Consider the following 72089-nt stretch of genomic DNA (forward strand, 5'->3'; position numbering starts at 1 on the left):
ATAGACCACGACCTCTGGCTGCTCACCCTCCCCTTTCAGAATGTCCTGCAGCCACTCCAAGACATCCTTGACCCTAGCACCAGGGAGGCAACATACCATCCTGGAGTCTCGTTTGCGGCCACAGAAACACCTATCTGCACCCCTTACGATAGAATCACTATCACTATAGCTCTTCCACCCCTTTTCCTCCCCTGCTGTGCCACGAACTTGGCTGTTGCTACTTTCCCCTGGGAGGTCATCCCCCCAATAGAATCCAAAGCGGTATATCTGTTTGAGGGGGGGATGGCCACAGAGGACTCCTGCCTTCCCCCAGTACTCCGTCTGGTGGTCACCCATCCCTTTTCTGCCTGTGCAGCCATTACCTGTGGCGTGACCACCTCACTAGACGTGCTATCCACGATGTCCTCAGCATCGCGGATGCTCCACAGTGAATCCACCCGCAGCTCCAGCTCCGTAATGCGGGTAGCCAGTAGCTGCAGCTGGATACACATCCTGCACACATGGTCGTCAAGGACACTGGAAGCATCCCTGATTTCCCACATAGCGCAGGAGAAGCCTCTATATCCCTTGACATCCAGGGTTCCCTTGACCTGTTGGTCCTACTCTTCACCTTTACAGGAACATGCTGCACCTGAACCCTCACAATTTCCCTTCTAAATGACTCCCATTGGTCTGATGTAGACTTTCCTATAAGAAGCTGCTCCCAGTTCACTTTGGCCAGATCCTGTTTTATCATATTGAAATCTGCCTTCCCCCAACTCAGTACTCTTATTTCCGAACCCTCCATGTCCTTTTCCGAAATAACCTTAAATCTTAGAGTTATGGTCACTCTCCCCAAAATGCTCCCCCACTGACACTTCTACCACTTGTCCGGCTTCATTCCCTAGGATTAAGTCCAGTACTGCTCATGGGGCTGAGCTCTCCTGCCGTGACTTACCCCTAGATTAATTAGTTACTCCCTGAATTAAAAAATACTAATTACACTAGGGGCCTTGTTCCACCAACTTGCTGGGAGTTTTGCTCATGCTGTTGGGGGGGTTTAAACTAATTTGGCAGGTGGATGGGATACAGAGTGGAAGCACAGTAGGAGGTGATGTACAATCAAATATAAATGTGAAGCTAAGTCAGTCCGGAGGTCAGAGTAAATGTAGATCTGTTAAGGCTCAGGCAAATAATGCAGGGCTGGATTGTATCTATTTTAATGCAAGGAGTCTTACTAGTAAGTCAGATGAATTGAGTGCGTTGATTAACACATGGGAATATGATATTATTGCTATTAATGAGGCATAGTTGAGGGAAGGGCAGGACTGGCAGTTTAATATCCCAGGGTATAGAACTAGTTCAGGTGCAACCCATCCATCTTATACAGATCCCACCTTCAGCAGAAACAGGCCCAAGTGATCCAAGAATCTAAAGCCCTCCCTCCTGCATCATCTCCCCAACCACGCATTCATCTGCTCTAACCACCTATTCATGGGCGGCACAGTGGTTAGCACCGCAGCCTCACAGCTCCAGCGACCCGGGTTCAATTCTGGGTACTGCCTGTGCGGAGTTTGCAAGTTCTCACTGTGACCACGTGGGTTTTCGCCGGGTGCTCCGGTTTCCTCCCACAGCCAAAGACTTGCAGGTTGATAGGTAAATTGGCCATTATAAATTGCCCTTAGTATAGGTGGGTGGTAGGGGAATATAGGGAAGGTGGGGATGTGGTAGGTATATAGGATTAGTATAAATGGGTGGTTGATGGTCAGCACAGACTCGGTGGGCCGAAGGGCCTGTTTCAGTGCTGTATCTCTAAATAAATAAATATATTCACTAGCGCATGGCACTGGAAGAAACCCAGATATTAGAACCTTTGAGGTCCTACTTTTTAATCCACTGCCTAGCTCCCTAAATTCTTTTTGCAGGACCTCATCCCTCTTTCGACCTATGTCATTGGTACCAACGTGGACCACGACCTCTGGCTGTACACCCTCACCCTCTTTGTAGTTTGTAGCCGCTCAGTGATATCCAAGACCCTTGCACCAGGGAGGAAACATACCATCCTGGAATCAAGTCTGTGACCACGGTTCCTCTAACCGTAGAATCCCCTACCACGATTGCCCTCTTGTCCCTTTTTCTCCATCCCAGCACAGCTGAGTCAGCCATGAAATTCCTGGCAAGATTCTCGGTGCATTCCCCAGAAGAACCTTTTTTTTAATTTCCAAAATATACTTTATTCATAAAAATCTGTAAAAATTACATTGCCAAACAGTTTCCAAACAGCACCAAAAAATACAAACATTGCAAGGGAGATCAGTTTCCTTCAATACTGTCATGAGTTTCTTCCCAACCCTTCTGTTTCACAATTGTCATGTCAATTACAGTTTTACATTTACAGTAATTGAGAATATTAACGATACAGTTCGAGGGGTTTCCCATTGATCCAGCCCCTCAGTCCAGCTTGGTGGGGGAACCTTACACTGTGGTCTTTCCCCATTGAGCCTTTGCTGCGGCTGCCCCAAGCTTTAGTGCGTCCCTCAGCACGTAGTCCTGGACCTTGGAATGTGCCAGTCTGCAACATTCGGTGGTGGACAACTCTTTGCGCTGGAAGACCAGCAAGTTTCGGGCAGACCAAAGGGCGTCTTTCACCGAATTGATAGTCCTCCAGCAGCAGTTGATGTTTGTCTCGGTGTGCGTCCCTGGGAACAGCCCGTAGAGCACAGACTCCTGTGTTAGAGCTGCTTGGGATGAACCTTGACAAAAACCACTGCATCTCTTTCCACACCTGCTTTGCAAAGGCACATTCCAGGAGGAGGTGGGCGACCGTCTCTTCCCCACCACAGCCAACGCGGGGGCATTGTGCGGAGGGGGCGAGACTTCGGGTGTGCATGAAGGATCTGACGGGGAGGGCCCTTCTCACCACCAGCCAAGCTACGTCTTGGTGCTTGTTTGAAAGTTCTGGTGATGAGGCATTCCGCCAAATGACTTTGACGGTCTGCTCGGGGAACCATCCGACATGATCCACCGTTTCCTTTTCCCGTAGGGCCTTGAGGACATTCCGTGCAGACCACTGCCTCATGGACCGGTGGTCAAAAGTGTTTTCCCGCAGAAACTGCTCCACGAAGGATAGGTGGTACGGCACCGCCCAACTGCCCCAGAAGAACCCTCTCGCTCATCAGTACTCAGAATTGAATACCTATTAAAAAGTGGGACGTCCTCTGGAGACTCCCGCACTACCTGCTCTGACTTCTTTGTCCATCCGGCAACCCCCAGCGCAACTGTGCTCGCCTAGGCACCGGTTTGACTACCTCTGAAAAGTGCCATACACATAGTCCTCCACTTCGTGGATGCACCACCGAGGTGAGATAATTTTTTTTATGCAGCAAGTTGTTCTGATCTGGAATGCTCTGCATGACCCTGCCCGCTCTGGGCATGCGCGCGCCACGCCCCCACACGGCTGGTTACACCGCGCATGCGCGCGCCACGCCCCACACGCGCGGACCCTCCGCGCAGGCCGCCCTGAGTGCGTACATTCCCCACAATGCACTGAGATAAACAACAAAGATGGCGGAGGAAGAAGATGGAGGAGGTGACGAGCGAGAGAACCAATTGCTACCGCTGCCAGGTAATGAGCACTGTCCCGGCAGGAAGGGGAGGCGGTGGGGATGGGGCAGCGCACTTACGGACTCCTTTGACAAAGCGGCCGACATTGCAGGTCCCATCGCCAGAAACCGAAAGGGCAAAGTTTGTTAATGAGCCGCTACCGCGACCGACATTCCAGGGGCTAAAGGGCATGAGAGAGGGAGAGACTGGGCAGAGGCGGAGGGAGACACCGGGGGTGTGGGTGGGCGTTGTGGGGCGAAGGAGGGAGAGACCGTGACCCGGAAGAGGGGGGAAGAAGGAGGGAGAGAGCGTGACCTGGGAGAGGGGGGAGGAGGGGGGGGAAGAAGGAGGGAGAGAGCATAACCAGGGGGAGGGAGGAGGGAGAGAGCGTGACCTGGGAGAGGGGGGAGGAGGGGGGGAAGAAGGAGGGAGAGAGCATAACAAGGGGGAGGGAGGAGGGGGGAAGAAGGAGGGAGAGAGCGTGACCAGGGGGAGGGAGGAGGGGGGAAGAAGGAGGGAGAGAGCGTGACCAGGGAGAGGGAGGAGGGGGGGGGAAGAAGGAGGGAGAGAGCGTGACCAGGGAGAGGGAGGAGGGGGGGGGAAGAAGGAGGGAGAGAGCATGACCAGGGGGAGGGAGGAGGGGGGAAGAAGGAGGGAGAGAGCGTGACCAGGGGGAGGGAGGAGGGGGGAAGAAGGAGGGAGAGAGCGTGACCAGGGAGAGGGAGGAGGGGGGGGGAAGAAGGAGGGAGAGAGCGTGACCAGGGGGAGGGAGGAGGGGGGAAGAAGGAGGGAGAGAGCGTGACCAGGGAGAGGGAGGAGGGGGGGGGAAGAAGGAGGGAGAGAGCATGACCAGGGGGAGGGAGGAGGGGGGAAGAAGGAGGGAGAGAGCGTGACCAGGGGGAGGGAGGAGGGGGGAAGAAGGAGGGAGAGAGCGTGACCAGGAGGAGGAGGGGGGAAGGGGGAGGGAGGAGGGGGGAAGAAGGAGGGAGAGAGCGTGACCAGGGGGAGGGGGGAAGAAGGAGGGAGAGAGCGTGACCAGGGGGAGGGGGGAAGAAGGAGGGAGAGAGCGTGACCAGGGGGAGGGAGGAAGAAGGAGGGAGAGAGCGTGACCAGGGGGAGGGGAGGAAGAAGGAGGGAGAGAGCGTGACCAGGGGGAGGGAGGAAGAAGGAGGGAGAGAGCGTGACCAGGGGGAGGGAGGAAGAAGGAGGGAGAGAGCGTGACCAGGGGGAGGGAGGAAGAAGGAGGGAGAGAGCGTGACCAGGGGGAGGGAGGAAGAAGGAGGGAGAGAGCGTGACCAGGGGGAGGGAGGAAGAAGGAGGGAGAGAGCGTGACCAGGGGGAGGGAGGAAGAAGGAGGGAGAGAGCGTGACCAGGGGGAGGGAGGAAGAAGGAGGGAGAGAGCGTGACCAGGGGGAGGGGGGAAGAAGGAGGGAGAGAGCGTGACCAGGGGGAGGGAGGAGGGGGGAAGAAGGAGGGAGAGAGCGTGACCAGGGGGAGGGAGGAAGAAGGAGGGAGAGAGCGTGACCAGGGGGAGGGGGGAAGAAGGAGGGAGAGAGCGTGACCAGGGGGAGGGAGGAGGGGGGAAGAAGGAGGGAGAGAGCGTGACCAGGGGGAGGGAGGAGGGGGGAAGAAGGAGGGAGAGAGCGTGACCAGGGGGAGGGAGGAGGGGGGGAAGAAGGAGGGAGAGAGCGTGACCAGGGGGAGGGAGGAGGGGGGGAAGAAGGAGGGAGAGAGCGTGACCAGGGGGAGGGAGGAGGGGGGAAGAAGGAGGGAGAGAGCGTGACCAGGGGGAGGGAGGAGGGGGGAAGAAGGAGGGAGAGAGCGTGACCAGGGGGAGGGAGGAGGGGGGAAGAAGGAGGGAGAGAGCGTGACCAGGGGGAGGGAGGAGGGGGGAGGGAGGAGGGGGGAAGAAGGAGGGAGAGAGCGTGACCAGGGGGAGGGAGGAGGGGGGAAGAAGGAGGGAGAGAGCGTGACCAGGGGGAGGGAGGAGGGGGGAAGAAGGAGGGAGAGAGCGTGACCAGGGGGAGGGAGGAGGGGGGAAGAAGGAGGGAGAGAGCGTGACCAGGGGGAGGGAGGAAGAAGGAGGGAGAGAGCGTGACCAGGGGGAGGGAGGAAGAAGGAGGGAGAGAGCGTGACCAGGGGGAGGGAGGAGGGGGGAAGAAGGAGGGAGAGAGCGTGACCAGGGGGAGGGAGGAGGGGGGAAGAAGGAGGGAGAGAGCGTGACCAGGGGGAGGGAGGAGGGGGGAAGAAGGAGGGAGAGAGCGTGACCAGGGGGAGGGAGGAGGGGGGAAGAAGGAGGGAGAGAGCGTGACCAGGGGGAGGGAGGAGGGGGGAAGAAGGAGGGAGAGAGCGTGACCAGGGGGAGGGAGGAGGGGGGAAGAAGGAGGGAGAGAGCGTGACCAGGGGGAGGGAGGAGGGGGGAAGAAGGAGGGAGAGAGCGTGACCAGGGGGAGGGAGGAGGGGGGAAGAAGGAGGGAGAGAGCGTGACCAGGGGGAGGGAGGAGGGAGAGAGCGTGACCAGGGGGAGGGAGGAGGGGGGAAGGAGGGAGAGAGCGTGAACAGGGGGAGGGAGGAGGGGGGGAAGAAGGAGGGAGAGAGCGTGACCAGGGGGAGGGAGGGAGAGAGCATGACCAGGGGGAGGGAGGAGGGGGGGAAGAAGGAGGGAGAGAGCGTGACCAGGGGGAGGGAGGAGGGGGGAAGAAGGAGGGAGAGAGCGTGACCAGGGGGAGGGAGGAGGGGGGGAAGAAGGAGGGAGAGAGCGTGACCAGGGGGAGGGAGGAGGGGGGAAGAAGGAGGGAGAGAGCGTGACCAGGGGGAGGGAGGAGGGGGGGAAGAAGGAGGGAGAGAGCGTGACCAGGGGGAGGGAGGAGGGGGGAAGAAGGAGGGAGAGAGCGTGACCAGGGGGAGGGAGGAGGGGGGAAGAAGGAGGGAGAGAGCGTGACCAGGGGGAGGGAGGAGGGGGGAAGAAGGAGGGAGAGAGCGTGACCAGGGGGAGGGAGGAGGGGGGAAGAAGGAGGGAGAGAGCGTGACCAGGGGGAGGGAGGAGGGGGGAAGAAGGAGGGAGAGAGCGTGACCAGGGGGAGGGAGGAGGGGGGAAGAAGGAGGGAGAGAGCGTGAACAGGGGGAGGCAGGAGGGGGGAAGAAGGAGGGAGAGAGCGTGACCTGGGAGAGGCAGGAGGGGGGAAGAAGGAGGGAGAGAGCATGACCAGGGGGAGGGAGGAAGGGGGAAGGAGGGAGAGAGCGTGACCAGGGGGAGGGAGGAAGGGGGAAGGAGGGAGAGAGCGTGACCAGGGGGAGGGAGGAGGGGGGAAGAAGGAGGGAGAGAGCGTGACCAGGGGGAGGGAGGAGGGGGGGAGAAGGAGGGAGAGAGCGTGACCTGGGAGAGGGAGGAGGGGGCGAGAAGGAGGGAGAGAGCGTGACCAGGGGGAGGGAGGAGGGGGGAAGGAGGAGGGAGAGCGTGACCAGGGGGAGCGAGGAGGGGGCAAGAAGGAGGGAGAGAGCGTGAACAGGGGGAGGCAGGAGGGGGGAAGAAGGAGGGAGAGAGCGTGACCTGGGAGAGGCAGGAGGGGGGAAGAAGGAGGGAGAGAGCGTGACCAGGGGGAGGGAGGAAGGGGGAAGGAGGGAGAGAGCGTGACCAGGGGGAGGGAGGAAGGGGGAAGGAGGGAGAGAGCGTGACCAGGGGGAGGGAGGAGGGGGGAAGAAGGAGGGAGAGAGCGTGACCAGGGGGAGGGAGGAGGGGGGGAGAAGGAGGGAGAGAGCGTGACCTGGGAGAGGGAGGAGGGGGCGAGAAGGAGGGAGAGAGCGTGACCAGGGGGAGGGAGGAGGGGGGAAGGAGGAGGGAGAGCGTGACCAGGGGGAGCGAGGAGGGGGCAAGAAGGAGGGAGAGAGCGTGACCAGGGGGAGGGAGGAGGGGGGGAAGAAGGAGGGAGAGAACGTGACCGGACGAGGGAGGAGGGGGGGAAGAAGGAGGGAGAGAACGTGACCGGACGAGGGAGAGGGCGTGACCAGGGGGAGGAAGGAGGGAGAGGGCGTGAACAGAGGGAGGGGGAAGAAGGAGGGAGAGAGCGTGACCGGAGGGAGGAGGGGGGAAGCAGGAGGGAGAGAACGTGACCAGGGGGAGGGAGGGAGGAGGGGGGAAGCAGGAGGGAGAGGGCGTGACCAGGGGGAGGAAGGAGGGAGAGAGAGAGCGTGACCAGGGGGAGGAAGGAGGGAGAGAGAGAGCGTGACCAGGGGGAGGAAGGAGGGAGAGAGAGAGTGTGACCAGGGGCAGGAAGGAGGGAGAGAGAGAGCGTGACCAGGGGCAGGAAGGAGGGAGAGAGAGAGCGTGACCAGGGGCAGGAAGGAGGGAGAGAGAGAGCGTGACCAGGGGCAGGAAGGAGGGAGAGAGAGAGCGTGACCAGGGGTAGGAAGGAGGGAGAGAGAGAGCGTGACCAGGGGCAGGAAGGAGGGAGAGAGAGAGCGTGACCAGGGGCAGGAAGGAGGGAGAGAGAGAGCGTGACCAGGGGGAGGGAGGAGGGAGAGAGAGAGCGTGACCAGGGGGAGGAAGGAGGGAGAGAGAGAGAGAGAGAGCGTGAGCAGGGGGAGGAAGGAGGGAGAGAGAGAGAGCGTGACCAGGGGGAGGAAGGAGGGAGGGAGAGAGAGAGAGCGTGACCAGGGGGAGGAAGGAGGGAGAGAGAGAGAGCGTGACCAGGGGGAGGAAGGAGGGAGAGAGAGAGAGAGCGTGACCAGGGGGAGGAAGGAGGGAGAGAGAGAGAGAGCGTGACCAGGGGGAGGAAGGAGGGAGAGAGAGAGCGTGACCAGGGGGAGGAAGGAAGGAGGGAGAGAGAGAGCGTGACCAGGGGGAGGAAGGAAGGAGGGAGAGAGAGAGAGAGCGTGACCAGGGGGAGGAAGGAAGGAGGGAGAGAGAGAGAGCGTGACCAGGGGGAGGAAGGAAGGAGGGAGAGAGAGAGAGCGTGACCAGGGGGAGGAAGGAAGGAGGGAGAGAGAGAGAGCGTGACCAGGGGGAGGAAGGAGGGAGAGAGAGAGAGCGCGTGACCAGGGGGAGGAAGGAGGGAGAGAGAGAGCGTGACCAGGGGGAGGAAGGAGGGAGAGAGAGAGAGAGAGCGTGACCAGGGGGTGGGTGGAAGGAGGGAGGGAGAGAGCGCGTGCCCAGGGGGAGGGAGGAAGGAGGGAGAGTGCGTGCCCAGGGGGAGGGAGGAAGGAGGGAGAGTGCGTGCCCAGGGGGAGGGAGGAAGGAGGGAGAGTGCGTGCCCAGGGGGAGGGAGGAAGGAGGGAGAGTGCGTGCCCAGGGGGAGGGAGGAAGGAGGGAGAGTGCGTGCCCAGGGGGAGGGAGGAAGGAGGGAGAGTGCGTGCCCAGGGGGAGGGAGGAAGGAGGGAGAGTGCGTGCCCAGGGGGAGGGAGAGTGCGTGCCCAGGGAGAGGGGAAGAAGGAGGGAGAGAGCTTGACCAGGGGGAGGGAGGAAGGAGGGAGAGAGCGTGACCAGGGGGAGGGAGGGGCTGGAGGAGTGAGGGAGGAAGGGAGAAGAAGGAGGGAGAGGGTGTGACGAGGAGGGGGGGAAGAAGGAGGGAGAGAGCGTCACCAGGGGGAGGGAGGGAGGAGGGGGGAACAAGGAGGGAGAGCGTGACCAGGGGGAGGGAGGGGGGAACAAGGAGGGAGTGCATGACCAGGGGGAGGGAGGGGGGAACAAGGAGGGACTGCATGACCAGGGGGAGGGAGGAAGGGGCAAGAAGGAGGGAGTGAGCGTGACCAGGGGGATGGAGGGAGAGAGCGTGACCAGGGGGAGGGAGGGAGGAGGGGGGGGGGGGAAGAAGGAGTGAGAGAGCGTGATCAGGGGGAGGGAGGGGGGGGGTGGGGAAAGAAGGAGGGAGAGAGCGTGACCAGGGGGAGGGAGGGAGGAGGGGGGGGCGGGGTAGAAGGAGGGAGAGTGTGTGACCAGGGGGTGGGAGGGAGGAGGGGGGAAGAAGGAGGGATAGAGCGTGACCAGGGGGCGGGAGGAAGAAGGAGGGAGAGAACGTGACCAGGAGGAGGGGGGAAGAAGGAGGGAGAGAGCGTGACCAGGGGGAGGGAGGGGGGGGGGAAGGAGGGAGAGAGCGTGAGCAGGGGGAGGGAGGGGGGGGGAAGGAGGGAGGAGGGGAGAAGAAGGAGGGAGAGGGTATGACCAGGAGGGAGGAGGGGGGAAGAAGGAGGGAGAGAGCATGACCAGGGGGGGAGGAGGGGGGAGAGCGCGTGACCCCGGTTAAGAAGGAGGTGTGGAGCGTGACCTGGCGTGGGGGGGGAGGGGGAGTTGGAAGGAAGGAGGGAGAGAGCGTGACCCGGGGGGAGAGGGGAAGAAGGAGGGAGAGCGTGACCCGGGTGGAGGGGTGGTGGTGGGGGAGGGGAAGAAGGAGGGAGAGAGCGTGACCCGGGGGGAGAGGGGAAGAAGGAGGGAGAGCGTGACCCGGGTGGTGGGGTGGTGGTGGGGGAGGGGAAGAAGGAGGGAGAGAGTGTGACCCGGGGTGGGAGGGGAAGATGGAGGGAGAGAGCGTCACCCGTGGAGGGGGGAGGGGAAGATGGAGGGAGGGAGCATGATCTGGCGGAGGGTAAGAAGGAGGGAGAGAGCGTGTCCCGAGGGAGGGGGTGTGGTGTTGTGGGAAGAGACCATGCTGCCCCGAGTGGGGAAGGAAGAGGGAGAGACCGTGCCCTGGGTGGGGATTTGGGAAAGTAAGAGGGAGAAGGAAGGGGAGACTGCGCCCGGGGAGAGGGAGACATGTTTCATTGAAGCTGTGGTGTTGAAGAATCGGACCCAACTTCTGAATCCTTTATATCCTGTGGTTATTATTTCGTAGCTGTGGAAATAGTTCAATACTGTCGAGGTCCCATGCCTAATATTTCTGAATAAGTTAAAAGAATATTGTGCCAAGAATGCAGACTATTGATAGCTGGTATTGCTATTGTGCCAGTTAAACTCAGCCTTAGCTCAGTTGGTAGTGCACTCGCCTTGCCTGGAAGTAGTGGAGGTCTAAAGAGATTTGGGAATCCAGGTATGCAAATCATTAAAAGTCATTAACAGGTACAGAAAATAATCAAAAACACAAATAGGATGCTGGCCGTGATATCTAGAGGCATAGAATACAAGGGGATAAAAGTTATGTTTCAGCGATGCAAAGCCCTGGTCAGACCACAGCAGGAGTATTCTGAGTAATCCTGGACATCACAACTTAGGAAGGATATATTGGCTTTGGAAGGGGTGCAGTGTTGATTTACCAGAATGATACCTGGACTCCAAGGGATAAACTGAGAAGCAAGTTTACAAAAACTAGTGTTGTATTGCTTGGAATTTATAAGGTTGAGGTGATTTGATGAATGTTTTCAAGATGTTAAGGGGAGCAGAAGGGTAGATTGAGAGAAACTATTTCTGTTGGTTGGGGGAGTCCAGGACGAGGAGGCATAGTCTAAAAAAACTAGAGCCAGACCTTTCAAGAGTGAAATTAGGAAACCCCACTTATAGCATAGGCTGGTAGAAATTTGGAACTCTTCTGTAAACAGCAATTGATTCTAGATCAATTGTTAACTTTAAAACTGAGGTTCATAAAAAATTTGTTAGCCAAAGGCATCAAGGGATATGAAACAAAGTATGTAGTTAAGTCACAGATCAGCCATGATCTCATTGAATGGTGGATCAGGTTCAATGGACTAAATGGCCTACTGCTGTTGCTATGTTCCCACTGCAGAGACTTGAACACAAAAATCTAGGCTGACACTTCAGTGCAGTGCTGAGTGTGCAGCACTTTCAAAGGTGTCTTTCAGATGTGATGTTAAAATTGAGGCCCCTTCTGCGCGCTCAGGTGAATAGAATAGTTTTTTTTTAAGAGATACAGCACTGAAACAGGCCCTTCAGCCCACCGAGTCTGTGCCGACCATCAACCACCCATTTATACTAATCCTGCACTAATCCCATATTCCTACCACATCCCCACCTGTCCCTATATTTCCCTACCACCTACCTATACTAGGGGCAATTTGTAATGGCCAATTAACCTATCGACCTGCAAGTCTTTGGCATGTGGGAGGAAACTGACGCATGATTAACGTTCCCTCTAATTTTTTCTTGTGCACTGCCTATTCATTTAATTGCACAGGTCCTTCACAATTTTTTGTGCTGTAATTTAAGGTGCTCGATGTGTGCTCAGCCTGCATGGGATCTTTTGGCTTGCTGTGCAGCTTAGAGGGAGCATTGCACATGATACTGAAGTTGTTCTTGGTGTTTTGGCTGATTTTTATCCCTCAATCAATATCACTAAGAAAATTTAGATTGTCTGTTTATCACATTGCAGTTTGGAGGAGTTTGTTTGGAAATTGTGACTCCACTTCAAAAGTATTTCATTGGCTGTAAAGCACTTTGAGACATCCTAAAGTCATGAACGGTTCTTTCTTTGTTACTTGATGTTCAAGTTCTATCAGAACAGAGGGTGGTGTGAATGTTGGAACACCAGAATTGACTGAATTGCATTTGGCTAAAATGGGGGAAAAATCAACATTCCCAAATTTAATTGCTTCCGCAAGTATAAGCATCAACTGAAGACAGAATTGGGGTTGGTTGTAATGTAAATTCCTGTAAAATTGCCAGCTAATTGTCACTGCTTCCAACTCACACAAAAAATGGCCATTTGGATGAGGTACCAGAGGGTGACTAATGAAACTATACTACAAAGTGAGAAGAGGAGGGCACAAACTTAGTCATTTCTAAATAAACCCCAAATTAGTGCGCACATACCTAAGAAGTATTCTTTGTGTCTCTCTTGGTTTTTTATATTTGAAGGGCTAGCAAAAAATGTCTGCTGATTTAAAATGTGTAATGCTGTAATATGTTCACTATGCTGCAGTAATTGAGTGTACTATGCAGCATATCAATGACTTTTGCCATACTTTGTTTCTACCTAATTACTTGAAATTTGGATTTTTTTTCTCTTCCCATTTCTTTCTCAACTATCCACTGTCATTTCCTCTGTCCTTGTTTTTCCTCAGTCTGGATTTATCTTCCCCTTCTACACAGTTACTGGCATAGCAGTTTGTTTTCCAAACCTAAAGATTTAACATCAAGTGCCATAAGCTGCAGGGCTACGGAACAAATGCTGGAAAATGGGATTAGAATAGGTGGATAGTTTATCGGCCAGCACATATACGATGAGCCAAGTGGCCTCTTTCTGTGCCTTAAACTTTCTAGTCTATTTTGTATCATGAACTCAGTGCGTGTGTATTATTTTCCAAAGCCATTTTTGACTACTTTTGCACTGTAGGTTAATGTTAAATTTTGAGTGCCCACAGTTTTCTGTCCCTTTTTTCCTGTGATGTACTGGATGCAGTTGAAAACTTGAAAAAAACTGTTCTAGATTCTTTTATGCCGCAGGCAGAAGTACAGCTTCAAGTCATTGTGTATACAAGAAAGGGAGGGAAAAAGAAAGCTGTAGCCGAGAAGTGCAGCAAACGTATTTGGAGAACAAAAACTGATGTAAATGGCACCTTGAATGGTTAGATCAGAACATAAAAAGCCTGACTTAATTGAATATTATAAAGTTCAATAATTATGCTGGCTATGTTGTAGGGGAAAGTGGGGGTCTTGTGCATTAAATCCTCCCTGGAAATAATTAACTTCAAGGAATCATTTATAAAGTGTAGTTTTTAATCTGTGAACTATAGCTGAGTGTCAATATTGCTAAAAAATATTGCAGCTATCAAAAATCTGTTTTTGAAAAAAAAGTAATCAGGTAGCAACATTGGAAATTGGAAGGAGGCTGGTTTAAAATGTGGAAATCTTGTTCCTTTAAACAAGAAAAGCTCTACTTTTTAGGTGGGTTGAACTTGAATTTAGTTGCTGAACAATCCAACACTTGATGAATTCTGCTTCACAACGACAGGGAGAGCTGACATTGAAGGATCAAAAGGCAAAGTCTCTGAGTGCTTGGCTGCCACAAAGCAGTTATTCCTGTGGAAACTTGTCTGACGTCTCCCGCTTAAAACCCAAAAGTCAGAAGGATCGTGAGCTTTGTTTGGCTCGAGGACTGATTTTCCATTGATCACAATGAGCTGTCTGCTCTACTACGTATGACACCTTGAGCCAGAGTCAGGTCATTAATGAATAATTTCGCACCAAGTTCCCCATGATAACTGGAGACAGATGGCACCCACTTGTCTGCAGTCCAGCCCCAAAACAAATGGCACTATATATCAACCAGAATCAGCTATTCCAGGCCAACTGGTGATCCATGGTGCGAGGATATTGCTACATCTGGAGGAGGTGGGCGGGGTTTGACTCAGGCATTCAGTCATAATCCCACAGAAGATAGCTGTGCACCATTGGCTCCTCAGCCAAGGACATACACCAAACGTTTGAACCTGCAGTTCCTCTTAGACTGAGCAGGCTTACTATTGCGACAGTTGTGTCAGTAGGGTAAAACTAACCTATCTCAATAATCTAAACCCAGTTTATGTTCCCTTTCGACGGGTACGGTAGCATAGTAGTTATGTTACTGGACTATGGAGATTGGGCCAAAATCTTTATATTCTGCTGTTAGCTGAGTACAAAACAGAAAATGAATTTATCAAGGAAACACAACTTTTGTGCTTGTTTCAAATATATTAGTCGTTCTCTGCTGTGAAAGTTGGGCAAGTCTTGAGTTTTTGCCTGTGCTCTTTCAGCAAAGATGATCCTGCTGAAGGTTTCTGAAATTTTTCACCCAAATTGAAGTGACTGCACTTCAAAAGTACTTCATTGGCTAGAAGACACTTTGGGATGTTCTATGGTCACAACAAGTGCTATATAAATGCAGTCCTCTTATTTTTCTTCACTCAACATGCAACACCCTGTGTCTGCATGGATGTAGCCCTAGTATGATGCTTTTTCTGATCTGTCCGATGTTTTACGTATGGGTATCATGGTCTAGCCAGGTAGCTTAAAAATAGTGATGAGAGAAGGTATTTATCATAAGATGAGACAGTAGTTGGCAGCAACGGGAAAAGGAGCAGGAGCTAGAGATTGATTGAAAGGAAAGGCTTATGGAGTCTTGTGTTGCAGTCATTTGTGGCGCCATAGGATTGCTGACGCCTAAGAAACTGCCCTGTAACTGCTTAGTCAATTATTGTGAAATTTCAGTATTGTTTTCCTCTGAATATATTATTTCTTGAGGTTTTAAATCTTTATGGAATTCTCTTTTTTTTTTTTATTCATGCGATGTGGGCGTCACTGGCCAGGCCAGCATTTATTGCCCATCCCTAATGGTGGTGGTGAGCTGCCTTCTTGAACCGCTGCAGTCCATTTGGGGTAGGTAGACCCACAGTGCTATTAGGAAGGGAGTTCCAGGATTTTGACCCAGCGACAGTGAAGGAACGGTGATATAGTTCCAAGTCAGGACGGTGTGAGACTTGGAGGGGAACTTGCAGGTGGTGGTGTTCCCATGTATTTGCTGCCCTTGTCCTTCTAGTTGGTAGAGGTCGCGGGTTTGGAAGGTGCTGTCGAAGGAGCCTTGGTGCATTGCTGCAGTGCATCTTGTAGATGGTACGCACTGCTGCCACTGTGCGTCGGTGGTGGAGGGAGTGAATGTTTATAGATGGGGTGCCAATCAAGCGGGCTGCTTTGTCCTGGATGGTGTCGAGCTTCTTGTAGTGTTGGAGCTGCACCCATCCAGGCAAGTGGAGAGTATTCCATCACACTCCTGACTTGTGCCTTATAGATGGTGAACAGGCTTTGGGGAGTCAGGTGGTGAGTTACTCACCTCAGGATTCCTAGCCTCTGACCTGCTCTTATAGCCACGGTATTTATATGGCTACTCCAGTTCAGTTTCTGGTCAATGGTAGCCCCTAGGATGTTGATAGTGGGGGATTCAGCGATGGTAATGCCGTTGAATGTCAAGGGGAGATGGTTAGATTCTTTCTTGTTGGAAATGGTCATTGCCTGGCACTTCTGTGGCGCGAATGTTACTTGCCATTTATCAGCCCAAGCCTGGTTATTGTCCAGGTCTTGCTGCATTTCTACACAGACTGCTTCAGTATCTGAGGAGTCACGAATGGTACTGAACATTGTGCAATCATCAGTGAACATCCCCACTTCTGACCTTATGATTGAAGGAAGGTCATTGATGAAGCAGCTGTAGATGGTTGGGCCTAGGACACCAACCTGAGCAACTCCTGCAGTGATGTCCTGGAGCTCAGATGATTGACCTCCAACAACCACCTTCCTTTGTGCTAGGTGTGACTCCAGCCAGCGGAGGGTTTTCCCCCTGATTCCCATTGACCTCAGTTTTGCTAGGGCTCCTTGATGCCATACTCGGTCAAATGCTGCCTTGATGTCAAGGGCAGTCACTCTCGCCTCACCTCTTGAGTTTAGCTCTTTTGTCCATGTTTGAACCAAGGCTGTAATGAGGTCAGGAGCTGAGTGGCCCTGGTGGAACCCAAACTGAGCGTCACTGAGCAGGTTATTACTAAGCAAGTGCCACTTGATGGCGCTGTTGATGACACCTTCCATCACTTTACTGATGATAGAGAGTAGACTGATGGGGCGGTAATTGGCCGGGTTGGACTTGTCCTGCTTTTTGTGTACAGGACATACCTGGGCAATTTTCCACATTGCAGGGTAGAAGCCAGTGTTGTAGCTGTACTGGAACAGCTTGGCTAGGGGGCGCAGCAGGTTCTGGAGCACAGGTCTTCAGTACTATTGCCGGAATATTGTCAGGGCCCATAGCTTTTGCAGTATCCAGTGCCTTCAGTCGTTTCTTGATATCATGCGGAGTGAATCGAATCGGTTGTAGTCTGGCATCTGTGATGCTGGGGACTTCAGGAGGAGGCAGAGATGGATCATCAACTCGGCACTTCTGGATGAAGATTGTTGCAAATGCTTCAACATTATCTTTCGCATTGATGTGCTGGGCTCCCCCATCATTGACGATGGGGATATTTGTGGAGCCACCTCCTCCAGTTAGTTGTTTAATTGTCCATCACCATTCACGACTGGATGTGGCAGGACTGCAGAGCTTAGATCTGATCCGTTGGTTGTGGGATCGCTTAGCTCTGTCTATCGCATGCTGCTTATGCAGTTTGGCATGCAAGTAGTCCTGTGTTGTAGCTTCACCAGGTTAATGCCTCATTTTGAGGAATGCCTGGTGCTGCTCCTGGCATGCCCTCCTGCACTCTTAATTGAACCAGGGTTGGTCTCCTGGCTTGATGGTAATGGTAGAGTGGGGGATATGCCGGACCATGAGTTTACAGATTGTGGTTGAGTACAATTCTGCTGCTGCTGATGGCCCACAGCGGCCCACGGATGCCCAGTTTTGCATTGCTAGATCTGTTCGAAATCTATCCCATTTAGCACGGTGATAGTGCCACACGACGGGCGGTATCCTCAATGTGAAGGCAGGACTTCGTCTCCACAAGGACTGTGCGGAGGTCACTCCTACCAATACTGTCATGGACAGAAGCATCTGCGGCAGGCAGATTGGTGAGGACAAGGTCAAGTATGTTCTTCCCTCGTGTTGGTTCCCCCACCACCTGTCGCAGACCCAGTCTAGCAGCTATGTCCTTTAGGACTCGACCAGCTCGGTCAGTTGTGGTGCTACCGAGCCACTCTTGGTGATGGACATTGAAGTCCCCCACCCAGAGTACATTTTGTTCCCTTGCCGCCCTCAGTGCTTCCTCCAAGTGGTGTTCAACATGGAGGAATACTGAGTCATCAGCTGAGGGAGGGCGGTAGGTGGTAATCAGTAGGAGGTTACCTTGTCCATGTTTGACCTGATGCCATGAGACTTCATGGGGTCCAGAGTCAATGTTGAGGACTCCCAGGGCAACTCCCTCCCTATTGTATACCACTGTGCTGTCACCTCTGGTGGGTCTGTCCTGCCGGTGGGACAGGACATACCCGGGGATGGTAGTGTCTGGGACATTGTCTGTAAGGTATGATTCCATGAGTATGACTGTGTCAGGCTGTTGCTTGACTAGTCTGTGGGACAGCTCTCCCAACATTGGCACAAGCCCCCAGATGTTAGTAAGGAGGACTTTGCAGGGTCGTTAGGGCTGGGTTTGCCGTTGTCGTTTCTGGTGCCTAAATCGATGCTGGGTGGTCCGTCCGGTTTCATTCCTTTTTATTGACTTTGTAGCGGTTAGGTATAACTGAGTGGCTTGCTAGGCCATTTCAGAGGGCATGTCAGAGTTAACCACATTGCTGTGGGTCTGTTGTCACATGTAGGCCAGACCAGGTAAGGACAGCAGATTTCCTTCCCTAAAGGACATTAGTGAACCAGATGGGTTTTTACAACAATCGACAATGGTTTCATGGCCATCATTAGACTAGCTTTTAATTCCAGATTTTTATTAATTAAATTCAAATTCCACCTTCTGCTGTGGTGGGATTCGAACCCATGCCCCCAGAGAAACATCCTGGGTCTCTGGGTTACTAGTCCAGTGATAATACCACTACATCACTGCCTACCCCTACTTCTCATTCAGAAGTAAATTTTGATAGCTTAATTACCAAAATGTGGTTATTTCTTTGAAGGAATCCATTATGGTGCATCAGGAGAGAGTTAGAAAATGTTTAATGAGTTTGCTGAGCGACAGGAACAATTGTTTGGTGCAGTAGTATCAAATAGTTGTGGCAAGATACAGTTACATATAAAATTACTGATTGGATTTGTTTTTCAGTGAACATGAAATGTTTGTACTATGCAGATTTATCTCTATTTCTCGCGTTTGTAATATACATTTTATGATGGCTTTGCACATTTTGGTTGCAAGCAGAATATATAGATTAAGATTTCTTGGTTTGTATTTGTGCTGCTTGATTCTGAGCAATTTCTACCCTAGTTTCATTTAGGTCATTTAGCAAACACAATCCCAGTTTGCATGCAGCAAGGCCAAACAAACAAAATAAATGGTCAGTTCATTGTTGTGATGTTTGGGGAATGAATGTTGTTCAGGAGAGCATCCTCTGCTTTAAATAGTACCACAGAATCTCTTACGTCCATCTAAACAACTGGATGGGATCTTGGTTTAATGTCTCATTCAAAAATGGCACTTCTGATCACCCAACACTCTTTGATTTCTACATTAAGGTGTGAGCCAAGATTATGTGCTCAAGTTCTAGAGTGAAGCCTGCCTATTTGTCAAGTAATGCTTATCGTTACAATGGATGTAACACTGTTTCTATTAATGAGATAACTTGAGCAGATTGAGCACTGCACAGTGGCGCAGTGGTTAGCACTGCAGCCTCACAGCTCCAGCGACCCGGGTTCAATTCTGGGTACTGCCTGTGTGGAGTTTGCAAGTTCTCCCTGTGTCTGCGTGGGTTTTCTCCGGGTGCTCCGGTTTCCTCCCACAAGCCAAAAGACTTGCAGGTTGGTAGGTAAATTGGTCATTATAAATTGCCCCTAGTATAGATAGGTGGTAGGGAAATATAGGGAGAGATGGGGATGTGGTAGGAATATGGGATTAGTGTAGGATTAGTATTAATGGGTGGTTGATGGTCGGCACAGACTCGGTGGGCCGAAGGGCCTGTTTCAGTGCTGTATGTCTAAACTAAAGCATTGTATGGCACCTACATTCTTGATTTCCAGCAAGGAACACTGGGAGCATCCTCAGTAACCCTGCAAGCATTGTTTCATTGACAATTGGTGCACAAAGACAATTGCAGTGAAATACAAATGAAAATCTATATTGTATATTTCAATGCAGATTTGAGAGTTCAATACTGAATAGGTGTGAATACGCCTGGACCAATGAAGTACTTCTAATTTAAGTAAAACTTTTATGATGACTGCAATCTTCACATAATATATTCCAAAATTCAAATTGTGAATAACTTTCATAAGAACATAACAAGAAATAGGAGTAGGAGAAGGCCATTCAGTCCTTTAAGCCCACTCCTCCATTCAATGACATCATGCTGAACTTCTACTTCAACACCGTTTTCCTGCGCTATCCCTGTAACCCTTGATTTTAATGTGTAATATTTAATATTTAAATCTCAATATTAAAAATCTCCCTTGTTTTTCAAATCCCTCCTTGGCCCCTCCCTCTATCTATCAATCTTAGTCTTGAACATAGTCAACGACTGAGCCTCCACAGCCCTCTGGGGCAGAGAATTCCAAAGATTTTCCACTCTGTGAGTGAAGAAATTCCTCCATCTCAGTCCTACATGGCCGTCCCTTTATTCTGAGACTCTGTCCCCTGGTTCTGGACTCCCTGGCCATGGGAAACATTCCACTTCCTACAATCCTGGCAGACATTTTCATTGTAATATTGCAGCAAAGTAACTATTATAAGGTGTTCAATTTAGGTGAGACAATCTGGAATGAGAATAGGCCACTTATATTGATTTGGACATCATTTTACAAACCATGTGTGAATTGCATCATTACTGTAGTCTCTTGAGAGCTCTATAAAATTACTTGCTGCAGTATAAACCAAAGGTCAATGGAGTGAAACCCAGAATATCTATTTTACCATTTACCTTAAATTATTCAGTGACTCATTGCTTTCTGTGGATGATATTGCTGTGCCGTACCTATGCCATTATATCCCATAGTGTTTGATCATCTCTATCAGTACTTACCCTTATAACCTATAATTCTTCGCCATAAATTTCAAATCCTTTGTCCTTTCCTTATTTCTTTTGACTATAAGCTTAGTTTGTTTATATTTTCACATTTCTGCAGATCACCATGAATTACTTATTCCAAAGAAAGTTAGTCTTCTAAAGCTGCTCTAACTCTATTAAAAGGTGTACAAGGTGACTTGCTAAATGGCTGCTGAGTTGTTGGAAAGATGAACTGAGCACAAAGATTGGAGATTTATGGGGTATAGTAGCCCCATGGTTATTGTACTAGGCTAGTAGCCGACAGGTCATGGTTTCAAATATCACCATGGCATGTTGTGAAATTGACTAATACCAGGCAATGATCGTGCCATATTGTTGTAAAATTCCAAACTGGTTCACTAAAGTCCACTAGATAAAGGAACCTGTCACCCCAAACTGCTCTGTTGTACATATGACACCAGTCCCCCCCGCTCCCCCCAACTTATGGTTGACTTTTAATACCTTCAGGGCAACAACTACTTCTTCTTTGATCTCCTTGTCTCAAGAGACAATGGGTAAGCGCCTAGAGGTGGCAGTGGTTTGTGGAGCAGTGCCTGGAGTAGGCCAGTTCGAGAGTGACAGACTCTTCCACAGGCGCTGCAGATAAAATTGGTTGTCGTGGCTGTTACACAGTTGGCGCTCTCCTTACACTTCTGTCTTTTTTCCTGCCAACTGCTAAGTCTCTTCGACTCGCCACTCTTTAGCTCCATCTTTATGGCTGTCCGCCAGCTCTGGCGATCACTGGCAACTGACTCCCACGACTTGTGGTCAATGTCATAGGATTTCATGTCGAGTTTGCAGACGCCTTTAAAGCGGAGACATGGATGGCCAGTGGGTCTGATACCAGTGACGAGCTTGCTGTACAATGCGTCCTTGGGGATCCTGCCATCTTCCATGAGGATCACATGGCCAAGCCATCTCAAATGCCACTGGCTCAGTAGAGTGTATATGCTGGGGATGTTGGCCGCCTCAAGGACTTCTGCATTGGAGATACGGTCTTGCCACCTGATGTCAAGGATTCTCTGGAGGCAGCGAAGATGGAATGAGTTGAGTCGTCGCTCTTGGCTGACATACGTTGTCCAGGCCTCGCTGCCGTAGAGCAAGGTACTGAGGGCACAGGCTTGATACACTCGGACTTTTGTGTTTCATGTCAGTGTGCCATTTTCCTACACCCTCTTGGCCAGTCTGGACATAGCAGAGGTCGCCATTCCCATGCGCTTGTTGATTTCTGCATCGGGAGGCAGGTTACTAGTGATAGTTGAGCCTAGGTGGGTGAACTCTTGAACCACTTCCAGAGCGTGGTCGCCGCTATTGATGGATGGAGCATTTCTGATGTCCTGTCCCATGATCATTTTCTTGAGGCTGATGGTTGGGCCAAATTCGTTGCAGACAGCCGCAGTCCTGTAGATGAGTCTCTGCAGACACTCTTCCGTGTGGGTTGTTAATGCAGCATCGTCAGCAAGAGGAGTTCCCTGATTAGGACTTTCCGTACTTTGGTCTTCGCTCTAAGACGGGCAAGGTTGAACAACCTGCCATCTGATCTTGTGTGGAGGAGAATTCCTTCTGAACACTTGCATGCATGTGAGAGCAGCAGTGAGAAGATCCCAAACAGTGTAGGTGTGAGAGCACAGCCCTGTTTCACGCCACTCAGGACAGGAAAGGGGTCTGATGAGGCACTGCTATGCTGAATTGTTGTCATAGAATGAGGTGATGATACTTAGTAGCTTTGGACATCGGATCTTTGCTAGTAGTTTGAAGAGACCATGTCTGCTGTCGAGGTCAAAGGCTTTGGTGAGCTCTATGAAATCAACGTAGAGGGGCATCTGTTGTTCGCGGCATTTTTCCCGTAGCTGGCGAAGGGAGAACAGCATGCCAATGATGGATCTTTCTACTCGAAAGCTGCACTATGCCTCGGGGAGACACGCTCAGCCAGCTTCTGGAGTCTGTTCAAAAGAACTCGAGCGAAGACTTTCCCCACTATGCTGAGCAGGGAGATTCCACGGTCGTTGTTGCAGTCTCCGTGGTCACCCTTGTTCTTATAGAGGGTGATGGTATTGGCATCGCGCATGTCCTAGACATGAACAAACTAGAGATGCCCCCCAAATGCCATTAATAAATGTTTAAAAAAGCATAGCCAGGATTTTACAGTAAAAATAACAGTGAGGCTAACAGCGCTCATCGTTAAAAATGTAAACTGGACAGCAACCTCTGGAGATCACTCATCCGGATTTAAAAATGGAAATTAGAAAGTTGCTGTCTGAGTTCCCCTGCTGCTCCTGAAGCTGTGCTATACTGGTATCTCACGGAGACTTGGCATTCAAATACATGGATTGACCAGTGTGAAGTTGCAGAACTTGGATAATAGATGCCACCTAATCACACCAGAAAAGGGTAGGGCTTATTCATTCCAACATATAAATGTTTAACTTGTGACCAGTCTTTCTTACTGTCAAATACCCTTTTTGTCACTGAAAATTAACTTTTGCAACTGTGGAATCTCATTCCTTCAGATTTTAATTATTGTTAGAGATTTTAAAAAGTTGACATATACAGTAAATAGCAGAACCCTTAGGAGTACTAACAGGCAGAGAGATCTGGGCGTACAGGTCCACAGGTCACAAAGTGGCAACGCAGGTGGATAAGGTAGTCAAGAAGGCATACGGCATGCTTGCCTTCATCAGTCGGGGCATAGAGTATAAAAATAGGCAAGTCATGCTGCAGCTGTGCAGAACTTCAGTTAGGCCACACTTAGAATATTGCGTGCAATTCTAATCACAACACTACCAGAAGGACGTGGAGGCTTTGGAGAGGGTACAGAAGAGGTTTACCAGGATTTTGCCTGGTCTGGAGGGCATTAGCTATGAGGAGAGGTTGGATAAACTCAGATTGTTTTCACTGGAACGACGGAGGTGGAGGGGTGACATGATAGAGGTTTACAAAGTTATAAGCGGCATGGACAGAGTGGATAGTCAGAAGCTTTTTCCCAGGGTGGAAGAGTCAGTTACTAGGGGACATAGGTTTAAGGTGAGAGGGGCAAAGTTTAGAGGGGATGTACGAGGCAAGTTCTTTACACAGGGTGGTGAGTGCCTGGAACTTGTTGCCGGGGGAGGTGGTGGAAGCAGGTACCATAGAGATGTTTAAGAGGCATCTTGACAAATACATCAATAGGATGGGAATAGAGGGATACGGACCCCGGAAGTGCAGAAGGTTTTAGTTTAGGCAGGCATCAAGATCGGCACAGGCTTGGAGGGCCGAATGGCCTGTTCCTGTGCTGTACTGTTCTTTGTTACTAACATTTTCTTTGTTTCTTATCTCTATCTCAACCTTTCCCTTTTATTTCATTTTCTGTATGTGATTTGGCATGGAATTCTGACACTTCCTGGTTCAGACTCTACATGCATCATTAGAATTCATCAGTCTGATTTAAGAGATACATGGTTTCTCGCCCTGTTTACATAGCTCACAGATTCCCTGTCAAGGTGCTGTGCCAAAAAGGCACTGCAAATTCCATTGCAAAACCCCACAAAGTCTGTGGGCAAGTGTAATGAATGCCATTCATTTACTGCTGACAGCAAAATCCAGACCCATGTGTGGAAACTCTGGTTTACCATGAACACAGTGCTGACTAGTACTGTATAATAAACTGACCAGAATACCCCAGATTGGCTCAGCTGTTTATTCATATAGCTAAGATAATGAAGATATGGATTTTTTTCCTCCTTTTTAAGCAGATTGCCTGACTCAAATGCTCATTATATCTGCTTGCACTGCCACCAGAACTTTGATTCTGTTCCTGACATCTCTGGTAGAACCATTTCTGTACGACTTGCAGTTAGTTTTAAAGTTACTTATTGTTTTTGATTTCTGTATGATAGAAAGTGATGTGGAGGAAAATGTCAATTTGACAAGTGAAATCACCATAATACACTTCAATTTTAAAGTTAACTGTTGTACAGTATTGTGAAGCTATTTCTTTCTATTATTAGATGATGAAGATGAGTTTGCTGAGATGGAGGTGGAAGACCATGACAGTGAAGAATGTGAAAAACCCAACACCATCAATTTTGATCCTAGTCTACCAACAGCACACTCTGTATGTACAAAAATGCAGAATGTTAGAACTATGGATAGTGATAGGATTTGTTTCTAAAAGAAACTAGCGACAGAACAAATAAACTTCTCCTTTCAAGCATACGACCTACTTTGAAATCTTTTTTGGACGGGGAGCAGAGTAGCCTGAAAAATCAGTTTAGTCATTAGTCATTGCAACTCCATGCAATTTCCTTGTATGACTGAGTAAAATAGGTGAGCAAAGAACATGCAATTATATAATGCCTTAACACATACTCAGCACGACCCCAACTGCTGTGAATACGTTGTTATAATAAAAGCAAAATACTGTAGATGCTGGAAATCTAAAATAGAAACAAAGTGCTGGAAATGCTCAGCAGGTCAGGCAGCATCTGTGGAGAGAGAAGCAGAGTTAATGTTTCAGATCTGTGACCTTTCATTAGAACTGGCAAAGGTTAGAAAAGAATTAAGTTTTAAGCAAGTGACGGGGTGGGGGTGGTTTGGTGGGAAAGAGAACAAAAGGGAAGTTGGGTGATGGGGCAGAGGGCAGGAGCGATTAAGTAACAAAGATGTCATGGGACAAAGGCAAAAGTGTTGATGCTAAAGGTGAAAGACAAATCATTAGTCTAGAGACAGTGTTAATTGCAGAGTAATGAGCAGCTCTATCCAGAAGCACATGGAAAAACAGGCATATGGTTAAACAATAAAATAAAATGATAAAAGAAAAATATAAAAAAGCCAGTCATACTCTGAAGTTGTTGAACTCCATATTGAGTCCACAAGACTGTAGAATTGAAAGATGAGGTGCTGCTCCTCAAGCTTGCGTTGATGTTCACTGGAACACTGCAGCAGGCCAAGGACAGAAATGTGGGCATGAGAGCAGGGGAATGTGTTGAAATCACGGAACCAGAAGCTCAGGGTCATGCTTTCGGATTGAGCGGAGGTGTTCCACAAAGCGGTCACCCGACCTAGGTTTGGTCTCCCCAGTGTAGAGGCAACCGCATTGTGAGCAGTGAATACACTATGTAAATTGAAGGAAGTAAATCACTGCTTCACCTGGAAGAAGTGTTTGGGGCGTTGGATGGTGAGGAGAAAGGAGCTAAAAGGGATGGTATTACACCTCCTGCGATTGCATGGGAAGTTGCCTGGGAAGGAGACGAGGTGTCGGGGGTGATGGCGGAGTGGACCAGGATGTCATGGAGGGAACGATCCCTTTGGAATGCTGACAGGAGGAGAAGGGAAGATGTGTTTGGGGGTGGCATCACTCTGGAGGTGGTGGAAATGGCGGAGGATGATCCTTTGGATGTGGAGGCTGATGGGGCGGAAAGTGAGGACAAGGGGAACCCTGTCGCGGTTCTGGGAGGGATGGGAAGGGGTGAGGGCAGAAGTGCGGGAAATGGGTCAGACACGGTTGAGGGCCCTGTCAACCACAGTGGGAGGGAGAGAGACTCTTCTTGCAGAAAAAGAAAGACATCAGAGGTGCTGTTGTGGAAGGTTGCATCATCAAAATAGATGGGTCGGAGGTGGAGAAACTGGGAGAATGGAATGGAGTCTAGGTTTTACTGGCTTCATGACCTGAGGTGTTTGCCATAATTCACAATTAGGCAGTGACCTAATTATGGACTGTCAGTTTTCAAATGATTTTCTTTGTGGTGTAATTTCAGTTGAAATACAGTTTTTATTTCCACTTTTGCTCCGCATGGTTTGCTGTAAATCAGATCTTAAAATGTAGGAAGCGAACTGCATTGCGCATGAGAAGACGTTGAAAGCATATTAACAATCATTTGGAAATATTAACTTTTAATTGCCCAATGTTCCGACAATTATCATAGAATAATGCAGCATAGAAGGTGGCCATTTAGTCCATCGTAGCAATACCAGCTCTTTGTAAGAGCTGTCCAATTAGTCCCACTTCCCCGCTGTCTTCCCATAGCCCTGCAAAGTTTTCCCTTGAAATATTTATCCAATTCCCTTTGATAGTTATTGAATCTGTTTCTACCACCTTTTCAGGCATTGCAGTGTAGGTCATCATAACTCGCTGCAGAATTTGTTTTCTCCTGTCGCCTTTTGTCACCAGTTCTTTTGCCAATTACCTTATATCTGTGTCCTATGGTTACCCAAGGGCTGCCTGATTGTCAAGTGTCTTATAGTAGCATTTTGTTTGACAGTAGATAAGCTGTTAGGTTAAATGTTCAAGCTCTACCATTGCTGTTGGCAAAGCAAGGTGAAATCAAAGAGCAAAGTGAGGTTATGGCTTGGTGAATGGAGAAATTTGTAGAATTTGGTAGCTTGCTTTCTGATAATGGTGATCCAGGATGCTCAAGAGCCATGACGTATTTTAATGTCCTTCTGTGAGAAATCATTCGGTAAGTAATTTCCAATACTAAAATGCATAGTTTGTGAATTCATATGGAAACCAGCCCCTTGTTTCCTAGTTCACAATGTAAAAATATTTTTAATGTGATTCAAAAAATATGGCTGATTGAAATTTCACAAGTGAAATTTTGGAATTCAGGAGAAGACATTCGGTCCATTATGCCCGCTACACAGTATTCCCTTGGTACATTTCTAATCTTGAATTTCATTTGTTTACAAAAGTTTGTCCGGCTGCTCCTTGAAACCCATTAAGATTTATTGTTTCACAACTTGTGCCAGTGATTTGTTCCACTTCTAATTTTAATAAAGGTGGTTCTGCTCTCCTGTTTTCTTTTGTCTTTACTGTGCTTAAATTCTGTATACAATAGAAAAGCTTGCTCAGATGCAATTTATCCAAACCTATCATATCGTCTTTCAGTCTCTTTCTTAAGAAAGAAAAGGCCCAGAATAGTTGATCTTTCCTCTTGTGCAGTTCCCTTAAGTCTGAGATCAACTGTCTAGCCCTTATCTGTACCACCTCCAATAACTGAATATCTTGAAATAAGGAGACCAGAACTGTTTGCAGTGGTCTCACCAGAGTCAATTACATTTTTTTAAATGGCCTGACTGGATTTATATATCATAACTCTAACTATGCATCCCAACATTCTCTTTGCAATAGAAACATTAGCCTAAGGAGTTTGTAAAGTTGTAAACGCATAGCACTTAAAATAATAGGAACCTGAAATACACAGTAAACCAAAATTGATTTCTCAGCCAGTGTGTGCAGACTGGGAGAAAACATATTGATTTGTGCTATTAAGTGAAGCATTGTAGTTTGACTCCAGTGACTCAATGGTAAAGGCACATTAGTATAGAACCGGAATAGATAGGCCCCAGATTCAATTCCAATCAATAAGGAGGGGAGGCGGTGGCATGGTGGTATTGTCACTGGACTAGTAACCCAGAGACCCAGGGTATTGCTCAGGGGACATGGTTCAAATCCCACCGCACAAGAAGGTGGAATTTGAATTCAATTAATAAATCTGGAATTAAAAAGCTAGTCTAATGATGGCCATGAAACCATTGTCCATTGTTGAACCCTTCTGGTTCACTAATGTCCTTTATGAAAGGAAATCTGCTGTCCTTACCTGGTCTGGACTACATGTGACTCCAGACCCATAGCAATGTGGCTGACTCTTTAAAATGCCCTCTGAAATGGCCTAGCAAGTCACTCAGTTGTATCTAGCCGCTACGAAGTCAATAAAAAGGAGTGAAACAGGACGGACCTAGGCACCGGAAACTACAGCGGCAAACCCAGCAAAGTCCTCCTGACTAACGTCTGGGGGCTTGTGTCAAAGTTGGGAGAGCTGTCCCACAGACTAGTCAAGCAACAGCTTGACATAGTCATACTCACAGAATCATACCTGACAGACAATATCCCAGACTCTGCAATCACCATCCCTGGGTGTGTCCTGTCCCACCGGCAGGACAGACCCAGCAGAGGTGGCGGCACAGTGTTATGCAGTAGGGAGGAAGTTGCCCTGGGAGTCCTCAACATCGACTCTCGACCCCATGAAGTCTCATGGCATCAGGTCAAACATGGACAAGGAAACCTCCTGCTGATTACCACCTACCGCCCTCCCTCAGCTGATGACTCAGTACTCCTCCATGTTGAACAGCACTTGGAGGAAGCACTGAGGGTGATGAGGGCACAGAATGTTCTCTGGGTGGAGGACTTCAATGTCCATCACCAAGAGTGACTTGGTAGCACCACTACTGACCGAGCTGGCTGAGTCCTAAAGGACATAACTGCTAGACTGGGTATGTGGCATGTGGTGAGGGAACCAACGAGGGGAAAACATACTTGACCTCGTCCTCACCAATCTGCCTGCCGCAGATGCATCTGTCCATGGCTGTATCGGTAGAAGTGACCACACACAGTCCTTGTGGAGACGAAGTCCCACCTTCACACTGAGGATACCCTGCTTTGTGTTGTGTGGCAGTACCACCATGCTAAATGGGATACATTTCGAACAGATTTGCAATGCAAAACTGGACATTCATGAGGGGCTGTGGGCCATCAGCAGCAGCAGAACTGTACTCGACCACAATCTGTAACCTCATGGCCCAACAAATTGCCCACTCTACCATTACCATCAAGCCAGGCGACCAACTCTGGTTCAATGAAGAGTGCAGGAGTGCATACCAAGAGCAGCACCAGGCATGCCTGAAAATGAGGTGTCAACCTGCTGAAGCTACAACACAGGACTATCTGTGCCAAACTCCAAGTAGCATGCAATAGACAGAGCTAAGCGATCCCATAACCCAACGGATCAGATCTAAGCTCTGCAGTCCTGCCACATCCAGCCGTGAATGGTGATGGACAATTAAACAACTAACTGGAGGAGGTGGATCCATAAATATCCCCATCCTCAATAATGGGGGAGCCCAGCACACCAGCAAAAGATAAGGCTGAAGTATTTGCAACAGTCTTCATCCAGAAATGCCGAGTTGATGATCCATCACTGCCTCCTGAAGTCCCCAGCATCACAGATGCCAGACTTCAGCCAATTCGATTCACTCCGTGTGATTTCAAGAAACGACTGAAGGCACTGGACGCTGCAAAGGCTATAGGCCCTGACAATATTCCGGCAATAGTACTGAAGACCTGTGCTCCAGAATTTGCCACGCCCCTAGCCAAGCTGTTCCAGTATAGCTACAACACTGGCATCTACCCTGCAATGTGGAAAATTGCCCAGGTGTGTCCTGTACACAAAAAGCAGGACAAGTCCAACCCGGCCAATTACTGCCCCATCAGCCTACTCTCAATTGTCAGTAAAGTGATGGAAGGTGTCATCAACAGTGCTATCAAGCGGCACTTGCTTAGCAATAACCTGTTCAGTGAACTCAGTTTGGGTTCTGTCAGGGCCACTTGGCTCCTGACCTCATTATAGCCTTGGTTCAAACATGGACAAAGGAGCTGAACTCAAGAGATGATGTGAGAGTGACTGCCCTTGACATCAAGGCAGCATTTGACCGAGTCTTTCATCAAGGAGCCCTGGAAAAACTGAGGTCAATGGGAATCAGGGGGAAATCCCTCTGCTGGTTGGAGTCATACCTAGCACAAAGGAAGGTGGTTGTTGGAGGTCAATCATCTCAGCTCCAGGACATTGCTGCAGGAGTTCCTCAGGGTAGTGTCCTAGGCCCAACCATCTACAGCTGCTTCATCAATGACCTTCCTTCAATCATAAGGTCAGAAGTGGGGATGTTTGCTGATGATTGCACAATGTTCAGTACCATTCGTGACACCTCAGATACTGACGCAGTCCGTGTAGAAATGCAGCAAGACTTGGACAATATCCAGGCTTGGGCTGATAAGTGGCAAGTAACGTTCGCACCATACAAGTGCCAGGCAATGACCATCTCCAACAAGAGCAAATCTAACCATCTCCCCTTGATGTTCAATGGCATTACCATTGCTGAATCCCCTACTATCAACATCCTAGGGGCTACCATTGACCAGAAACTGAACTGGAGTAGCCATATAAATACCGTGGCTACAAGAGCAGGTCAGAGGCTAGGAATCCTGCGGTGCGTAACTCACCTCCTGACTTCCCAAAGCCTATCCACCATCTACAGGCACAAGTCTGGAGTGTGATGGAATACTCTCCACTTGCCTGGATGGGTGCAGCTCCAACAACACAAGAAGCTCGACACCATCCGGGACAAAGCAGCCCGCTTGATTGGCACCCCATCTACAAACATTCACTCCCTCCACCACCAACGCACAGTGGCAGCAGTGTGTACCATCTACAAGATGAACTGCAGCAACGCGCCAAGGCTCCTTAGCACCTTCCAAACCCGCGACCTCTACCAACTAGAAGGACAAGGGCAGCAAATGCATGGGAACACACACCATCCTGACTTGGAACTATATTGCCATTCCTTCACTGCCGCTGGGTCAAAATCATGGAACTCCCTTCCGAACAGCACTGTGGGTGTACCTACCCCACATGGACTGCAGCGGTTCCAGAAGGCAGCTCACCACCACCTTCTCAAGGGCAATTAGGGATGGGCAATTAATGCTGGCCTGGCCAGCGACACCCACATCCCATGAATGAATAAAAAAATATGTAATTTATGGTCCCAGCTCAGGTTGTGATGGGGAAACCATGAACTAGACAGGAGAATGGTGAACAAGGCTTCTTGCCTTTTGACCAACCTTAAAAAGTTTTATGTATATGAAAAAATATTATGTGGATTTTGTCCAAGCATTGCCAGGAAATACAACAAACAAAAAATGATATTTTTATCTGCAAGCAGCAAAGAAATATAAATTTCTACATGCATAAATGTTTGTCAACATGCGTGAATAGATATATACGTCTTTACTGTTAAATTTTGTGATGAGTGCGTTGAATAAAATCCTATTTCAGAATGTAAATTTACATTTAATGTATAATCAACTTTTTTGTTCCTTAGTACTTGGGGACCGAAATGGAGGAGTTTCACGGCCGGACCTTGCATGATGAAGATAGTTGTCCAACCTTCCCAGTTCTCCCTCATATAGCAGTTATTCTTATTCCTGGGCAGACCTTACCACTGCAGCTCTTTCGTCCTCAGGAAGTATCGATGATGCGAAATCTGATTCAAAAAGACAGAACGTTTGGTGTCCTTGCCTACAGGTTAATTTCTTCCACATTCAGTAAGCTTTAATAACTGATCACTTCTTAATTGTTCAAAGGGGCTCCACAAAAGGCCTATGAAATGAGCAGTGGAAAACCAAGTACACTGACACCTAAAAACCTTTCACAAAATTATTACTGAAAATGCAGGCTATATAGTTCTTCAAAAACATTGAAAATATTTATATTGCTGATCAAATTATTTTAATTATTGTGCTTAATATTTTCCAGCTAAACCACTATATTTGCACTATAAATCTACTTTTGAAGTGTATTTTCAGGGCAGTCCCTTCCCACAGGATTATTTTCTTTCCATATTCAGTTAGCTCTAATAGCTAGATTTACGTTTCTATAAGATCTGAAGGAAGAAATGTATAAAACTAACAGATGTCATTTAAGAAAATGAAAGTATGAATGACACTTTAGGCATTATGTAAATGCAAGTTTTTATCAGTCAAATGTTCCAAATTGCCTTATGTAGAACTAATTACTTTGAAATGCAATGACTATTATGTAGGCAAACACAACAAGATGAACAACCAAATGAGCCATGAGGTTTTTTGTAGACATGGATTGAAAGAGGAGCATTGGCCAGAATACTGGGAGAATCCTTTCTCTTTAAATGGTGCCATGGGATTTTGTAATCACAAGAACAGGCAGCTAGATCTTCAGTTTACTGTCACATCTGAAGAGTAGCAGCAAACCCCTTCTGTACTGCTTTGGAGTCTCAGCCTAATTAATGCGCCCAAATACTCGCATAAGACTTGGACTTGGCACATTTTGCACTAACCAGGCCAAGCTGACACATGCAAAACCAATTGCCCTGATAACAGGGATAGCACATTATAGGGATGGCCACTAGTTTTCTGTTACAGAAAAACAAACAAAATTGTGGAATGTGATCCTAACAGAGGTAAAAGTTCCAGAATCCCATGTAATTGGAACAGAATTTGACTTCTTTGTTCCCCATAAACCAGTGCACTCCTTTACTTTTCCAAGTGATAGACTGGCAGTTGTGAAACCAAGAGCACTAAACACTACAAGTTTTGTATCAGGCCAAGTTTTTTAGCCACAAAATTGTGCAGTATAAGTGTGGAATTAACATATTGCTCATATCCTGCTGTGTTCTGTAAACTAATGTGCTTTATTTACATGAATGTATTCTGCCTAAAAATTTGCATGTCCAGCATGAAAGTTGCCTCCATCTTAATGTATCCATGGAGCTCTCTGTTATATGAAACTTTCACCAGCATAACCATTTTTCGTTTATACACCTGTTACTTTTGTGCCATACTGGTAGCATTGGGAGTGATTTGTTAAGGTTAGTGAATGGATATTGTAAGCAAATGTGACACGCATTTTAACTGCCAAAAATGGGTGAGTTGGAGTTGGTTTTGAAGTTAAAATTGAAGAAGTCTCAAACCCGTCACCAGCCTGCCCACTTCCAAGCTTCATGGAGTCAGGACAAGAGGTGGGGAGCCAACCTGTACCCAGGAGGTGGATTGGCAAATTAAAAATTTTAGTAAGAGCGTAAGAAATAGGAGCAGGCGTAGACCAGACAGCCCATCTAATCTGCTTTACCATTCAGTTTGATCAAGGCTAATCTTGGGCTTCAACTCCACATTCCCACCTGCTCCCCATATCCCTTGATTCCCTGAGAAACCGAAAATCTGTCTATCCCAGCCTTAAATATATTCAGTGATGGAGGATCCACTGCCCTTTGAGCTAGAGAGTTCCAAAGATTCACAACACTGTGTGAAGAAGTTTCTCCTCATCTCGGTGCTAAATGATCGTTCCCCTTATCCTGAGACTGTGCCCCCGTGTTTTAGATTCCCCAGGCAGCGGAAACAACCTCTGTGTCTACCCTGTCAAGCCCCTTCAGAATCTCATAAGTTTCAATGAGGTCACCTCATTCTTCTAAACTCCAGAGAATATAGGCCCAGTTTTACTCAGTCTCTCATCACAAGACAACCCTCCCATCCCATGGGCCAATCTAGTGAACCTCCGCTGTACTGTCTCCAATGCAAGTCTATCCTTCCTTAAACGTGGAGACGAAAACTGCGCACAGTATTCCAGATGTGGTCCTAAATGAAACTTACTAAGTCTGTCCAAATCCCCTTGAAGCTGCTATCTTGCAAAATTCTATAGATTCTGGTATAGTTCCTGCAGATTGGAAAGTAGCAAATGTCACCCCACTATTTAAGAAGGGAGGAGAGAGAAAACAGGGAACTATAGACCTGTCAGCCTTACATCAGTAGTAGGGAAAATGCTAGAATCTGTTCTAAAGGATGTGATAAATGGACACTTGGATGATAATCTGATTGGGCATGGTCAACATGGATTTATGAATGGGAAATCATGTTTGACAAAGCTGTTGGAGTTTTTTGAGGATGTTACGAACAGAATTGATAAAGGTGGACATAGTATACTTGGATCTTCAGAAGGCTTTTGATCAAGTCCCCCACAGGAGGTTGGTTAGCAAAATTAAAGCACATGGGATAGGAGGTAATATACTTGTATGGATTAAGGATTAGTTAACAGGCTGAAAACAGAGTAAGAATGAACGGGTCATTCTCGCGTTGACAAGCTGTGACTAGTGGGGTACTGCAAGGATCAGTACTTGGACCCCAGTTATTCACAATATACATCAATGATTTGGATGTGGGGGCTGAATGTAATATTTCCAAACTCATGGATGACGCAGAACTAGGTGGGACTGTGTGTTGTGAGGAAGGTGCAAAGCGGCTTCAAGGGGATTTGGACCGACTTGGTGAGTGGGCAAGAGTATGGCAGATGGAATATAATGTGGAAAAATGTGAGGTTATCCACTTTGGTAGGAGGAACAGATGAGCAGAGTATTTCTTAAATGGTAGATTAAAAAGTGCAGATGTACAAAGGGATCTGGGTGTCCTTGTCAATGTCACTGAAAGCTAGCATGCAGGTGCAGCAAGCAATTAGGAAGGCGAATGGTATGTTGGCCTTTATCGCAAGAGGATTTGAGTACAGGAGTCGTGACGTCTTGCTTCAATTGTATAGAACCTTGGTTAGACCACACCTGGAGTACTGTGTGCAGTTTTGGTCCCATTACCTTAGGAAGGACATTATTGCCATAGAGAGAGTGTAATGAAGGAACACCAAACTTGTTCCTGGGATGCGGGACTGTCCTATGAAGAGAGATTGGGGGAAACTGGGCCTATATTCTCTCGAGTTTTGAAGAATGAAAGGTGATCTTGTTGAAACCTACAAAATACTTAAAGCAATAGACCGGGTAGATGCAGGTAAGATGTTTCCTCTGGTTGGGAAGTCTAGAACCAGGGGATACAATTTCAAAAGGAGGAAGCCACTTGGGACTGAGATGAGGAGGAATTTCTTTACTCAGAGGGTTGTGAATCTTTGGAATTCTCTACCCCAGAGGGCTGTAAAAACTCAGTCTTTGAGTATGTTTAAAGCAGAGATTGACAGACTTCTAAATACCAAAGATAAAGGGATATGGGGATAGTGTGGGGAAAAAGGCATTGAAGTGGATGATCAGCCATGATCATATTGAATGGTGAAGCAGGCTCGATGAGCTGAATGGCCTATTCCTGTTGCTATGTTCCCATATCCAGGCCAAAGTTCTTTATCTACTGAGATATTCAGGGACATACTTCAGCAATTGATCCATTAGTTTCCTTTTATTAATTTATTTTCCAGTCAACTAGATTAAAGGAGGGGAATTGAGCCTTTCCATTTCAGGCACCCAGTGTTGGCTCATTTCACTTAAGATCCAGAGGAGATGTGCATTCCATCAGTTTGGGCAACCTTGCAACCCAGAGGTGAAACACCACAGTGATAGCAATTTCTGCTGCATTCAGTGAAAAGTTACATGGCAGATGCTCTGTTGAACTGCATTCTGTTGTCTTAATGTTCACTTTTTCTTTTTTAGTGATCCTTCTGACAGAGCTCCAGAGTTTGGAACAACAGCAGAGATTTATGAATATAGGGAGGAGCAAGAATATGGTATTGAAACTGTAAAAGTGAAAGCTGTTGGGCGTCAGAGATTTAAAGTTCTTGAAACAAGAACTCAAACCGATGGGTAAGATGGTAACTTTCAGGCTGTTTAGCCACTCCTTTGATCTTTGTCTCCAATGTGATGTTTGTTCAAAAATGATAAAATTAGTACATGAACAATACTTCCCTGCTAAAACAAGCATGGATATTGTTAAATTTCCTGTTTGTTGGGTCCGTTCTAAATATTTGAAATATCCATTAATTATTGACTACCTTTCAGTGTTTAAAAAAAAAAGGATATGCCCATGCAAACCTTATCACTGCAAAGATGTACCGTGTGTATTTATGCCTAATAAAATAATAGCTTAAGAGCTTCCCTAATGACACACCTGGTTAGGAGAGCAATGTTCAGGCTTGACGTAATTATCTAAATTAGCACACGTGGAATAGAGGTAGGAGTGTAGGCATTGTTGTCAATAACCATAGGTTAAGAAATTGGAAATTCACCATGGGTCCCACTACTGAACAATACGAGCAGCCGCTGTTAGCAGTGTACGTTACTGAATCTTGGGAGAGGACAGGATTGACCTTGATTATGATGCTGTTCACAGATGATTGGCCTAAAAGCTCACAAGTGGGTTCACATGAAGATTGGCTATTTGAATGAGTTACTAGAGTGCAGCCAATGCCTGTGGAGCCATACCCCACCAATTAGTTCATCCTTTCTTGGAAGGGATGGACAATGCGGCAAGTAGAAAATTGGCAGCAAAAGGAGGAAAAGCAAAACAGTGCTTTGTGGCCCATAGTAAATATATGGTGTCTAACAATATCCTGCTCAATGTTCAGTGAAAGTTGCTTACCCTTAATGACCAGGTGAGAAAGAGGTCCCTTTCAGCCTTCACCTGGTCTTACTGTAACGGTTTAATTTTAAACACGCTTTTTAGCTCCCCCTTGGTGACTCCTTGTTCACCGCTTTCCAATTATAAGGCAATGAAACCAGCACAAATGGGTTTTCTTAGGTTTAAAGAAGGAAAGTTGAAATTTATTAAATTTGAACTTAAACTCTAATTTGGTTGACGGCTACTGATACACGACACACCCACACTAGCATTCATAATACATACATGCAAATTGAGACAGAAAAAAAATAGTGAAAAAGTTTGAGGCAATATCTGAAGAGGTTTTGGTACAGTTTTTTGAGCTCACCGTAGAGTCCTTGATTGTAGGTAGATCTTGCTTTTCGTTGGGGCCCAATTCTTAATCCTTGTTTGCTGTAGGAGACTTTTCTCCCTTGGGGTTCAGTGGATTCAGAGGCTTGTGAGAAAGAGATGGGAGCAGACAGGAGAGATCTTCAGTCCAGGAGCAAACAATCTTTCTCAGTTGAAACTGTGTGTACAATTCAGAAAAACCCAGGTTGCCAAGCAGTTTAATCATGTGACTAACTGGTCTGACCATGTCTTGGATTGTATCACCTTAGAAGTCTCTGGAATGCTCCTGTTACACACAATACCTGGTAATCAAGGTCCATTGTGGGTTGAACATGTCAGGGCATGGTCCTTTGTCCTTCCAAGCACTGTTAATATGCAAATGTCTTTTCCAGCTGCGGCTGATCTGTTTAACAAGTCCTTTCTTCACTCCAGTAACAGTTTAAAATCAATGTTCATGACAAAATTAATGTGCCTCATTCTTGGCAGGTGGGGGCCTAGCATGACACTTCTTTGTTAGGCTTTTGCTTGCAGACAGGCAGATCCTTTCTCCCATCTATGGAAAATAGAGAGCAGAAGTTATCCTAATGTGAAGTATAACCAACAGGAAGAAAGAAGTATTACTCTTTATTTTGATTTTATTCTCCTTGAGTTAAGTTTCTCCCTTTTCCAAATCTTAGCAGGTTTATGGTTAATAAGCAACAACTTGCATTTATATAGCACCTTTAACATAGTAAAATAACCCAAGGTGCTTCACAGCCATCATCAAACAAAATTTAACACTGAGTGATATCATGAGATTAAAGCTTGTTCAAAGAGCTCAGAAGCCAGATTTGAATGCTTGTAGAGTTGTACTTGGAGGGTTGTGGAGCTGAAGAAGATTACAAAATAGGGAGAGACAAGGCCATGGAGGGATTTTAAATCAAGGATGAGAATTTTAAAATCAAGACGTTGCTTAATTAGTAGCCAGTGCAGGTCAATGAGCACGGGGGTGATGGGTGAGCAGGATTTGGTACAAGTTAGGATATGGGCAGCAGAGTTTAGGATGAGCTTCAGTTTATGGAGGGTGGAAGATGGGAGGCCAGCCAGGAGTGTGTTGGAATAGTCAAGTCTAGAGGTAAAGTCTAGAAGCGTAGATGAGAGTTTCAGCAGCAATGAGCTGAGGCAGAAGTGGAGTCAGAATTTGTTCGTGGTGGAATTAGGCGATCTTAAGTGATGCCGCAGATATGTGATCAGAAGTTCATCATGGGGGCAAATATGACACCAAAATTGCGGGCAGTCTGCTTTAGCCTCAGACAATGGCCAGGGTGAGAAATGGATTTGGTGACAATGGAATGGAGTTTGTGAGGGGGACTGAAGACAATGGTTTTGATCTTCCCAATATTTAGTTGGAGAAATATCTGTTCTTCCAGTACTGGATGTCAGCCAAGCAGTGTACCAATTTAGAGCCAGTGGACGGGTCGAGATAAGTGATCGTGGGGTTGAGCTGGATAGCGTCACTGTACATGTTGAACTTGATGAGTTTTCTGAAGATGTCATCAAAGGGAAGCATGCAGAAGAGAATTAGGAGGGGATCAAGGTTATGTCCTTGGGGGACACCAGGGATAACTATGGGAGCAGGAAGAGAAGCCATTGCAGGTAATTTCCTTCACTGAATAAATAAAAATGGAATATGGTGAGTGCAGTCCCACCGAACTAGATAATGGAGGGGAGACATTGGAAGAGGTTGATGTGGATAACCATGCCAGAGAGTGCAGATCGGTCGAGAAGGACCTATGCAAAATATGTAGCAGGTCCTTAAGCTGTTTTTCAAAAGGAAGCAGTAGGAGTTGCTCTCGAGACCTCTGCTACACAGTGCAAATTCTCTAAAGCTGGCAGTGTCACTACTTCACCTCTTCCAGGTGTATAAGATGCTATTGAGGCAGTTTCAATTTAATTTCCTGCAGATTTATATTTTGTTGAGATTAAAATTTTGCTGCCAGATTCTGAAATCATCCCCTTCCCTTTATGCATACAACTTTTATTCCTCTTGCTTTTTTAAAATCCTCTGAGTGGTACCACATGTATAAAATGACAGAACTCTTCCTCTTTCATTTCCCTCCCTCATCCATTCTGCAGTATATGGAATATCATCACAACAGAGGCAATTTATTGTATGGTTAACAAGTGCTACTTTATTTTGTTCCTAGAATTCGGGTGGCAAAAGTTCAGATCCTGCCAGAATGGGTCCTTCCTTCAAGTATATCAGGAGCGCAGCTTAATTCACTTCACAAACTTCAGATGTTTGTCTCAAATAAGCCCCCTGCATGCCGGTTAAAACAGGCTCAGAGGTGGTGGCAGAAATATCAGAAGGTTTGTTTTATATTCTGGCTAAAGATAGCACTGTAACAAGTAATCATCTTCACTAGCAAATAAGCAGCAGATCTTGAGCTGTTCTCAGAAGATTTAGTTTCTATTGATGACTGACTTCGTACAGATGTTGACCCAGTATTTGAATTGAAAAATTGCTGTTTCTGGACTGTGTAAGTCTGCAGAAAATGCAACTTGTGATACTGTTTGTATTACATAGTATTTACAGCAAAGTAATAGGCCCTTTGGCCCAACAGGTTCATGGTGGTAATAAAAACAGAAAAATAGAAAATACCGGAAATACTCAGCAGGTCTGGCAGTATCTGTGGAGAGAGAGAGAAAGAGTTAACGTTTCAGGTCGATGACCTATCATTGGTGTTTGTGCCCCACAGTAACTTCCCACTCTTCTAACTCCATTAGCATATCATTCTACTCCTTTCTAACTTGTGTTTATCTAGATTCCCCTTAAATGCATTTATGCTAGTCAGCTCAACTGCTCCTTTTAGTGAGTTCCACATTTTCACCACTTTCTAGGTAAAGAAATGTCTCCTGAATTCCTCAATGAATTTATTATTGAATATCTTATTATGTCCCTTAGCTCTGGTCTCTCCCAGAAGTGGAAACAGTTTTCTACCTTGTCAAACCATTTTATAATCTCGCCGATCTCTCACCAGGTCACCCCTTAGTCTTTTCTACCGAAAAAGGTCCTTGCCTGTTCAGCCTTTCTTGATGGGTGTACCTCAGTTCTGGGATCATTCTAGTAAATCTTTTGCACCTTTCCAGTGCCTCTATCTTTTTATATAATATGGAAAGCGGAACTGTTCACAGTACCCACAAATGTCCAAAATGCTACATAAGTTTAACATAACCTCTGCTTTTAACTTTTATCCCACTAGTATTGTATTCCAGTGCTTATTTTTTTTATTAACCCAAATCACACTTTTAGTAATTTATGTATCTGTACCCCCAATCCCTCTGCTCCTATATCCCATTTAGACAGTTATTTTCCAAGGTGTATGTGGCTGCCTTGTTCTTCCTACCAAATTGTACCACCTCATACTTGTCCATATTGAATTTCATTTGCCATTCATTACATGCCTATTCTATAATTTTATTAATGTTACAATTCCATTAGGGACTTAACTTTAAACAAAAAGTGGAATTTCCAGCTATTAAGGAAAGAATTGCACCACAAAGTTTCACATTTTAAACAAAACTTTATTGTACAAGACTTAAACAAAAGACTACTACTAACTTAACCATACAATTTAGAAACACTTATGTTTTAAGATTTTAAGTTTAAAATCTAAAGATGTATGCTTTAAACTTTAGATCTCTTCTATTTGACTGTTACTTCCACCCCAAGAATTTCCCTATACGTTATAGGATCTTGGCAATTTGGCTCTTAGGAATTCACTTCGATTTCCTTAATTCCTTAGCTATCTTGGGTATCAGATCTCCTGGATCTGGATTTCCCAGCTTGAGCACAGGCCTTACTCAAAACAGAAACACACCTAGTTCCTGATGGCCTCCTTGTTGCTGAGTCCAGCTACTCCAAAAGACAAAAGCTTGTCTGAAGACAACAGCTTTCCAAAAGCCAACTGCCTGTCTCAGCAAGCACCCCAGAAAAACACTTGACCCAAAAGGAATCTCCCTAGCAACGTCTGTCTCCATAGCAACCCGTAAGATGTCCCAGATAACAATTTAAACTAATTATTTCCAACTCCAAATCTTCTCTCTCTTCTGGGAAATCATATGAATAATTTAAACCTCTAACTGAGGCAGCTGCAAACACACCATCTCTATCAAGAAGTTCAGAGAGGTTCTCATTGTGTCTTCACACTTCCCATTATAACCTTACTAAATAAACATGGGTCACCCTTTGATTTAACCAGCCTAGGTTTGTTTGCCAGTTTCTCAAACCAGGTGTTTTCATTTGTCTTGCATTTAAAAAAAAAATCCCAAATTAAAAGTTACCTCTAGAAAATTAATGCAAACCATGAACCAGGTGATCGTAACAATGTCTTACTGAAATAACACTATTAACCCCACAATTTGGCGTGATCCAGAAATTTTACTTCCAGTCCCCGAGTCCAAAACGTTCATGTAAATGGTGAACAAGTGTGGTCCCAGCACTGGTCCTTTTTGAACTCCAATTCCCACCATTTGGCCTTTAACTGCTACTCTCTGTTTCCGGTTTTGTCGGCAGCTTGCTAGCCATTCTGCTGCTTGTCCCCAAATTCCACATGTTCTTGATTTTAAAAATATCTAGATTTAATAGTAACATGGTCAGTTGAGGTTCCATTTTAAATTAGCAAGCTGCTTTTCCATAACAACTGCTTTACAATAAAAACAGGAAGTGCTGTTTTTATTTCAGATTTCCAGCATCTGCAGTATTTTGATTTTATAACTGCTTTACAATGTTCTTTCAGTTAGATTAAATACAATGTGTACAAACAAATGTTCTGTTCTCACTTCTTGTCTGTGGAATATACAGTTCAGTAACTTGCATTTAATGAGATTTATCCTAGCATAACAAACTAAGCTAAGATTTCTAAGGAAAATATATTTAAATAGGAATGGAATTTTATAAAATATACAGTTGTACAAGCATAGCTTTATCTCTGAGTTTGAGTGAATAATGTGGTATATTTACCATCATCTGTTGGAGTCAAAGTGATGAGAGAATGTTGGTTTGCATCTGCAGTGTTCTGCTGAATTTCTGATCTGAACTGTTTAATGGAGTTGCCAAGCAAAGACTTGGTGCTTTGATGGTGGGACAGTCTTCCTGGACTCCCCTTGCACACTCCTGTCGACCTTTAAAAAGGGCTTGCCCATCTTGCTAAACTGGAAGTTTTCAAGGACAATAATGTACATTACTTAAACTTCTTGGCCTTTTAAGATTATCGCAATGTTAAGGAATCAAATTGTACCTTTCAAAAACTAATAGTCGGTGTGCAATTTTACCCTATTAAGTACTTACTGTAGTTTGGCTCAAAAACTCATCTGTGAAGTGAGTTTTCTTTTCAAATTAGATGAAAGTTTCTGGAGGCCTAAGGTAATAAAGTTGATCCCTATTAAGTTGATCTAATGATGAACATCAAAACCATAGTTCATGTCTTTTCATGCTCAGCTCTTCCACTTGTCAAAAACTGGCGCAACATGAAATTGAAGCATTTTTAAACATTGCTGATTGTTGGATTACGTGATTGATTTTCAAGCTGCTCCAACAAATTAGTGATTGTGATGTATTGACTTGTTCTCATGATTGCCTTTAAACTAGCCAGAGTGGGCGAGTAACTGGTCTTCAGATATTGCCTTCCCTCGAGCACCCTTCAAATGTGAGGCCTGCCTTTAGCATAAAAATCCACATAGCAGTGTGGCTGAGGTTAGCAACTCTGCAACATGTCCCCAAGAGTAGAGCTCCAAAGTTGTATGTTGCCTTAGTAGTCTTAACTATAAAAAGTGTTTTGTACGCTCATTTTACATAAGCTTTCGCAAGTTTTAATTTCCGTTATTTGCTCTGTTTAGAGAAAGTTCCACTGTGCGAATCTGACTTGGTGGCCTCCATGGGTATATTCTTTGTACGATGCAGTGAGTATAAATCTAAATTCCTTTAGTGGACGTTTGTAGTAATCAAAATGATGGATGTCAATACTGCAAAGCAGAATGCTGTTTTATTTTAGTTACCGATTTATTGGTGTAAGAATCCCTAGATCAGATATATACAGTGTAAAGTTCCTCTACTCTGTACCACCAAGGCTTCGTTCTGTGCTTTAAGTCTTTGAGTCTGTAAGTTCCAGTGTAGCTTAACGCCCTCTGGCAGCTTTGTGTTTCCACTCGCACGCTAGCTGTCTGTTGTGAGGTTGTCCCCAAGTTGAGATGTTCTAAATTTATTTCACATATTACACCTAACAAATTTGAGGAGACTTTTACTATTCTGGGCAGGGCTCAGGTACGTCCTGGAGTTGAATGTGTCTAAGGCAGTGACGTCCAGTCTGTTGTCTGCTAGCCAAAAGTGGCCTGCAACCTGATCTTATCCAGCTTGTGGAGCTTCAGCTTTTGATGTTTCTCACAAGTAGAAATTGCTGATGGGTATGTGGATTTTCTTTAAATCTCGGGCAGTGCTGCCAGATTTCATAGCCAGAGTGCATTGGCTTGACCGGCAGCTCCTGGCAGTTCATCTGTAATGAGGACCTATAGAGTACTGGATTCTTGAGGCACATCTAATGAACCCACCAAATCAGTTATTTCCACAGTGGGTTTCTCCAGAGGTGAGCATTTGGGGGTTTCTGATGCTTAATTGCAACATGACTGAGTCAGGCTAGATGGGCAAAATGATCTTTTTCCTGTCCTTCATTTTTATATTGAAGCCTGAGAAGAGAGCTGCTGGAATGTTTAAAAGCATTTAACAGTGGCTCTGTACTGGGGTAAGAGCAGAAAAATAGCCCACCTTTGAGCACGTGATTGATCAAGACTGAGCCTGAGTTTACCAGCTCTCTGATCCCCACAGTTTACTGCTAACCCAAAAAAAAACTGTTGACTCTGTCCCCAGTATATGGTTGCATCACTAATATTCCTTCCCACCATGACTCCGACACAATGGCCATCTCTATCCTGGCTATCCACTTGAGACCGATTCTACTGCTTCTGACTGCTGCTTGAGCCTCCGTCATTCATTTGAGCCCCGTTATGTTACTTTCACTGCCTGTAGAAACAGAGAAAGAAAGAAGACTAAAAGAAGCATAAGAAAGAGTAAAAGAGGAGAAAGGTGAGAGACAGCAATGAAAGCAGAGAAGAGGTGAAAAAAAACAGATAAATGAATTTGAAGAGCGATCGATGTGAAGTTAGAGGCTGAAATGAAAGCAAAGAACAATTTGGAGTGTTTACTGTTAATTTTTGCAATATGAGCAAACCATACTAAAGTTAAAGTGCAATGCACCCTTAATCAGCTATTCACTTGCTGTATTGGAAGGATGTAGCCCATTCCTGTAAAATTTTAATCACCTTTGTGCTAAGCACAGTATCTCCATTTATCATTATTATTTGCTGTAACATTCTAGTTTATTTTATCCTGTTATATATTTTTAGGGGAATTGTATTGATCAGGATAAACTGAAATTTACACTTAGTTGCTAAACAGTTTTACGAACAGAGAGGTTTCCCATTTAAATGCGTTAAATGTGTTAACTCCCTATTTTAAAATTCTTTAAAGTGGTGTTTCAATATGATCAGAAGTGCATTTTCCTAAATCACTCTCATATCTTGGCTATTGTGGGTAAATGCTATATCGGAGTATGCTTCTTAATGATAAAACACCAGAGTTCTGACAGATGTTTGACTACAATAGCTATTATCATTGACACTCTTAATGGATTCATCTCTGATTGACCGGGAAGCAGATAGGGATTGACCTCGTGGCCTTGAGGCATAAAAACTATAAACAGATGGAAAATCACGACAGTCAGACAAGCTTTATAACACATTATGCTTTGTATACCAAATCAGGCAGTCTGGCACTTGAAAATGCTGCCAGGTTAAATTGATCAGCAATCTGGAAGCTCTGCCTGGGTACTTTGCTAACTTACCACTAATGCAGAAAATACATGGTGCTTCACAGTCTGTGCTACTCAATATTTTGATACAGAACACTAGGAGACCCTTTCAATACGAGTAGGTGCTAGCACAGTGTGTGTTTTCCATTGGACTTAACTGATGTGATGCAGGCAATGTGCATATACCTGTAAGGAAGCAGTAAATTGGGGAGAGTCAACCAATACCACAGTCAAGTTCATCCTAGTAACAGGTTAAAGAATAAGATTAAGAATAATTTGTAAAGAAAAACTATTTTACAGATTTTTTTTGTGTATACTATGCATAAGCATGGACAACTTTTTTTAATTGAAAATTACTTACTAATTACATGTTTAACAAATATCTATGCATTCAAATCAGCTTGGAGTTTGTTTACATTTCAAAGAAGTCAACATATTTAAGATTTTACACAAATTAATTTATTTCATTGAGTAGGGAGGGTGTGATCAGCCACTTGAGTTATTGGGGCTTTTTAATTTGTGAAATTAATTTAATATTCCTTAAAACATGGAGAATGCTTCAAATAGGAATAATTAATTTCACAGATTATTGCAAACAAACCATATTTCATTTATTTTCATTATATTGCATGATTTTGCCCTTCTATTCCAAATGTGAATGCCCTACCATCTTTGAAAGTTCAGTTGTGAAGAATGAAGTGGTAAATTTATCTGTTTCAAGACCAAGTATTACTTCCACAAATTAATCAGACTTTTACGAAAGCAAAATACTGCAGATGCTAGAAATCTGCAAAAAAAAAAAACAGAAAATGGTGGTAATACCAGGTCTGGCAGCATCTGTGGAGAGAAAAATAGAGTTAATGTTTCAGGTCTGTGACCTTTCATGTTGTTGCCACATTTTGCATTCAGTTGCAGGATAGAGGGAGACTTCAGCTCCCTCAGATTTCTCAGCAGGTGTAGTGAGTAACTGAGCCACAGACCAAGAAGATTCAAACTCTGCTTTCCCCAATCTGTTCAGTTGGCCTCAGCTCCTCTGAAGTGGGGAAAGAAATTGGCAAGGAATCCTGCTACTATAAGTGCATATTTGTGGATGTCTGGTTGCAATGGTTTAAGACTTGGGTATGATGCTTTGTGCTTGAATAGTCTGTCAGAATTCGCTGACTAAGCTTGTACAAGTACTGGCCATTTTAATGAGGTAGCAGAGGCATGTGTTATGACCAGGTGAGAAAGGCAGACCTCATGGTCATCTGCCTGCAGTGAAAATGCAGTCTCCTCTGGGGGAGCTGGTTGTTCATGGCCTGATCCACTAGACATTCAGGGAAACGTCTCCTGCCACGGTCCTGTCTCTCTGACCTCCTGCGATCTTTCACTACTGGGAGGGCTACCACCTTCACCCCTGCCAGATCATCACCGAGGAGCAAGTCAACCCTGTCCATAGGCAAACTAGGGACAATCCCTACGGTCACCAGTCCTAAAACTAAGTCGCACTCCAGGTGCACCCGGTGTACAATTACAAGCATACACTGCCCTCCAATACCATTCACCACCATTTTGGTGTTCACTGCACTCATGATTTAGAGATACAGCACTGAAACAGGCCCTTCAGCCCACCGAGTCTGTGCCGACCATTAACCACCCATTTATACTAATCCTACACTAATCTCATATTCCTACCACATCCTCACCTGTTCCTATATTCCCCTACCACCTACCTATACTAGGGGCAATTTATAATGGCCAATTTACCTATCAACCTGCAAGTCTTTGGCTGTGGGAGGAAACCAGAGCACCCGGAGGAAACCCATGCAGACACGGGGAGAACTTGCAAACTCCACACAGGCAGTACCCAGAATTGAACCCGGGTCACTGGAGCTGTGAGGCCGCGGTGCTAACCACTGCGCCACTGTGCCGCCCCTCTCTGGGGTGGGGGGGAAAGTCAGGCCGTTTCCCAGTAAAAGGGATCTGGTGGCCCCTGTGTCCCTGAGAATCACCATGGGCCTGCTTGCCCACCCCACTCGAGGGGTGTGGGGTTACTTTCTCTTCAGACACAAAACCCTGATAACCTTTAGGAATCCTATCAACTTTTCCTGCACTGGCCGTAGAAAGCTTCCTGGGTTGCACTCTTACTGCAGTTAAAGCCACAGCTTGTTTTGTGCTTTCCATCAGGGTCCCGTCCGCACTGAGCAGATGTGCCCTGATTAACCCTACCGTTTTCCCTTTAGTTTCCAGCGGTCAGCTTTTAAATGCCCCACCTTATTATAATGGAAGCACACAGATCTCCGGGTCTCGCTCTTGCTCACAGCACCTTCCTTTTTGGTTGGTGGAGGGCCCCCTGTGTCTCCTACTTTCCTTATTCTCCCAGGACTGCCTGGGCAGAGATCACCTTCCCATCCTTTGTCCTTTTCGGATTTGTGGGGGTGACTAGGAAATGTTTTGCCGTGGGAAGCCAACTTATAAATTAAAGCAAACTCATCGGCCAGAACGGCTGCTTGCTGGGCTCTCTGGACCCGCTGCTCCTCCACATGGGTCTTTATTGAGAGTGGGCGAGAGTGTTTAAATTCCTCTAACAGAATTACTTCTCTGAGATTATCATAGCTGAGCTGTACTTTTAAGAGCCCTCAGCCACTAGTCAAAAGCCAGCTGCTTCCTTCAAATTCCAGATAAGTTTGATTAGCTTGCTTCTTGAGGGTTCTAAACTTTTGGCAATAGTCTTCGGGTACTAATTCATATGCCCTGAGGATAGCATTTTTGGTGAGTTCATAATTTGATGAACACTCATCTGGCAACAAGGAATAAACCAAATGGGCTTTTCCAGTTAGCTTGATTTGTAGTAAAAGAGACCAGGTTTCAGCAGGCTATTTTAGCTGCCTTGTCAGTTTCTCAAAAGACACAAAAAACCATTCCACATCTTCCTCATTGAAGTCTGGAATTAATTGAGCGAGTTTTAGCAATTTTGTACCCAGCCCTGAATTCCTCTCCTCCATATTGGCCATGTTTTCACTGGGATTTCTCTGTCGCCCCCTAGTTAATTCAAGCCGCTTCAGCTCTCTCTCTTTGGATTCTTTCTGGAATATTCTTTCTCTCTCTCTGCTGCCTTTCATTTTCTCATGTTCCTCCTGGAAGTCTCTTTCTCCCTCTCCTGCCTCTCTTTTTTTTTTTCTGTCTCTCCCTTTCTCTTTCCCTGTCTTCTAATTCAAGTTTATTTTTTTCCAGTTGTATCTTTGCTAGCAGTACCCAGTCTGGGTCTCCTAACACTGCTTCTGCTTCTTCAGATTCAAGGGAAAAATGGTTGGTCACTAGCCTTAGGAGTTCAGACTTCCTAGCCTTGCCACATACAGTGATCCCACACTGCTCAGCCATTTTTCTCAACTCCATAAACAGTGCTTTTAACTTATCTCAAGTTACTTCACCCTGGCTTGGAGAGCTACTCGCTTCAGTTGCAGACATGTTAGTATTCAATCACGCACAACCACAAGAAAACCTGCATTAAACCCTTGCACTTTTTTGATTGGGAATAATTTGACTTCCCGCTTCCAATTTCTCATTTCTGTGGGTAAAATTCTGGCCGCTAGCACCCAAATTTCTGTTGCGACCAGGTGAGAAAGGTGTCTAGGGGGTCTCTTTTAGGCTTCACTTGGTCTTACTGTAACAGGATTTAATTTTAAACACTGTTTTGAGCTCCCCCTTGGTGAATCCTTGTTCACCGCATTCCAATTATAAGGCAAAGAAATGAGCACAAACAGGCTTTCTTAGGTTTAAAGAAGAAAAGTGAAATTTATTAAAACTTAAACTCTAATTCAGTTAAAGCCTATGGATACACGCCGCACCCCTTGCTGGCATGTATACGCGATATGCACATGCAAATCAAGACAAACGAGCCGAAGAAAAATAGTGGAGAGGTTTGAGGCAATCTCTGAAGAGGGCTTTTTATTACTGTTCAAGCTCGCTGTAGTCCTTGCTTATAGGTAGATCTTACTTTTTGTTGGGGCCCAATATTCTTCTTAAACCTTGTTCACTGCAGGAGACTTTTCTCTCAGGGTTCATATGTCTTCAGTGGATTCTGAAGCTGGTGAGAACGCGATGAGAGCAGACAGGAGAGAGGTCTTTTCCAGTCCAGGAGAAAACAGCTTGCTTTCTTCAAACACTCTTTCTCCAATTTAAAACTCCCCTAGTTGGCCAGCAGGTGGTAGCAGTCAACCTGGAATGCTAGCTTCTCCACCTTCAACGTCTGGTATTCAAAAGTGCATTGTGGATTAAATTGGAGCAGGGAGTGGCCCCTTTCTCCTTTCCAAGTACTGTCTGTTACTATGCAAATGTCTTTCCAGTCAAGGGTCTTGTGCTTTTTTGTAAAAAAACAAGCAAGTTCTTTCTTTACTCAGTAACAGTTTAAAAATCAATGTTCGTGTGGTGAAATTAATATGCCTCATTATTGGCAGATGGGGGCCTGCATGACATGTTAGGCAACGACTTATTAGCATGGGGTCAACTCTTTCAAGATGAGAGGAGAGAAAATTAGCATGGGGCAGTTTTTTGCTAGAAAGCTTACTTTTCCTGATTTCAGTTCTCTACAGCAAGGAAACTTGGAGCAATCATAAAATACCTGAATGCAGAAAGTTCAGACACTTTTGAGGTTCATTTAAACACCTGTTGTGTAAAGCATTTCCTAAAGTGTGACCAGTTGTCCTTTGGTGTATGCAGTTTTTTTAACCTTTGTCCATAATCTAGGAAATATTAATGGAAAGAATGAAAGTGCAGCTCCGTGAGTGGGATGAAAATCTCAAGGATGACTCGCTTCCCTCAAATCCTGTGGGTAAGAATGAGTTAAATATGTCACTCATCTTGGATTAAAAAGTCCAAAATTAGTTTTAGCTTCGGATTCAAGAAGCTTTTTTTCTGCAATACAAATCTGAGTGAAATTTATAAAAATGTAACTTTAGTTCAATATATTTAACTGCATATTGAGCAGGTTAATTCAGTGGTTAACGATTTCAGATTGAACAGTAGAATAAACAAATGAATATTTTTCTGGAATTAACCATGGAAATAAATTCCAGAATCTTATAAGTATCTGATCTAGATTAGTTTGAAATTTATGTGCATTGAGAAAAGCAAAGGACTTTAGGGGTGGGGTGTGAATTTGCTATAATTTGTTCCAACAAAAATGATGAATTATTTTGTTTAGATTTTTCTTATAGAGTTGCTGCTTGTTTACCTATTGATGATCTCTTAAGAATAGAGCTTCTAAAAATCGGTAGTGCTATTCAGCGGCTACGTTGTGAATTGGATCTGATGGACAAAGTAAGTGTTGAAAGAGACTGAATTTTATTTTAATGAGCTATAATTGTGCATTTAAATTAGTCTAACTAGTGACTTGTACTATATTCCATCAACTACTGAAACCAAACAAGCAATTCTATCTGTATAATCAAAAGCTTTGTAAGTGTGGCACCCCATCAACTGATACCATTGCTGAAGCTATTGTCCACTCAACAAGTCAGATTACCAGAGCAATGTTGTGTGGGACTGGTGCTCACCATCTCAGATGACATGGAAAATGCCAGTTTAGTATGATGTGATGGCTGCTGATACTGTTTTCCAAAGCTTCAAATGAGTTGCAGTTTTCAGGAGAAGGGAGCAAATGTTTTATATGCACTGTAGAATTGTAGCGTAGTGTTGTGAAAATAACAGGAATTGCCTTTTCTGCAGTATTTGAGTGCAGTTCTTCTGTAATGTTTTTGTCAAATATGCTTACAGAATTTTTTTAAAATCTTCACTATTAGTCTGTAATTTCTGGTTTACAGTGTACGTCTCTTTGTTGTAAAAGATGTTACCACACAGAAATCACCACCAAAAATGATATTTTCAGGTAAGTTTCCTTTTTGATGATGTAGTCGGGGTAGGATTTTAATTTTGTAACGAAGCACATGAGATCCCTGGGCTGTAAGCAATGCCAAAGACAGCCATGGCTATACTATAAAATAACATTACCTGGTTGAAGTTATCAGTATGCAGAAGGAAAGATGTGAACAAAATGTTTTGTGTTGCGACTGACTGTTCAAGACATAGCCCCCGATCAAAATATACGATTCTGATTGTGGTGGGAGAAATGCACTGTTGATTCAGTCGCGTCCCTCCACAGATCGCCTGACATATCATTTTTAAACTTTCCAAATTAAAGAAAGACCCAGCCAAATTGTACTATCTATTAACCCCCGAATGAGGCTAACCAAACCAGGTGTCTTTAGATCAACAAGTTAACTCTTTAATTAGAAAACTAAATTCTTAAACACTATTAAGGTAGCAACAACATTTAATTTCCAGCGATGAATTTCAGCAGTTACAGTTCAATAGTTAAAGGAATTTGGTTATTTTCTTTTAAAAAAAATAAATTTGGCTTGACATCAGAATTCTGAGTATAATAAATAGGGTTTAAATAAACCGAGAGAGCGTGCTCTCGTTTCCTTCGGTATTTGCTAGTCTAGCTGTCTGTCTGTGTCTCTGTTAACTGTGTCTCAAAAGCCAGTTTTTCAGTTAGTTTCAAATGTCAGCTGGCAACATTGTATCTTGTGTCCTTGGTCCTGAGTGGCTGTATCCTACAGCAACGAGAATGCATATTTGAAGCTGGCTGTATCCTATGTCAATGAAAATGCATCCTTTGACTCAGTCCCTGGAACGTGCTGCCTTAAAGCAGTACTGATCCTGTTACAACCTTCAAGGCACACTGCATACCTCCTGGAAAAAAAAACTACAGGATCATAGCATTTGTCATAATGTAGATCTGTTTCATAATACAAAAGTTTTTGGATTTGAATGTATAAGCATGCATTTACTCATGGTCTCAGTGCAATTTTAAATAAATTTGTAATTACTAAAACCTGGTACATAAGTCCAGTGTGCACCCCCATCATCACACCCCAAAGGTGGTGTTCACCACAGGGTCAAAAATAATGTCCTGCCACCATTGTTGCCAAATACCTGCAATCCATCCATGAACTAAACCCATATTTGATCCCCGAGTTCCCCTCCATTGCATTGCCAGACCAAGCAATTCCCCAATACTGCCAAACGCTACCAGCATTACCTCAATTGTACAATATTCTAGGGCCTCCCCCAGTGTTCGTAAAGCCAAGGGCTATGTCTATCTTTCACAGAGTAATGGGCAAAACCTTGGAATTCAAATCCCAAAGCTTCAGTTTATAAAAGGAAACCTTTTAATTATTTAAAAATGTATTCAGTCACTGTAGATCAATGATACTGAAATTATCCCTTACCAGGAATTAGCACCCCACTATTATAAAATAACGTTTTCTCCGACTCAGATGATGTGCCTGTATAGTCAAATGTTCTTTTACGAACATGCGTATTAGGAGCAGGAGTAGGCCACTTGGCCCTTCGAGCCTGCTCCTCCATTCAATAGGTTGATGGCTGAATTGATTGCTCCACATTTCCACCGATCCCCGATAACCTTCCACCTCCTTACTTATCAAGAATCTATCCATCTCTGCCTTAAAAATACTCAAATACTCTGCTTCCACCGTCTTTTGAGGAAGAGAATTCCAAAGACTCACGACCCTCTGAAAGAAAAATATTTCTCCTCTATGTCTTAAATGGGCGACTCCTTATTTTTAAACAGTGAACCCTAGTTCTAGATCCTCCCATAAGGGGAAACATCCTTTCCACATCCACCCTGTCAAGATACCTCAGGATCTTGTATGTTTCAATCAAGTCACCTCTTACCTTTCTAAATTCCAGCAGATACAAGCCAAGCCTGTCCAGTCTTTCCTCCTAAGACAGCCGGCCCATTCCAGGTATCGGTCTAGTAAACCTCTGGACTTCCTCCAATGCATTTACATTTTTAAATAAGGAGACCAGTACTGTGTACAAAGTACTCCAGATGTGGTCTCACCAATGCCATGTATAGCTGAATCATAACCTTCCTACTTTTGTATTCAATTCCCCTCGTAATAAACAATAACATTCTATTAGTTTTCCTAATTACGTGCTGTACCTGCATACTACCCTTTTGCGATTCATGCACTAGGGCACCCAGATCCCTCTGCATCTCAGAGCTCTGCAATCTCTCACCATTCAGATAATATGCTTTTTTATTCTTCCTGCCAAAGTAGACAAATTCACACTTTCCCACATTATACTCTATTTGCCAGGCTTTTGCCCACTCACTTAACCTAACTATATCCCTTTGGAGCCCCCTTATGTCCTCTTCACAACCTACTTTCCTACCTATCTTTGTGTCATCAGCAAATTTAGCAACCATACCTTCGGTCCCTTTAAGTCATTTATATAAATTGTAAAAAAGTTGAGACCCCAGCACAGATCCACTCGTTACAATTTGCCAACCAGAAAATGACCCATATCCCCTGCACCATGGGTTTTTATTTTCTGCAATAACCTTTGATGTGGCACCTTATCAGAGGCCTTCTGGAAATCCACGTACAATACATCCACTGGTTCCCCTTTATCCACAGCGCATGTAACTCCCTCAAGGAACTCCAATAAATTGGTTAAACATGATTTCCCTTTCACAAAACCATGTTGACTCTGCCTGATTACCTTGATTTTTTTCTAAACGCCCTTCTATAACGTCTTTAATAGCTTCTAACATTTTCCCTAAGACCGATGTTAAGCTAACTGGCCTGTAGCTTCCTGCTTTCTGTCTCCCTTTTTGAATAAGTGAGTTACGTTTGCTATTTTCCAATCTAATGGAACCTTCCCCAAATCTAGGGAATTTTGGAAAATTAAAACTAACACATAAACTATCTCACTAGCCACTTCTTTTAACACCCTAGGATGAAGTCCATCAGGACCCGGGGACTTGTCAGTCCGCAGCACCAACAGTTTTTTCTGTACCACTTCCCTGGTGATTATAATTTTCTTGAGTTCCTCCCTCCCTTCCATTTCCTGACTTGCAGCTAATACTGGGATGTTACTTGTATCCTCAATCGTGAAGACTGATGCAAAATATCTGTTCAATTCATCTGCCATCTCCTTATTATCCATTATTAATTCCCCAGTCTCACTTTCTATAGGGCTAATGCTCACTTTGTTCACTTTTTAAAATATCTATAGAAACTCTGACTATCTGTCTTTATATTTCTAGCTAACTTTCTCTCGTACTCTAATTTTAGCTTCCTTATCAATCTTTTAGTCATTCTTTGCTGTTTTTTATGTTCTGTCCAATCTTCTGACCTACCTCCCATCTTTGTGCCATTATAGGCTTTTAAGTTTGAGTTTCAGTTAGAATATGGTTATTATTGCAACAACCCAATAAGGATGACCATTTTGTTCTGGAACAGATGAAAATAGGAACAGGAGTAGGCCATTCAGTCCCTTTGAGTCTGTTTCACCATTTAATTAAATCATGGCTGATCTGTACTCAATCCCATTTGCCTGCCTTTGCTCCCTATCCCCTTGATACCCTTTCTTGCCGAACAGAAAATTATCAATCTCACTCTTAAATGTCATTTGCCTCATTCCACACCCGTTTGGGGAGAGGATTCCAGACTTCCACTTTCCTTTGTATGAAAAATCACTTTCTTCATTTCACTCCTAAATAACTTAATTTTAATTATATCCCCTTATCTGATTTCCTCCATTAGAGGAAATGGTTCTCTCTATCTACTCTATTGAATCCTCTTACTTTAAACAGCTTGATAGATCACTCCTCAACCTTCATGACCCAAACCAAGTTTATGCAACCTGTCTTCATTCAAGCCTAGTATCATTTTGGTGAATCTGTGCTGTACCCCCTCCAAGGCTAATATCTCCTTTCTGATGTGCAGTGCCCAGAGTGAGCACGGTACTCCAGATAGGATCTGACGCTCAATACAACTGAAACATAACTTCCTCACTTTTAAATTCCATTTTATACCTGTTCATTAGCTTTTAGTGATATGTGTGCATGGACACTTAAACCTCTGCCCCTGCACATGATCTCTCACTTCCCCATTTTGAACTCCATCTCCCATAATTTTGCCCACACATCGAGTCTGTCCTTTGCTCACTTCCTACTTTCATCTTCACACTTACACTTCACACTTATGCCTCCTTAGTGTCATGTGAAAACTTGGATATGCAGCTCTGTTCATACATCCACATTATTAATCTATATGGTGAAAAGTTGAACTCCACCAATTATTTTGGAAGCTGAACTATTTCAGGGATTGTATGTTTTTATAGATTTGCATAGTTATTCACTGCTTAACTAGTTCTTATCCATTTTTTTTTTTAAAGTTTATCCTTGTATGGACCCATGGCTGCCTATGTGAATCCGCATGGTTATGTACATGAAACCCTCACCGTATATAAAGCTAACAACCTGAACTTAATTGGTCGACCATCAACTCAGCATAGCTGGTTCCCTGGGTAATCTTAGTTCACTATGCCTTTTACAGTGTCAAATTTGGCATTTATTGCCTGCTATGCTGAAGTCAGTGAAATATTGTGTCCCTGTTCTACTCTATCAAATTCATTTCGATCACATTATTTAGCATTGCTCAACGTTATTATTACAACAGGAGCACAGCACCATTCATTTGATAGTTTTCGACATATTCCATTGTGTAGTGTTGAAAATATTTTAGGCAGAGTTCTAATCAAAAAAATTATATTTAAATACTGGTGTTCATTCATATCAAGCAAGCAATATTGTCTGAGTTTCTGCAGAGCTTAGGAGTCAACAAATACTGCATTGAGGGAAGTAAACATTTGGGTTATTAAAGTGGAATTAGACCCAAAACCATCTCTCATTTACTGTGGCACAAAAAGTATGACTTACCAAGATAATGGAAGATTTGGCATCTGAAGCAGGACAGTTTCAATTGATCATGACCTCTAAGCATACAGAAAAAAAATCCTTCACTGGAAGGTATCTGCACAGCTGTGGAAAATGTTAGATAAGTACATGCTTCCTCTGAAACAAGGGTATGTGGAACAAGGATGGTTTGGGGGAATATTGTATAAATTGCAAGTATGAAATGCTTCGTGGATGAACTAGAAAAAATAAATATAGGGCCCAGTAACAAGTTTAGCAATTCTACAAATGAAATTAATATTAAGCTTAATTTTGCACATCTGACAGTTAGAGATAGCTATGTACAATTCTTGTCGCATTTCCATTAAGAAATAGATAATTTATTGATAAATGTGAAAATGCAGAAATAATTGAAAATAAAATTGACTCTTGTAAGAGAGATGGACTGTTACTAGGATCCTCAATATATTTATGAATGGTTCTGAAGTGCCAGTTCTGATTTATGTCTGCATATGATTCACTTACAGATTTCATAGCATATCTCATTTTCGTGTGAAATATTTTGCAGGTTTGCATGGACTATAGCCCAGTGCCGTACCTGTGGAAGTCACATGGGCTGGAAGTTTACAGCAACTGTGAAAGACATGTTGCCTCAGAAGTTTTGGGGATTAACACGGTCAGCTCTGCAACCCAGGATTCCAGAACTGGATGATGAAACTCACCAGGAAGGATGCTGGAGACCATGTCTTTAATACAGATGTGTGTGTGTATATATAGAAATACATATGAATGAAAGTGAATAGCACTGTAGTTACTTGTGCCAAAAGATGAAACTTCCAGTTCTGCTAATCACAGTTATTCAATAAAATAACAAGCTGTGAACGGCATGCACACATGTCTCTATTGGATCTGATGATTTCAAAATTTAACATTCAGATTCAAATTCAAATAACTGACGTAACTATTTGAAATATGCTTGCACATTGTTTTCATTAAGTGACATAACAATATTGTTGTAGACCAACTCACCAGATCAGGTGCAATGATTTAATAAATGTAAACTTTGGGGAAAAATGCTTTTTGAATTAACATGATCATTATTATAAAATGTTTCTTGCAATATGGGTAAATTGTGTTTTTATTTTGGATGGTGAAATTCTCAAATTCAATTATTTGACTCTAATGTACCAAGGATGATTAGGTGTACCAGTTAGGGTGGAGCTATTCATAGGCATGACTTTATTTCTCCTTCAGGCTTAGACAATTTTTTTTTTTAAATGGGGTGGCATTTCAAACTTCTAGTTTCAACATTTGGTGTTGATTGAGAGTTCTGGTTTATTCACTAATATGGTGTTTATAGGAATATTCCAGTGACACGATCTTACCATTGTTTGAATAACTATCTTCCAATATCTTGCTATGCATCAATTGGCTTCTTGACTAGGAGCAGCAATTTAATTGCATTCCCAAGAATGGATGCTGAAAGTAGATATTGCATTGCTTTACTTCCCCACCCACTGCTCTTGTGCAAATAAATGTAGGAAGAGGAAGCTGAGTATTAAATCCCAAGAGTTAGTTTTACAAGTATGCATTTCTGGCAGGGAGTCTCCCCTACTGGTCATGTATATCTTGAATTGGATGTGTGATCACTTCGATCCTTTTCATTTAGTGGGTTATGGGAAGTGTTCCCCCAAAATCCAGATTTGTGCTTCCATTGGAAGAGTTTCTGTGTCAGTAATTCCATAAAATCAGCTCCACTAATTCAGTGACTAGCCTCGAAAGTGTGGTGGTGTCAGCAATCCAATTAGGAGGGTATGGTATTTGAGTTTTGCAAAGATGCTGATGAATAAGGCCATTGAACATTACCTTACAATGTTCTTTTATAATGCTTACTGACTTACAGAATTTTATATTTTAAAGTATCCATGTTTTATAACATGGAAAGAAGCAGTCCAATTTTGCCTTTTTGATCATTTTGCATAATCTGGGAGCTGACCTGTAACAAGATTATTGTAACAACTTAATGAATGCTTCAATTGTAATTTTGCTCAATAAATCTACAGTTTAGTCTGCTGAGGCTGTTGCAAAAATTGTCATCTGCTGTAGGCATTTCAAAGCAAGTGTAATATATTATTGATAAAGCAGAATTTAGTAAATGCATTAGTGATGTGATCTTGTTAATAAGGCACTACAGTGCTGTTCTTTGTTTTCTTTTGTTCTGGCAAATTACTTAGTTCTAAGTAAGTGATATTGCAATGAGTAGGATCTATTTTTCTTGGAGACGGTCTGTAAATAATGGAATTTACTGCTTGTTTAGTAATTAAGAATCACTGCGTTGAAAGTATTGTTTTAATTGCAAGTGATCTGAGAAGCCCCTTTTCAGTAATGCTGGCTTGTTTTTGCCTGTTTTCTCTTGAAAGAAAAACATTATATTCTTTGCAAAGCAATTAAAAAGTGGGAATAGAACCAAGCTTATTGAAGAGATTTAGGAAACCTTTTAACATTATCTTGCAGTGTTCTTTTATGATGCTAACCTACTTCCATAATTTTGTTTAATGAACAAATTAAAGTATTGATGTTTGATAACATGGAAACATTGTGTAGTATAATTCTGCCTTTTTTTAAATTGCTTAACTGGAGGGTGGCAAGGGTAGAAAGAATAATGAAATGTGAATCCATGAAACTTATACTGCTGATAAAGAATTTCTCCCATTAATTCTGAGCATGATTCTGGAAGTTCACATTCTAAATAGTTTTTGTTAAAATCTTGATTTATTGCAATAGTTCTTTGAACCAAAAGAGACTATCTCAAACCTGGAAATAGTTCAATATTAAGTTGTCAATACAGTTTTTGCACTTGCACCTTACAACCTTTAAGAAACAATTTAAAGACTTGCTTAGAGGCCATGCCTCAAGCACCAATTTTGTTGCTGACATAACCATTTTATACCTGTGCTTGGAATTATGGTTTAGTTGTGTAAGAGAATTTTCATATGCCAAGGATGGTTGCAATGTAAAACTTCGATTAATCCTAGATGCACACAATGGCCATAATCTTACGCCACCTGCTGAGGTGGTGTAAAATTGACAGGGAGGCAGGGGGTTGCCGTTCCTGTGGCCTTCCCACCCCATTGCAATTTTACAAGTGGCGACGGCAAGAAACAGCCTGCCCTCCCCAGGCCTATTAGGCCCCTTAAGTGGCCAATTAACCCACTGCCGCCTAAGGGCTGCCTCCTGCTGCCGCTGGTATATTGGCAGCGGGCAGCTCTGGACCCCCAGACGGCCACCCAGTAAAACCTGGTGGCCTTGGGCGGTGCCCCCTAATCGCACACTGTGTGTCGTGAAGGACCCACCCCCAACACAAGCTGCCCCCGCTGCACTGCATTTTCCCCAACCGACATCCCCACCCCACCCTTGCCTTGCTAGGGCCTGGCCAATTGTCCCCAGTGAGACCCAACGCACCTTCATTCCAGGCCCGCGATCATCTTGCTCTTCTGGCTGGGTGCAGTCGCGGTAGTGGCAACCGCTGATTGGCCAGCAGCTCTTGGAGGCAGGACTTGCCTCCGAGGCAGAACACCTGCCCAAGGCCAATTAAGGGCTAGGGCCACGTAAAATCAAAGCGTGGCTTCTAGGCTCTTAAGACGAGCTCGCCATGATATTTTGGCTAGTGGGTGGGGCCACCAGCCCGACGTAAAATTCTAGCCAATATCTCTTGAGCAGTAAGATAATAGAGAAATGAATTCATTTGTCCTATTTTTCCTCTGGGTAGAGCCATCACCGTTGTGGATTTTTTCAATGACTACAGATTGCGAAGTACTCGAGCTCTTTATAGGCTTCTAGTCATACATACTTGTCCTTGCTGATTTATTATAATCCTGATAACTGTAACTGCTATCAAGACACCAGAAATGAATTCGTTCCTACAGAATGCCAGATGCCAACTTGCTTAGTTTCTAGTCCTGTAAGTAATCATCTTGGCCCTATTGTCCAATTTCTCTTGTTATATTGGGCTTCTGGTAATGGCAAAAAGTCAACTGACATGAATCTCACGTGGTGTGCTTTCAGCGGCAGCTAAACAACACAGCTACACTACTGTGACACACTAAATCCTAAGTCAACCTGGGAATGAACAACTTTAACCATTTCACTATTTCTGCAGTATAGATCCATAGCCATTCATTTGTAACATTTTTCATTTTTAATGAGATTAAACCAAATTCTATGCATAATTAGAATGTCTTGCAGTAACTCTTGAGGCTAAAGCAATCACTTTTTAATCCTACTTGTGAGTCAACAACCCCACCATTTTTTCATCATACAAGACTTTTAAGCTGCTTGCTTAGCTTCCAACCAACTAAACACTAAAGTTCAAAATTTAGTCTTGATTATATCACTCTGCCTGAAAATGAGAAGAGATTTCTTCACCCATGGTGTGGTGAACCTGTGGAATTCTCTACCAAAAAAAGCAGTTGAGGCTAAATCATTAAATATATTCAAGAAAGAGTTAGATATAGTTCTTAGGGCTAAAGGGAGCCAAGGATGTGGGGAGAAAGTGGGGACAGGGTACTGAGTTTGGATGATCAGCCATGATTGTATTGATTGGCGGAGCAGGCTGGAAGGGCCAAATGGCCACCTCCTGCTCCCATTTTTCTATGTTTACAATTGCTATCCTCTGGTCAATGAGGAACAGTTGGAACAAAGCTTCACCCAAGGTATTTCCCCTGGATTGTACACATTTTGCCACTAGGAATGAGCTAATACTCATCATTATACCAGTTGTAATGAATTCAGCAAGTTCTGAGTAATCTTTTTACTTTATAAATTAACCACTTAAGTACACATTCTTTAATGGCCAAAATTTACAACCACCTGCAAAACTTTCTGTCTAGCGGGTAAACTTTACTTGAATTTCTGTAACATTGTGGGACCTAACAGGCACTGATGTCCCTAAATTTACTCATCCTTTCTATTTTTGTTTTTGTTGGTGTAAGGCAATGTTGTTCTCACTCCCGAGTATTAATTCCCTTTAACTTCTATCAGTCGACCTGTATAGTGCAATCAAGGAATTCTTCATTCCAGGTGAAACCAAATACTATTGATGAACTCTACACATTTCAGTGCATTAGCAGTCAGCACTTCACCTGAAACAGCTTCAGGTATCTGGGCTTTCCAGGCTCCTTGATTTGCTTTAACTCTTCAGAGAGTTCACACATTCCTTGTGTATAATCATTCTCCCAACAAGTCTATTGATTCCACATTGAATACTCAGTGTATTGTCAGCAGGTAACAAAAGTGTTATCACAGGAACAGTTGGAAGGCATCAATTTGTTTTGTTTTAATTCGTTTCGTGGGACATGGGCGTCGCTGGCCAGGCCAGCATTTATTGCTCATGAGAAGGTGGTGAGCTGCCTTCTGGAACTGCTGCAGTCCATGTGAGGTAGGTATACCAACAGTGCTATTTAGAAGGGAGTTCCAGGATTTGGACCCAGCAGCAGTGAAGGAACGGTGATGTATTCCAAGTCAGGATGGTGTGTGGCTTGGAGGGGAATGTGCAGGTGGTGGTGTTCCCATGCATGTGTTGCCCTTGTCCTTCTAGGTGATGGAGGTTGCGGGTTTGGAAGATACTGCCTGAGTGCCCTCGGTGTGATGCTGCAGTGCATCTTGTAGACGGTACACACTGCTGCCACTGTGCACCGGTAGTGGAGGGAGTGAATGTTTGTGGATGGGGTGCTTTGTCATGGATGGTGTCGAGCTTCTTCAGTGTTATTGGAGCTGCACCCATTTCGGTAGGAGTAACAGTAAAAAGGATTATTACTTGAATGGTAAAAAGTTGCAGCATGCTGCTATGCAGAGGGACCTGGGTGTCCTTGTGCATGAATCGCAGAAGGTTGGTCTGCAGGTACAGCAAGTAATTAGGAAGGCAAATGGAATTTTGTCCTTCATTGCTAAAGGGATTGAGTTTAAAAGCAGAGAGGTTATGTTGCAGCTGTATAAGGTACTGGTGAGGCCGCACCTGGAGTACTGTGTGCAGTTTTGGTCTCCTTACTTGAGAAAGGATGTACTGGCACTGGAGAGGGTGCAGAGGAGGTTCATTAGATTGATTCCGGAGTTGAGGGGGTTGGCTTATGAGGAGAGACTGAGTAGATTGGGATTATATTCATTGGAGTTCAGAAGAATGAGGGGGGATCTTATAGAAACATAAAATCATGAAGGGAATAGATAAGATACAAGTGGAGAGTATGTTTCCACTGGCAGGTGAAGCTAGGACAAGAGGGCATAGCCTCAAGATTAGAGGGAGCAGATTTAGGACTGAATTAAGAAGGAACTTCTTCACCCAAAGGGTTGTTAATCTATGGAATTCCTTGCCCAGTGAAGTAGTTGACGCTTCTTCAGTAAACGTTTTTAAAGCTAAGGTAGATATCTTTTTGAATAATAAAGGAATTAAGGGATACGGTGAGAACGCGGGTAAGTGGATCTGAGTCCACGAAAAGATCAGCCATGATCTTATTGAATGGCGGAGCAGGCTCGAGGGGCCGGACGGCCTACTCCTGCTCCTACTTCTTATGATCTTATGAAATTAACTAATAGCATAAGTAACAATGACACGACGGTGTTATGTTGAAGCTGTGGTATGTGGGAGCTCCTGGATGCCAAGGCGATCCAGGACAAACACATCTGCAGAAAGTGTGAGCAGCTAGAGGAATTCCGGATCAGGATTATTGATCTGGAAGCCGAACTGCAAACACTGCACAACATAAGGGAGGGGGAAAAATAACCGAACACTTTGTTCTGGAGGACAGTCGCACCTCTTAGAACAGGGTCATCTGTTTTGGTATGCAGTGAGGGACAGGAGGATGTGACCATGAGTGAGGAAGGTAAAGGAACCGAGCAGAAAGTTGTGGAGGAGCCTCAGTCATTGCAGTTGTCAAACAAGTTTGAGATGCTCTCAACCTGTGTGGACGAAAGCGAGGTCTGCAAGGTGGATGAGCAGACTGGCCATGGCACTGTGGTACAGGAACCCAGTCAAATGGGAGGAGCTAAAAGGAATGCAGTGGTAGTAGGGGATAGTATAGTGAGGGGAGTCGACACTGTTCTGTGCAGCCGAGGGCATGAGTCCAGAAGGCTATGTTGCCTGCCCAGTGCCAGAGTTCAGGACATATGCTCAGGGCTGGACAGAAACTTGGAATGGGAGGGGGAGGATCCAGTTGTAGTGGTCCATGTAGGTACCAACAACGTAGGTAGGACGAGGAAAGAGGTTCTGCTTAGACAGTATGAGGAGTTAGGCAACAAATTGAAGAGCAGAACCTCAAGGGTAATAATCGTTGGATTATTACCTGAGCCACGTGGCAATTGGCAGAGGACACATAAGATAAATGAAATGAATACGTGGCTCAAAAACTGGTATGGGAGAAGTGGGTTTTGGTTCATGGGGCACTGGCACCAGTACTGGGGAAAGTGGGGGCTGTACTGTTGGGACAGTCTGCACCTTGCTGGGACCAGTCTTCTAGCAAACTGTATAACTAGGGAAGTAGCGAGGGCTTTAAACTGAACAAGGGGAAGAGGAATCAAGCTTGGGTAGATGTAGCAAATCAAGGGGAAGAGTCAAGACAGGAGAGCAGAATAGTAATATGGGAAATGGAGGTTAGAGAATGGCAGGAAGGAACAGTGAGAAAAAACCTAAGAACACACCAACAGTCAAGACTAGCTGTTACAAAGATAACAAAAAGACAAAACTAAAGGCTTTGTATCTGAATGCACGTAGCATTCATAACAAAGTAGACGAACTGATAGAGCACATTGAAGTAAATAAATATGATCTGATAGCTATTACAGAGACATGGCTGCAGGATGACAAGGATTGCGTCCTCAATATTAAGGGGTATATAACATTCAAAAGAATAGGAAGCTAGGTAAAGGTGGAGGAGTAGCACTGTTAATAAAGGATGGCATTGGTGCAATAGTTAGAGATGACCTTGGTTCAGGAGATCAGGATGTACAATTGATTTGGGTGGAGATGAGAAATAGTAGGGGAAAGAAGTCACTAGTGGGTGTGGTCGACAGGCCCCCTAACAGTAACCACAATGTAGGACGAAGTATCCAAGGAGAAATATTGGGTGTTTGTGATAAAGGGATGGCAATAATCATGAGTGATTTTAATTTACATATAAACTGGAAAAATCAGTTTGGCAATAGTAGCCTGAATGAGGACTTCACAGAATGCTTTTGAGATAGTTTCTTTGAGCATCACCTTCTGGAACCAATCAAGGGCAGGTTATATTGTAATGTGACAGAATTAATTAATGACTTCAGAATAAAGGCACCTCTAGGTAGCAGTGACCACAATATGATTGAATTTTACATCCAGTTTGAAAGAGAGAGGAGTGGGTCTGAGCCTAGTATTTTAAACTTAAATAAGGGCAACTATGTGGGCATGAAAGCTGAGCTAGCTGAGGTGAACTGGGTTACTAGGCCAAGAGATAGATCAATAGAGAAGCAGTGGCAGACATTTAAGGTGATATTTCAGAAAACTCAGAATAAATATATTCCTACTATAAAGAAAAATTCTAAGGGGAGGACCCACCATCCATGGTTAACTAAAGAAGTTAAGAAAAGCATCAAACTTAAGGAAAAAGAATATAAATGTGCAAAGATGGGTGTCAGGTGATTGCTCAGAATATCAAGAATGGCAGAGAATGACTAAAAGGTTAATAAGGAGAAAGAAATTAGACTATGAGAGGAAGCTAGCTAGAAATGTGAAAAACGGATGGCAAGAGTGTTTACAGGTATTTACCAAAGGAAAAGAGTAAGTAAAGTGAGTGTTGGTCCTCTAGAGAGTAAGAATGGGGGTGGGGGGGGGGTTACCAGTAGATAATAAGGAAACGGCGGATGAAATGAACAAATATTTTGCTTCTGTCTTCACTATAGAGGATACTAAAAGCATTCCAGTAATAACTATAAATCAGGAGGTGGAAGGAAGAGAGGAACTTGGTGAAATTACAATCACCAGGGAAGCGGGACTGACCAAACTAATGGAACTGCGGGCTGACAAGTCCCCAGGTCCTGATGGGCTTCATCCTAGGGCCTTAAAAGAGGTGGCTAATGAAGTAGTAGATGCATTGGTGTTAATTTTTCAAAATTTGCTAGATTCTGGAAAGGTTCCATCAGAATGGAAAGCAGCAAATATAACCCCTCTATTCAAGAGTGGGGGAAGGCAGAAAACAGGTAACTATAGGCCAGTTAGCTTGATGTCTGTCATGGGGAAGATGTTAGAATTGATCATTAAGGAGGCTATAGCTGGGCACTTAGAAAAACTCAGGTAATCAGGAATAGTCAGCATGGTTTTGTGAAAGGGAAATCATGATTAACCAATTTATTGGAGTTCTTTGAAGGAATAACATGCGCTGTGGATAAAGGGGAGCTGTTGATGTACTGTACTTGGATTTCCAGAAGGCATTTGACAAGGTGTCACATAAAAGGTTATTGTGCAAAGTAGGACCTCATGGTGTATGGGGTAACATTCTAACATGGATAGAAGATTGGCTGGCTGGCAGAAAACAGAGAGTCTGCATAAATGGTTCCTTTTCTGATTGGCAGGATGTGACGAGTGGAGTCCTGCAGGGGTCTGTGCTGGGGCCTCAACTTTTTACAATTTATATCAATGACTTAGATGAGGGGAGCAATGGCATGGTAGCTAAATTTGCATATGACACAAAGATAGGTAGGAAAGTATGTTGTGAAGAGGACATAAGGAGGTTGCAGACCAATATAGATAGGTTGAGTGAGTGGCAAAAATCTGGCAGATGGAGTATGATGTGAGAAAATGTGAAGTTGTTCACTTTGACAGGAAGAATAAAAAAGCAGAGTATTACTTAAACGGGGAACGACTGCAGAATTCTGAGGTGCAGAAGGATCTAGATGTTTTAGATTAGAATGCAGGTACAGCAAGTAACAAAGAAAGCTAATAGAATGCTATCCTTTATTATGAGAGGAATTGAAAACAAAAGTAAGGATGCTATGCTTCAGTTATCCAGGACATTAGTGAGACCACAGCTCGAGTGCTGTGTGCAGTTTTGGTCTCTTTATTTAAGGAAGTGTTATGACCAGGTGAGAAAGAGCTCTAGGGTTTCCTTTCAGCCTTCACCTGGTCTTACTGTAACAGGGTTTAATTTTAAACACACTGTGTTTTTAGCTTCCCCTTGGTGAATCCTTGTTCACCACTTTTCAATTATAAGGCAAAGAAACCAGCACAAACAGGCTTTCTTAGGTTTAAAGAAGAAAAGGTGAAATTTATTAAACTTAAACTCTAATTTGGTTGACCCCTACGGATACACGACATGCCCACGCTAGCATGCATATGCAATACACACAAGCAAATAGAGACAGAAAAGAGCAGGAAAAATAAAGTGGAAACGTTTGAGGCAATATCTGAAGAGCTTTTGCTATGGTTCTTCGAGCTACCGTAGAATCTTTGATTGTAGGTAGAACTTGCTTTTTGTTGGAGCCCAATATTCTTCTTAAACCTCGTTCACTGTAGGAGACATTTCTCTCTTGGGGTTTTTGTGCCTTTAGTGGATTCAGAGCCTTGTGAGAAAGAGATGGGAGCATACAGGAGAGATCCTCTCAGTCCACGAGCAAACAGACACTCTCAGTTCAAACTGTTTGTACAATTCAGAAAACTCAGCTTGCCCAGCAGGTTAGAAACATAGAAACATAGAAAATAGGAGCAGGAGTAGGCCATTCGGCCCTTCGGGCCTGCTCCACCATTCAAAAACAGATCATGGATGATCGTCTAATTCAGTACCCTGTTCCCACTTTCTCCCCATATCCATTGATCCCTTTGGCATTAAGAAATATATCTATCTCCTTCTTGAATATATTTAATGACTTGGCCTCCACTGCCTTCTGCGGTAGAGAATTCCACAGGTTCACCACCCTCTGAATGAAGAAATTTCTCCTCATTTCAGTTCTAAATGGCATACCCCGTATCCTGAGACTAAGACCTCTGCTTCCGGACTCCGCAATCATCGGGAACATCCTCCCTGCATCTAGCCTGTCTAGTCCTGTTAGAATTTTATAGGTTTCCATGAGATCCCCTCTCATTCTTCTAAACTCTAGTGAATATAGGCCCAATCGACCCAATCGCTCCTCATACATCAATCCTGCCATCCCCGGAATCATGCCTAGTAAATCTTCTTTGCACTCCCTCCAACGCAAGAACATCCTTCCTAAAGATAAGGAGACCAAAACTCATAATACTCCAGATGTGGTCTCACCAAGGCCCTGTATAACTGCAGTAAGACATCCTTGATCCTGTATTCAAATCCTCTTGCAATGAAGGCCAACATACCATTTGTCTTCCTAATTGCTTGCTGCACCTGAATGCTTGCTTTCAGCGACTGGTGTACAAGGACACCCAAGTCCTGTTGCACCTCCCCCTTTCCCAATCTATCACCATTCAGATAATCTGCCTTTCTGTTTTTACAACCAAAGTGGATAACCTCACATTTATCCACGTTATACTGCATCTGCCATGCATTTGCCCACTCATCCAACTTGTCCAAATCACATTGGAGCCTCTTTGCATCCTCCTCACAGCTCACATTCCCCCCCAGCTTTGTGTCATTTGCAAACTTGGAAATGTTACATTTAGTTCCCTTACCCAAGTCATTAATATATATTGTGAATAGCTGGGGCCCAAGCACTGATCCCTGCAGTACCCCACTAGTCACTGCCTGCCACCCGGAAAAAGACCCATTTATTCCTACTCTCTGTTTCCTGTCCGTCAACCAATTCTCAATCCATGCCAGTATATTACCCCCAAACCCATGTGTTTTAATTTTGCATACTAACCTCTTATGTGGGACCTAATCAAAAGCCTTCTGAAAATACAAATACACCACATCCACTGGTTCTCCCTTATCGATTCTACTAGTTACATCCTCAAAAAATTCCAGTAGATTTGTTAAGCATGACTTCCCTTTCATAAACCCATGCTGACTTTGCCTAATCCCGCTTTCTAGGTGTTCTGCTATCACATCCTTCACAATAGGCTCTAGCATTTTCCCCATGACTGATGTAAGACTAACTGGTCTGTAGTTCCCTGTTTTTCCTCTCCCTCTTTTAAATAGTGGGATTACATTTGCCACTCTCCAATCTGTAGGAACTGCTCCAAAGTCTATAGAATTTTGGAAGATGACCACCAATGTACCACTACTATTTCCAGGGCCTTTTCCTTTAGTACTCTGGGATGTAGATTATCAGGCCCTGGGGATTTGTCAGTCTTTAACCCCATTAATTTCCCTAGCACTTTTTTTTACTAATACTGACTTCCTTCAGTTCCTCCCTCTCATTAGACCTTTGGTCTCTCACATTTCTGGGAGGTTATTTGTGTCCTCCTTTGTGAAGACAGAACCAAAGTATGTGTTTAATTGTTCTGCCATTTCTTTGTTCCCCATTATAATTTCCCCCGTTTCTGACTGTAAGGGACCTACACTTGTCTTCACTAATCTTTTTCTCTTCACATATTTATAGAAGCTTTTACAGTCAGTTTTTATGTTCCCCGCAAGTTTACTCTCATACTTTATTTTCCCCTGCTTAATCAACCTCTTTTTCCTCCTTTGCTGAATTCTAAACTGCTCCCAATCCTCAGACTTGCTGCTTTTTCTGGCAATTTTATATGCATCCTCTTTGGATCTAATACTATCCCTAATTTCTTTTGTAAGCCACAGTTGTGGTACCTTTCTGATTTTATTTTTGTGCCAGACAGGAATGAATAATTGTTGTAATTCATGCACACGTTCTTTAAATATTATCCATTGCCTATCCACCGTCAACCCTTTTAGTAAAGTTCCCCAATCTATCATAACCAACTTGTGCCTCATACCTTCGTAGATTCCTTTATTTAGATTCAGGACCCTAGTTTCGGATTCAGCCACTTCACTCTCCATCTTAATGAAGAATTCTATCATGTTATGGCCGCTCCTCCCCAAGGGACCCCGCACAACAAGTTTGTTAATTAATCCTTTCTCATTGCACAATATCCAGTCTAGGATAGTCTGTTCTCTAGTTGGTTCTTCAACGTATTAGTCTAAACAACTGGCACGTACACACTCCAGGAAATCCTCCTCCACAGTATTGTTGTCACCCATGATTGCAGTTGTACCCTTGTTGCATGCATCTCTAATTTCCTGTTTAATGCCATCCCTTACATCTCCACTACTGTTTGTGGCCTATCGACAACCCCCACCAACATTTTCTGCCCCTTGGTGTTTCTTAGCTCCACCCATACAAATTCCACATCATGATTGTCCGAGCCAATCTCCTTCCTCACTATTGCATTGATTTCCTCCTTTACTAACAACGCTCCCCTCCTCCTTCCTAAATATTGAATACCCCTGGATGTTCAATTCCCATTCTTTGTCACCTTGCAGCCATATCTCCGTAATTGCTACTATATCATAACCATTTATATCTATTTGCGCTGTTAATTCATCTACCTTATTGCGAATGCTCTGCGCATTAAGACACAATGCCTTTAGACTTGTCTTTTTAACATTGTTAGTCATCTTAACTTTATTTTGCACTATGGCCCCATTTGTTTCTCGCCCTTGTTTTCTCTGCCTTCCACTTTTGCTTCTTACCTTTCTGTCTTTCATTTCTTTCCTTGTTTCCCTCTCCTCTGTCTCCGTGCTCAGATTCACATTCCCCTGGCATTCTAGTTCAAAACCTCCCCGACTGGACTAGCAAACACCAGCCCCCCCCCACCCCTCCATCCCCCGCCCCCCAAGGAAATTGGTCCTGCCCGTCCAGCTTGTACAGGTCCCACCTTCCCCAGAATCGGTCCCAATGTCCCAGGAATCTGAATCCTCCCCCCTACACCATTTCTCCAGCAACGCATTCATCTGATATATCCTGATATTTCTGCTCTCGCTAGCACGTGACACTGGTAGTAATCCTGAGATTACTACCTTTAAGGTCCTACTTTTTAATTTTTGTCCTAACTCCCTACTTTCAGCTTGTAGGACCTCATCCCTTTTTTTTTACCTATGTCGCTAGTATCGATAAGTACCACGACAACTGGCTGCTTGCCCTCCCCCCTCAGAATGCCCTGCAGGCCGCTCAGAAACATCCTTGACCCTAACACCAGGGAGGCAACATACCATTCTGGAGTCTCTTTTGCGGCCGCAATAATGCCTGTCTGTTCTCCTTACGATTGAATCCCCTATCACTATAGCCCTGCCACTCTTCTTCCTTCCCTCCTCTGCCACAGAGCCAATCATGGTGCCATGAACTTGGCTCTTGCTGCTTTCCCCTGAAACATCTCCCCCAACAATATTCAAAGCGGTATATCTGTTAGAGAGGGGGATGGCCACAGGGGACTACCTGCCTTCCTCTACTCTGCCTGGTGGTCACCCATTCCCTTCCTGCCTTTGCTGCATTTACCTGCAGTGTGACCACCTCGCTAAATGTGCTATCCACGATGATCTCAGCATCATGGATGCTCCACAATGAATTCACCCGCAGCTCCAGCTCCGTAATGCGGGTAGCCAGTAGCTGCAGATGGATACACTTCCTGCACACATGGTCGTCAGGGACACTGGAAGCGTCCCTGATTTCCCACACAGCGCAGGAGGAGCATATCATGGGTGCGAGCTCTCCTGCCATGAACTACCTTTAGATTACTCAGTTACTCCCTTTAATTAAAAAATACTAATTACGCAAGGGGCCTTGTTCTACTTCAAACACTACCCACTACAATCTAAAGTCCTTAATAGATTACACTAATTAAAAAAAACACACTTTACTAGTACTAACTTTAATACTTATACGGTAGGTCTTGAGGTTTTTCAAAAAAAAGAACTTTCCCCTTATATTTTAAGCTATTTAAAGGCACTAACAGCTGTTACATACTCAACCAATCAGCTTACAGGTTTCCCGTAATGTCACTGTAAGTCTTTTTTTCCTCTTTTGAATCTCAGCGCATGGAAATACAAACAGAGCCGCCGACGCTCCAGTCCACAGGTAAGTAAGGGCCGCGAGTCCCGCTCTCTCCTTTTCCTGTCCCGCTCAGGATGCCATTCCTCCCAGGTCTGCCTGCTGACGCTCCGGTCCTCAGGTAAGTCCTCAGTTAGTCATGTGACTAGCTGGTTTGACCATGCCCATTTGTGTATTCGGCCATCTTAGCAGCCAAACTGGAATGCAAGCTCCCCCACCTTCAACCTCTGGTGATCAAAAGTCCATCGTAGGTTGAATGTGTCAGGGGATGATCCTTTGTCCTATCCTAGCACTGTCTGTTCACATGCAAATATCTTTCCAGCCAAGGGTCCATTGTGGGTTCAATGTGTCAGGGAATAGCTGCTTTGTCCTTCCAAACACAGTCTGTTAATATGCAAATATCTTTCCAGCCAAGATCTGGCAATTTTCTTTTAAAGCAAGTCCTTTCTTCACATCAACAACAGTTTGAAATTAATGTTCATGACAAAATTAAAGTGCCTCATTCGTGGCAGGTGGGGGCCCAGCGGAATGAAATGCGATTTGAGAAAAGGTGCATTTCATTAAACAGGTTGAGAGAAAAATATAAGATACAGAAAAAAAACATGCATTTCTCTCATTCATTCACAAGTCCTAAAATTTATTAAAATCACCCCTTTATTGGCATCCCAATAAACATGTCATTCTTTTTGGGAAAGTTTCTCTTCTGTTTGCCCATTTCCATGGCTGCCTAGAGTTTTTGTTCCTGCTGAGGTAATTTTTTTTCCCCCAGCAGAGTCAGTAGTGGGCGGGTCTATCCTAAACTCTCCTTCAGTGCTTTGCTGAGTCATGCAAAGGCATTTGACTTTGAGGTGGTTTGCTTTTATCAGACTGCGGGGAGGATTCTTTGCTGATCACCCCGTGGTCCTCTGGGGCACCCCTGCATGCAGGTATTTGGTACATGATGGACGTGCTTTCCAAAATGGGGTTTGGGGAGGGAATCTGCAATTGGATCCAACTGCTCTACACAAACATCAGTAGCGCAGTCTCAATCAACGGGTGGGAATCTGAAAGTTTCCCGATCAAATCTGGAGTCAGACAGGGCTGTCCTCTTTCCCCGGTCTTGTTTGTTTGCTGTATTGAACCCTTTGCTGAGTCTATTAGGAAGGATGCGAGCATAAGAGGGGTGACAATCCCAGGCAGCGGAGGCACTCAGGTCAAAACCTCCCTGTACATGGATGACGTCGCCGTCTTCTGCTCGGATCCGCTGTCCGTGCGCAGACTGATGAGCATCTGCGACCAGTTCGAACTGGCCTCGGGAGCCAAAGTTAACCACGGCAAGAGCGAGGCCATGTTCTTTGGGAACTGGGCTGACCGATCCTTTGTCCCCTTCACCGTCAGGTCAGATTACCTGAAGGTGCTGGGGATATGGTTCGGAAGTGCCGGGGCGTGCACCAAAACATGGGAGGAGCGAGTAGCCAAGGTACGACAAAAGTTGGGCATGTGGGGGCAGCGATCTCTCTCCATTGTGGGTAAGAACCTGGTCATCAGGTGCGAGGCGCTCACGTTGTTGCTCTACGTGGCGCAGGTCTGGCCCATACCCCACTCCTGCGCCGTGGCAGTCACCCGAGCCATTTTCCGCTTCGTCTGGGGATCTAAAATGGACCGGGTCCGGAGGGACACGATGTTCAAATCTCTGGACAAGGGCGGGAAAAATGTACCCAACGTGGCCCTCATCCTGATGACCACCTTCGTGTGCGGCTGCATCAAGCTATGTGTAGATCCCCAGTACGCAAACTCCAAGTGTCACTACGTGCTGAGGTTCTATCTGTCCCCGGTGTTGCGAAGGATGGGCCTGGTCACATTGCCGCGGAACGCACCATGCAGTTGGGCGGCGCCGTACCACCTATCCTTCATGGAGCAGTTTCTGCGGAAAAACACCTTTGACCACCGGTC

At 44.8% G+C, this 72089-nt stretch overlaps 1 protein-coding gene across 2 annotated transcripts; it reads left to right on the forward strand.

The window, feature by feature from the left end:
• The first annotated feature begins 3499 nt into the window (after positions 1-3499).
• Positions 3500-57854, forward strand: crbn (cereblon). Of its 2 annotated transcripts, XM_068051488.1 has the most exons (11): positions 3500-3604; positions 24166-24272; positions 31091-31293; positions 35219-35368; positions 38678-38840; positions 42369-42431; positions 49118-49202; positions 49575-49690; positions 50194-50258; positions 54644-54775; positions 55732-57852. In XM_068051488.1, the coding sequence occupies exons 1-11, from the start codon at positions 3544-3546 to the stop codon at positions 55913-55915; spliced, it is 1329 nt and encodes a 442-aa protein (XP_067907589.1). In that variant the 5' UTR covers positions 3500-3543; the 3' UTR covers positions 55916-57852. The 2 variants fall into 2 exon arrangements, with proteins under 2 accessions (XP_067907589.1, XP_067907590.1); XM_068051489.1 differs by lacking the exon at positions 24166-24272 and having other exon boundaries at positions 3504-3604; positions 55732-57854.
• Positions 57855-72089: the final 14235 nt, after the last annotated feature.

Source organism: Heterodontus francisci, chromosome 19 (genome assembly GCF_036365525.1).
Source record: "Heterodontus francisci isolate sHetFra1 chromosome 19, sHetFra1.hap1, whole genome shotgun sequence".
Classification (NCBI taxonomy): domain Eukaryota; kingdom Metazoa; phylum Chordata; class Chondrichthyes; order Heterodontiformes; family Heterodontidae; genus Heterodontus; species Heterodontus francisci.

Excerpts from the sequence above, each read along its gene's own strand:
- crbn (XM_068051488.1), top strand. The coding sequence starts at position 3,544 with ATGGCGGAGGAAGAAGATGGAGGAGGTGACGAGCGAGAGAACCAATTG. Across the intron at positions 49,203-49,574 it reads GCTTCCCTCAAATCCTGTGG|ATTTTTCTTATAGAGTTGCT; the intron begins GTAAGAATGAGT and ends TATTTTGTTTAG. Across the intron at positions 54,776-55,731 it reads CAGCATAGCTGGTTCCCTGG|GTTTGCATGGACTATAGCCC; the intron begins GTAATCTTAGTT and ends AATATTTTGCAG.